The sequence below is a fragment of the Ranitomeya variabilis genome, chromosome 2, assembly GCF_051348905.1.
Source record: "Ranitomeya variabilis isolate aRanVar5 chromosome 2, aRanVar5.hap1, whole genome shotgun sequence".
NCBI lineage: Eukaryota > Metazoa > Chordata > Amphibia > Anura > Dendrobatidae > Ranitomeya > Ranitomeya variabilis.
Genome location: NC_135233.1, coordinates 468,841,987 through 468,901,125, shown reverse-complemented (window position 1 = coordinate 468,901,125; position 59,139 = coordinate 468,841,987). Strand labels below are relative to the sequence as shown.

At 44.0% G+C, this 59,139-nt stretch overlaps 2 protein-coding genes across 8 annotated transcripts; one reads left to right on the top strand and one right to left on the bottom strand.

The window, feature by feature from the left end:
* Positions 1-8,247: 8,247 nt before the first annotated feature.
* On the bottom strand, positions 8,248-20,895 carry SPDYC (speedy/RINGO cell cycle regulator family member C). Of its 3 annotated transcripts, none has more exons than XM_077292653.1 (7): positions 20,794-20,895; positions 17,343-17,586; positions 16,437-16,495; positions 10,695-10,780; positions 9,025-9,196; positions 8,648-8,948; positions 8,248-8,549 (listed from the first exon to the last, which is right to left on the bottom strand). In XM_077292653.1, exons 2-7 carry the CDS (start codon positions 17,548-17,550, stop codon positions 8,488-8,490), a joined length of 888 nt encoding a protein of 295 aa, XP_077148768.1. In that variant the 5' UTR covers positions 17,551-17,586; positions 20,794-20,895; the 3' UTR covers positions 8,248-8,487. The 3 variants fall into 3 exon arrangements, with proteins under 3 accessions (XP_077148768.1, XP_077148770.1, XP_077148769.1); XM_077292655.1 differs by having other exon boundaries at positions 20,679-20,864; XM_077292654.1 differs by lacking the exon at positions 20,794-20,895 and adding an exon at positions 20,515-20,537.
* Positions 20,896-28,036: 7,141 nt separating this feature from the next.
* Positions 28,037-58,286, top strand: SYVN1 (synoviolin 1). Of its 5 annotated transcripts, none has more exons than XM_077287689.1 (16): positions 28,037-28,189; positions 35,166-35,321; positions 35,775-35,867; positions 37,174-37,326; positions 43,122-43,170; positions 45,309-45,412; positions 49,928-50,054; positions 50,243-50,342; positions 52,303-52,368; positions 54,583-54,699; positions 55,280-55,452; positions 55,541-55,672; positions 56,125-56,247; positions 56,355-56,541; positions 57,720-57,847; positions 57,926-58,286. In XM_077287689.1, the coding sequence occupies exons 1-16, from the start codon at positions 28,181-28,183 to the stop codon at positions 58,057-58,059; spliced, it is 1,851 nt and encodes a 616-aa protein (XP_077143804.1). In that variant the 5' UTR covers positions 28,037-28,180; the 3' UTR covers positions 58,060-58,286. The 5 variants fall into 5 exon arrangements, with proteins under 5 accessions (XP_077143804.1, XP_077143805.1, XP_077143806.1 ...); XM_077287690.1 differs by lacking the exon at positions 28,037-28,189 and adding an exon at positions 28,479-28,560; XM_077287691.1 differs by lacking the exon at positions 28,037-28,189 and adding an exon at positions 28,516-28,535.
* The last annotated feature ends 853 nt before the right edge of the window (positions 58,287-59,139 follow it).

The following is a 59,139-nucleotide window of genomic DNA, read 5'->3' as shown; positions in this document are numbered from 1 at the left end:
GGCTAGTTTTGTCAGGCAGTATTGCCAAAAGGCCGGGGTCACACTTGCGAGTGCAATGCGAGAAACTCGCCCATCAATATCTGGCACTGCCACCGGCACTCGGACCGGAGTGTGCGGCTGCACAGAAATACATGCATCCGCACGCTCCGGTCCCGAGTGCCGGCGGCAGGCCGAGTATTGATGCGAGAGACTTGCGCGAGTTTCTCGCATTGCACACGCAAGTGTGACCCCGGCCTAACAGAAAAAATGTAAGGATTCAGCTCTACTTGCCGGTTCAATCATGTGATCGCTCATATGCGATTTGCATACTGCATTCCGGCTTCTCTGAATTCTAATGTTAAAGCATTGAAAATAATTTAGTCTGCAAGTGACCACAAGTATGTGAGTCACATATGAGTCTTCACATGATGACTGATCGAACTGGCGAGCAGAGTCGAGTCCTGACAGTGCGTATGCTACACACTTTTAGGCTACGTTCACACATTGCATTTTTGCAGCGTTTTTTTTTTGGGCTGCTTTGTTTATGCACATTTTACAGTACCAGCAAAAGTTATGAGATTTCAGAAATCTCATGCACACACATTGTTTTTCTTTTCCTGACTGATTTGGAAAACGGCTGCATTATTTTATAAGGCAGTATGTCACTTCTTTCGGCGTATTTGCAGCGTTTTTTTCACCCACAGAAAACAATGGGTAAGTGCAAAAAAAAGCAAAACCACAGGTATCTGATTTTCCTGCGTTTTTGGTGCAAAAACCCTAAGGAAATTAGATCATAATTTTTTGGGAGGCACTAAACTTTATCAACATGCACAAGAGACAATAAAAATGCAGCAAAAAAATGCAGTTCACAAACTGTGAACATAGCCTTGGAATGAAACCTACAGAATTGAGCCAAAGCCACTGAGTCAAACCAAGTATACTGGCTGTAGTCAAAGATACAATTATTAAACCTATAAAGAAAGAATACACATACCATAAATAATTTGTAGACATAACTTGATTATTATATAAAAGCATTTAAAACATGTTCGTGGAGTCGATCTTATAAATATCAATAAAGAAATGTTTGCTTATAATCCAATGATTATAATTATATCTAAAAAATGGCTCCAAAATACAGCAATTGATATAGAGTTACAGGACAAATCAAAATAGATATATGATAGTAGAATGGGGGACGATGACCCCCCTGAATATGGTACACATTCCTAATATCTAATATCCATTCTGCAATATCACAGTGTCGCCACTAACAGAGGTAGATATATACACACTGTTATTGTTCGGCTTGATACCCGGCCTGAAGAAGATTCGTCCTAGTGAAGAAAACCCCTCTAATGATAATGCAAAATGACACAATGGGGAGAACTGTGCAGTGGCGCTATTACAGCTGATTGGCAGGGGTGCTGGGTGTCTATGGCTGCAGTGATGTAATGTGATGGGCATTAACTACATGGCTCTGGGTGTATCATACACAGGCTCGGACTGGCCTACGGGTGAGCCAGTGAATCTCCCGATGGGCCCCTGTATAGACATACGCCACTTGCCCCCCAATATGAGCAATAGTTGGCCCATTACATTTGATTTTCTATGTACAGACAACATCTCATGATGGGAATTATATACACGGCTCTGGGGTGTATCACGTATGTTGGGCATTAGATACTTGGCTCTGGGGTGTATCACATATTTTGGGCATTAGATACACTGCTCTGGGGTGTATCACGTATGTTGGGCATTAGATACACGGTACTGGGGTGTATCACGTATGGGGCATTAGATACTTGGCTCTGGGGTGTATCACGTATGTTGGGCATTAGATACTTGGCTCTGGGGTGTATCACATATTTTGGGCATTAGATACACTGCTCTGGGGTGTATCACGTATGTTGGGCATTAGATACACGGTACTGGGGTGTATCACGTATGTTGGGCATTAGATACACTGCTCTGGGTTGTATCACGTAGGTTGGGCATTAGATACACTGCTCTGGGGTGTGTCAGGACTCTGAACATTTTTTACCTTTTGTGCATTACTGCCCTTTTCCAACATGGCGTCTTTGGTCTCATGTGCACTGTGTCTCCTGCTATAAAACTCCACCCCAGCCTTCAGTCTGTGCTAGTTTATTCTACTTTGCATCCAGCTCCTGATTACTCCCTGGCCTTGCACCTGCTCCTGTGAATCTGTGTTGGAGATCCTGCCACTCTGCTCTGAGTTCCTGCTGCATACACCAGTGTTCAGTAAACCTCCTTCATCTGCTGCTCGTGTTACTTCCGTCTGCATTTGCTGGACATGTAAGCTGTTTCAGCTCTGCAAAACCTGAGACTATTAACCAGGCCTCCCTGGTTGAGCTAAGATATGATTTGAACTGCCTAATAGCATATCTATCTGTGTCTGGACTAAGTCAAGGATCTATTCGTGTCAAGTTTCCTCAAGAATAACTGTGCTTCATAGACTTTCGGTTTGTTTGCATCTACCTCTGAAGTTTCCTATTGGCTGCGTTTATTATTTGCACCAAGTGTTGTGGACTTGAGTTTCTCTCTGCACCTGCTTGAATCACCGTGTGATAATATAAACTTTACCCCTTATAAAACTGTGTCCTGTTGTCTTGTTCCATGCAAAGAGTCTCCTGAATTATCCCCTATAATTATTACAGCGTGTATCACGTAGGTTGGGCATTAGATACAAGGCCTGTTATATTGCTGTGTCCTCCAGAGACTTGCAGTGACAGAGCAGAGCTGAGTCAGTGTTTTGCGCACACATCATTGCGCAGGCCTGTTTAGAACACTATGGATTCCAATCCGTCTGTGCCATGTTCTTGTGTTTTGTATGTTACAAACTTTATTAGTACTCTTTGTACACACATGCGCTGCCCGAATTTCCAGACACAACAAGACACCCTCCTTCCCTTGTCCTCTTCACATCTGGTAAAGTTTTATTTATTATTATATTTATTGTACATAAAGGACTTATTTAGTCATGTAAATTCACTTCTACCCCTGAGGAAGCCACACTGGGTGGCGATACGCGGGTCTGCAGCCTCTGCTATTTTCCGAACCCACTCTTCCATGATATATTTCATCCTTTCTCTTCACAGTCTCAATACCTATCTTACCATTTGGGACGTTCATACTGACCGCTGTTGTGGGTATTTTATAGGTTGCATATATTGTATGGATGTTCTTTGATCATATTTTGTGTAATTTGTAGCTTTTTAATTACTCCTAGATGCATTTAGTTATATATCCACTAGTGTTGAGCGATACTGTCCGATATTTGAAAGTATCGGATTGGATCGGCCGATATCCAAAAAATATCGGATATCGCCAATATCTATACCCGATGCCAATACAAGTCAATGGGACACATATCAGAAGTTATCCTGGATGGTTCCCAGGGTCTGAAGGAGAGGAGACTCTCCTTCAGGCCCTGGGATCCATATTCATGTAAAAAATAAAGAATAAAAAATATGGATATACTCACCCTCTCCGACGAACCCTGGCTGTCACCGCTGCAAGCGTCTGCCTCCGTTCCTAAGAATGCAGAGAGTGAAGGACCTTCGATGACGTCGCGGTCACGTGACCAATCACAAGACCGCGACGTCATCGCAGGTCCTACACTCACTGCATTCTTAGGAACGGAGGCAGACGCTTGCACCGGTGAGGTCCAGAGTCCGTCGGAGGGGTGAGTATATCCATATTTTTTATTTTTATTCTTTATTTTGTACATGAATATGGATCCCAGGGCCTGAAGGAGAGTCTCCTCTCCTCCAGACCCTGGGAACTATACGCACCACACACGCCTGGGAACTTATAGGAACTTCCGATTCCACAAAAATATTGGAACTCGGTATCGGAGTTCTGATACAGCAAATATCGGCCGATACCTGATGTTTGCAGTATCGGAATGCTCAACACTAATATCCATACATTTGCTTATTTCAAGTATACACAAGCATCTCGGATTAACATTGCTTATAAGGCGGTAGTTACACATTTTTTTTTTCCTGAGATATGCATCGACTGTTATTCTATAGCAGCAGTGTTCTTGGTTGTGCGATAGTTTGCAGGTGGGGTTCTCTGTTTATTGCCACCACTAGGACATCGGAGGAGACATGTATGGCCATGTTCACACATTCAGTATTTGGTCAGTATTTTCCATCAGTATTTGTAAGCCAAAACCAGGAGTGGAACAATCAGAGGAAAAGTATAATGGAAACATTGAAAATTAAAAAGAGGCATGAATTTTGGGCAGCATTTTTTTCATGCAAAGGGACACAAATCCTCAACGTGTGCACATACCCTGTGAGGAAGCGTCTGTATGGCAGCCAATTACCCCAAGAAGCAGAATAGTCGATCCTAACAACGTTCATCTGTATGTATGTAATGTGACTTTAACATAGTGATGGGCGAGTGTGCTTGGGCGAGGCGTTATCCGAGCATGCAAGAACTGGCCCTGTTTTTTGCATATAAAAAAAAGTGACGTGTGAATCTGGTTAATATTTTTTTTCATAAATGCAATTAAATTGGGTTCCATGAAACATTTAGCACTATTTGCCTTCTATAAGCCTTTGTGCTGCATTGTCAATTGCTCGTTGAAAAAATGGGTCAACTGAGAATTCATCAGTGAGCTCATTAGGATGATCAAAACAGGGACTTTAACTAATTTATGCCTTTTCCTGAGCTCCTGCAAGCTGATTTATGACCGCTGCAAAGTTTAGTGGGCAGGGACACAAAGATAGTAAAAGTCAAATGGTGTAAAAAAAAAAATTTTATTAAGTCCCGATTGCGAAAATGATTTTTAGCCCCAAATCGATGCATGTAAGTAAATCGCATTTTGACAAAAATCGGGCTTAACTGGTTAAATAACATTTCCTAAGACTCAAATTGCCCTTTAAGGGGTTAAGGACTTATTTTCATCCAAAGAATGTGCTAATGGTTTTGCCTCCTACCTAAACATGGAAAAATCAATCACCAGCACAGGAGTAATCTTATCTAATAGTTATTCACTGGAAACGCCTAAATCAATATCCTCTGCCAACAGAGCAGGCCTAAAGCTGCATGACACCTACGGCATCCGAGTGAGGTCCAAATTTTTCACGGACCCATACACTTGCATTGACGATTTTGATCCAATCCTCAGATCAAAATTGGACAGGTCTCTGATTTTCCATGGACTCCGGATAAGTATTAGGATGTCACCAAGCTTTTGTCAATCTGAGAGCAGCATAACGTAGCGGTAAGTACTAAATGACACTCCACTTTTTCAATCAAAGCATGTAGCCGTCTTTTAAATGGAACCTGTCCTGTTACATAATGCTAGGATTCTGCAGCTAGAGAGATGCACGGCTGCTCTAATGAACTGTGGCTCCTGGAAATAAGAGAAAAAAAAACACAAAAAAACCCAAACACTATTTCACCTGGAGCCACCAGCTTTCAGTCATTTAGGTGGGCCGATGTAGCTACAGTCACCATTCACAGCACTGACAGGTGGCTGTAATCACTCACACTGGGTACCGTATTTTCCGGCATATAAGACGACTGGGCATATAAGACGACCCCCAACTTTTCCAGTTAAAATTTAAAATCATCTTAAAAATCGGGGGTCTTCTTATACGCCGTATGTCGTCTTATAGGGCCGGTGACTAATGTGCCTTTTGGGGGGGGAGTGGTCCTGATGATGAAGAGGGGGCATCTCACAGGAAAGTGTGAGTGGAGTATCCCCCATTACCTCATTGTAGCTGCAGTGTGGGGTGCTGGGGAGCGGCGGAGGCCACCGCCCCACAGCACAGCACCCATGCGGCACAAAGAGGAGCAGCAGCTGCCGCCTCTCCCCAGCACAGAGACCCCATGCTGCAGCTACAATGAGGTAATGGGGGATACTCCACTCACACTTTCCTGTGAGACGCCCCCTCTTCGTCATCGGGACCACTCCCCCCCACCCACCATATACACATTGGTGTCTGCACTTGGCGTACAAGACGGCACCCGGCGTATAAGACGACCCCCGACTTTTAAGAAGATTTTCTGGGGTTAAAAAGTAGTCTTATACGCCAGAAAATACAGTACTTTAACTGATACTCTCCACTGATGCATGATCACAGCGCAGCTGTGACTGGTGATGTGCTGGCACAAATGTACAACTGAAAGCCGGCGGCTCCCTGAAAAATTTAAGTTAATTTTCTCCTGGTAGTCGCTCTTTCAGTAAGGCAGCTGGACAGCATTGTAAAAGCCATTTACCTGCAGATTAACCCTATATGGAATGGGCTTTGCTGAGTAATTTTTATCAGTCAAGTCATACATGGAAGAAACTGTGGGATCCATCATAATGTATGGGTAAAATTATCGTAGGCCTAGATTTGCCAATCCAGCCCTAGATACACCAGAGCTCTTTATAGCGATTGCCAGCACAGAGTGACTGTTCAAACCAAGCACCGGTGCTCTGTGCTGCATGGCAGAGCCAATTTAAATACAAACTTCACACCTTCTTGTTTTCTCACCATCTCTGCCTCCATTAACCAGAGCTGTTAAAGAGGCGGCAGAGAAGGGAAAATTTGAATTTTTCCCCCCTTCATTTAGACCTCTGATGTCTTCCAACCACAACTCCTCTCTGCAGAATGTAACAGATCTATGGCTGATCTTTCAGAACACCCTCCCCTTAATACCTGTACCTCTTATTCCACCCACATAACAGTATCCCCAAAAATACATTCCAAGCACTTTCATGCCACAGTAGAGCCCAAAAGGAGGGTTATCAGTCAGTGGTGAGCCCCGAGATAGTACAGAGGAAGTGGGACTGGGCAGGAGGCAACGTGTAGGCCAGCCCTGAAAGTTATAACAATAAACCCATACAACCACTTGCCAGTCTGGGTCAAGGACATCACTGCAGAGGGCTGTAGTCAGTGACAGACAATGAATGGAGTGTTCAATCACACACACTATTGCTGAAGCGATGTCATGTTGTACAGTGCCACCATGTCTAACCAATAATTCAATGTAAACTACTGTAGATGAAATGTGAATATGTTTTGTGCACATCAAGTACTACATCAGCAAAGATTACAGAAAATTAACAGCTTTGTTTCTTGTGATTTTATTACACCAGGTTCCTGCATTATCTGACGACAATCTGCAACCACACTATTTTATATATAAGAAAAAAAAAAATTAACACTAAACAGATTGAAATATGTGCAATGAGATTTCGTGAATCGTGGAGGCTCGGCCATGATTGCCTAATTACAAGCGATTTCAGCAGGAATTAACTTCCACACGAGTCACATGCCGCTGTTACATCACTAGTTGTAGTCCATAAAATCAGGAGCTGCTCAGAAGACCGCAGGACATTGAGTCACCGAGATGCTGCTGTCCCCTAGTGGCACAAGATCTCATGCCACAATTTCTCATTCTGCATAGATTTTTTTTTTTTTTTTTAATAAATCAGTAATTGAAAAACTAAAAAGATGGCAATAAATAGCAGCTCTTGAGAATACTCTGGTCTCATGGCACAACACAATCTGAAGTGACATTTTCACACAACAGGACACTATTCCTTTGTGTATAAATGTGGCCCGATTGTGTTATACTATTCCTGATAAAGTTTTGAGTAGTCTCCAAAGTTATCATTTATAAATATCTTATCAGTTACCCATTGAGAAATGTGAAAATTACATTTGGACACTGTCAAATTAAGCTTCATAAGATTCATTCCATTGCAGCATTTGTACATTTTGATAATTAGCAAATAATGACAACACTAGAGCATCTTTATCACTGAAAACTTCCCAGTCCATTCTAGCAATGGAATTGACCTCTCCAACCCAGTAAGCGGTTTCTTGCAGGACTACCAGGGTTTTAAAAACAACTAGAAGCATATGTTTTCTGTTACACTAAATAAAATGACAGTTAAGGCCAAGTTCACACAGTGCAAACAGCTGCTTTTGTATTGTGTGAGTGCAGAAAATCTGCTGCACTTTACAGTGCATGATGGACAGTTCTCATGCAAGTTGACAAGATCTGTAGGTTGAGAAGGGGGTTGGCCAAGTTGTGGACAACCCCTTTAAGTCTACAGCTTTAAAACTGGACTAATCTTCTGCAACTGGCTAAAGATCTTCTCCAAGAAACAGCTTAGAGGATGGAAATAAAAGGCTTAAAGTGGATCCTTTAAGTAATAAGTGTGATCTTGAGGATGCTCCACAACATGGCAAGAGTCAGAGCACTCATATGTACAAAGAAACAAAACAGATATTCATTACTTGATGATTTTTATTAGTGACCACCTCATAATTACACTAAATTTACATCTTATTTACATAGAAAACGGACATTGCAGCCTGCTAACACAGGGCTAATAAATTAGGGAGCTTGAATTTAGACCAACCCAACCAAGTCTGTCCTGTCTCAGACTGATGATAACCAAGTGATAAGTGCTTGCATCCTCCTTTATGTTTCCAGTGCATTTCAGAAAAAAAGTGCAGACATTAGGTGCTAAAGATGCCAGTCTGGAGCCACACCTCCAGAGTCAAGTCCAACCAATGGCTCCTGAAACACTGGAATAAAAAAAATATATATAAATGAAAAAAAAAAGTGACAACTACACTTTTTTTTTCTCTCATGAAACTACAACACTATGAAAGTATGACCTTACTGTGGATGTCATAAGTGGACTCTGGCTCCAGCAGCAGATCTGGCGGCAACATGAGAAGGTCCTGGGGCCACTGTGCATTACAAAAAGAAATGGTCTCCTGCTCCGGTGAGGAACAGCTGTCGGTTCCAGTTTCCGATGCACCGCTGCCAATCCTGCAGCAAAGCGCACAGCTGGGAGGTGTGAAGCCCGGCCCACGAGGACACAAGTCATCCTCATTTCTGAGATAACTCCTTAGTGCCCCACTATGGTGGATAGGGCGATCACGGGACCAAGCCCAGTGCGTGGGATCCTTAGACATCACCTAAAAAACCAAGCAGTTTCTAGCAAGCCCATACTGCCATGTTGCCCCATACCTGTTCTCATGTTCGGCCATTTACCTCCTCACAAAATCTCCGACTCACAACAGCTCTGTAGTTCATTTTTGCCCAGAAACTGTCCCGTACCCGAAGGAACTGAGGGAATAATTCCCGCCAAGAGTCACCAAGGGCCCATGGAAAGATTTCATATTTATAGTCCTCCTCATCTTCCTCCATGTCATTAGCCAAGTAGCTAGGGGAAAAAAAAATAAAAAAATATAAAATAGACTTCACTTTAGCTAAAGAAGGTTGAATACATATTTTCATGATGATCTAGAAGTTAAGAGTAATTGTCACCAGCTCCATAAGGAACCACACAATCTGGACATAATGTTGAAAGGACATCTTTGCCTGGGAATGGAAGCGCTGCAGTCACTGCCACCGCTGATTTACAGAAATGTTGGACAATCAGTCTCTGGGAAGCTATGAAGCACAGCTCTCAGCCTCCAGATAGTGACAGGGTAGATGTCTACAGGATTTGGAGTGATTGTTCAGAAGCTCACTTGGAAAGTTCACACAAGTGCAATCTCAAGACACCGGTCTTAGGAACAGTTCAGAATTTACCAGTTCAACACCGTTCCCATTCCATCAGTCGGAATATACTGTAGGCTTCACAAGCTAATGGGCCCCATGAGTTTGTTGTGGAGCAAAGCCATGTGCATTTATTATGTTATGAAAACAAATATATATTTAAAATTATATCTATCTATATCTCAAGTTGTGGGGGTTAGATATGGTCCATCAGTACTGTAAGACGACAAGTGTTGAACAAGTCTCCCCCCCAAAAAAAACCCACAATATATATTGTTTCAATGTATTTTTATGTCTGACATGTTTAGTAATGTGTGTCATTACGGATAGATATTAGGGTTAGGGTTAATGGTTGGACTAGGCTAAAGTGAAGTGAGAGTTTTCTGTCAGGGAGGCATACAGAGCCTGGCATGCAGTGGAGGTAGACCCATGGAGGTGAATAAAAAAAAATAATAATAGGTGCGGAGGTGCAATTAAATGTTTGGCCATGCCATGACGCAGAGTACCTGGCCTTAGTTGGAACAGTCACTGTTACGAAAGTCCCTTTAGATTCACAATAAGGTCTAATGGTTCTATGCATTGCAATTAAGGCCATGTGCACACGCTGCAGATTCCATTGCGGAATTTTTCGCAGCGGTTTTGATAAATCCACAGTGCAAAACCGCTGCGGTTTTTACTGCGGTTTCTGCTGCGGTTTTTCACCTGCAGTTTCCTATTGGAGCAGGTGAAAAACCGCTGCGGATTCCGCACAAAGAATTGACATGCTGTGGAAAACTGCTGCGTTTCTGCGTGTTTTTTTCCACAGCAAGTGCACTGCGGATTTCATTTCCCATAGCATTACATGGTACTGTAAATGCATGGGAAACTGCTGTGGATCCGCAGCAAAATCTGCAGCGTGTGCACATAGCCTTACTGCCCTGCTGGCATTCCTAATAAACCTGGAGAGTTGGAGCCATGACTAGTCAGAGAAACATGGCCTTCATTTGGTGGTGTAAGTAAAGACAAGTCTCCCACTTTCTTCTAGCAAGAAGACAGTTTTTAGGACCAACACTGATGTGGCCAAGTGACTAGAAGATGGTCATGTAGGTTTGTAGACTAATTTATTATAAGGTGAATCTAGACAGACTTAAGACCTGTGGTGCACAGTAAGGATTACTTACAGAGCAATGAAGAAGTCCAAGGTGGAATATTCACTGGTGTAAAGGCCTGCACGTTTAAAATACACCAAAACCATTGCAAGAAGATACTGTGGATTAGGAGAGCAAAGCAGTCACGTCAGATGACCCACAATGAGTACAGCATTATGGCTACAGACGGTTCATACATCACTTATCAGGGGTTAAGAGTGAACCAACATTTCCTTACAATTGCAAGCACTATATTTATGTGGCGCATGCGCACAGCTTCTTCCTCCTCATCAATGATCCTCTGAAGCCGGGTGTATGCATGCTGACCTCAGAGGTGCACGACTGGAACTCTGCACTCAGATCATGCACCTCTCTGAAGCCAGCGATCAATGATGAGAGGGAAGAAGCTGGGCGCATGCGCAAGGCAAGTATAACCCTTGTGATAACATTGGCATGACGACAAAGCCACAAGCACCACAGGGATGTGATAACATGCTAGGTGGGCCAACTAGTCTGGGACACTAATGCCCCCTGGACTCGTCAGAGCCCTCATTCACTCATCATACACAGATCTTTAGAAAGTGTTTCTAAACTCAATGCAGGTAATGCAACACAGGTAGTTTATATATGCAGATGCAACTGCCGGTGGTTCTCAGGGTATGTGGGACCTGACCGGTTCCCTCTAAAGGGTAACTGCCAATATTTATTTCCTAAATCAGCAGATATCTGCTGCTTGCTCCTCCTAGACTGATCACAGCAAAATCTGTCTCCAGATTGGATGCATTACTGAAATGAGATGACGGTTGGTGCTTATAAGATTTTATGGAGGAGGTGCTCTGCCTCTAGCCTCCCCCCCCGCCCATCTAAAATAGAAGCTTGATAGTTGCAGCTGCCACATCCTCGTGTTTAAGTCAGCGGAGAAGCTAGAGTACTATTGATTCATGAAATAAGACTGTTACTCTTTAACCCTTACCGACACCAGGTGTACATTAACACCGATGTCGGTATCCCTCCCTTTGATGTGGGCTCTGGTGGCAAGTCCATATATTTCCAGCAACACGTCAGCTGTTTTGAACAGCCGACATGTGCCCACAATAGTTGCGGGTGGAATCGTGATCTATACGCAGCTATTAACTAGTTAAATGCCACTGTCAAACACTGACATTTAAATGGCACTTCCGACCATCGGGCTGGAAATACGCACACCGGTGACGCCCATCATGTGATTGCAGGTCACAGGTGTGTTGGCATGACAACCTGAGGTCTCCTGGAGACCTCTATGGTTCATGCCGGATTGCTGTGAGCACCACCCAGTGGTCGGCGCTCATAGCAAGTGAGTAATTCAGCTACATAGGGGAGGTCTGATCATCACCTGCATGTAGCAGAGCCGATTGGGCTACGGCAGCTTCTAATCTCCCATGGAGACTATTGAAGCACGCCAGAAGTAAAGAATAAAATAGATATATTATATTATATTATATTATATGTGTGTATGTCCAGGATTGGCATCTGCACTGTCGCAGCTACAACCACAAAATATAGTAGTCACATGTCTGGACCCCGAGAGCATCATAGGCTGTTGTGAGGTGAAATTTTAACCCCGCACGTTCCAATTCAAACAATTTTGCCCCTATCTACATAATGGGGAGAAAGTGAAAGGAAAAGTGTTGGAGGCAAATTGACAGCTGCCAGATGTGAACAAGGGGGACTTAAAGAATGAGAGCGATGGCGCCAAAGAGTATATACTGTACAGTTGCTAAGGTGGGGCCCCGACATGGGATAATCACCACACCACCACGGGGATATGAACACACACAAATTGCGCCACACACTACCACGTGCTTGAACACATACCACCCTCAGCGCACATTTCACCACACATACACCAACCTCGCCACATAAAAGTAGAAACACAAAAGTCACCACTCAAAACTCGCTACGCGCAAAACTAGGCTCACGCAAAACTTGCACAAGCGGAAAAATTGCCACAGGCACAAAAGTTGCAACACATGCAAAAGTTGCCTCAAACAAAGCTTGCACATACTCAAAACGCACCACACAAAACTTGCCATGTGCAAAACTCGCCATGCGCAAAACTTGCTGCACACAACTTGCTACACTAACCTGTCACATGCAACTTGACACAAAAAGTTGCTACACGCATGTCGCCACACAAAACTCATCTCACAAGTCGCTACACGCATGTAGCCACATTCAACTCACAACGTGACACATGAAACTCGCCCTAAAACACACACAAGTCTGGTATTATCCTTCAAAAATAAAAATCTGATTAATAAGCAGACAAACTACAAGAGCAACAACTGTACCATATAGGAAATACGGCAGCTGTCAGTCACATGACCTGTCTATTATGTGTATGTGTGAGCTAATATATACTGCCAGGGGGGAGGGCTTACTGTTGGCTGGGGATTTATCAGGCTACCAATTTAGCTTACAAATACTGAGGTAAAAATACTGAGCAAGTAACGTGTGAACGAGGTCTAATACAGGAGGAGATGACATACAGCAGGTATTTACTATTTACAGGGGAGATGACATACAGATATATATATATATATATCTCTCTCACATGTATATACTGAGGGGAAAATGAGAGGTGTGAGTGCAAAATGAGAGGAGTGAGGGAAAATAGTGGAGTGATCAGAAAATGACAGATGTGAGGTCAAAATGTCAAGTGTTAGGGGGGGGAATGAGGGGGAAAATGAGAGGCGTTAGGCCGGCGTCACTCAGCGTATGAAAATACGGTCCATTTTTTACAGCCGCAATACGCAGAAATGTTCCCAAAATAGTGATCCGTATGTCATCCCTAGGCAGGGTGTGGCAGCATATTTTGCGCATGTCATCCTCAGTATTGCAATATTTTCTAGCAGGCTTGCAAAACCGACATCTAATGGATTTTTGGGCTCAAATGTTCGAATATAAATAAAACATACACAGTATTTATATTTAATTAATCGCATAAGCGCCGGTAATTCAATTGCCGGCTTTTGCCATCTTCTTCCCAAACCCGACAGGATATGAGACATGGTTTACATACAGTAAACCATCTCATTTTTTTGCATATTCCACACTACTAATGTTAGTAGTGTGTATGTGCAAAATTTGGCCGCTCTAGCTAATTAAAAGGTTAAATCACGAAAAAAAAAATTGGTGGTCTCCCGCACAATTTTCTCCACCAGAGTGGTAAAGTCAGTGACTGAGGGCAGATATTAATAGCCTAGAGAGTCCATGGTTATTGGCCCCCCCTTGCTAAAAACATATGCCCCCAGCCACCCCAGAAAAGGCACATCTGGAAGATGCACCTATTCTGGCACTTCACCACTCTTCCCACTCCCGTGTAGTGGTGGGATATGGGGTAATGAAGGGTTAATGTCACCTTGCTATTGTAAGGTGACATTAAGCCAGATTAATAATGGAGAGGCGTCAATTATGACACCTATCCAATAGTACGAAATGGTTAATAAAACACACACACACTTATTAAAAAGTACTTTATAATAAAATATTAAAACACCTTGTGTCTTTATTTCATTACTCTTAATCCACCTGAAGACCCTCGTTCTGTGAAAAAGGAAAAATAAAAAAAACAAACAATATCCCATACCTTCTGTCGTTCTGGCACGTCCCACGATGTAAATCCATCTGAAGGGGTTAAATCATTTTACACCCAGGAGCTCTGCTAAAGCAGCTGTGCTCGTGGCTATAAAAATACGGGGAATGTCCTGTAGTTACCTTGAGTTGCGGTGATGCGCCCTCTGCTGGATGTCCTCATATGAACTCAAGCGTGGGAACTTTTCCCAGGCTCGAGTTCATATGAGGACATCCAGCAGAGGGCGCATCACTGCGACTCAAGGTAACTACAGGACATTCCCCTGCATTCCATTCATTCCTCGTATTTTTACAGCCACGAGCACAGATGCTTTAGCAGAGCTCCTGGGTGTAAAATGATTTAACCCCTTCAGATGGATTTACATTGTGGGACGTGTCAGAACGACGGAAGGTATTGGATATTGTTTTTTTATTTTTCCTTTTTTACAGAACGAGGGTCTTCAGGTGGATTAAGAGTATAATAAAATAATAAAACACCCTGTGTCTTTATTTCATTAAAGTACTTTGTAATAATGTGTGTGTTTTATTAACCATTTCGTACTATTGGATTAATAATGGATAGGTGTCATAATTGATGCCTCTCCATTATTAATCTGGCTTAATGTCACCTTACAATAGCAAGGTGACATTAACCCTTCATTACCCCATATCCCACCGCTACACGGGAGTGGGAAGAGAGTGGGCAAGTGCCAGAATAGGCTGGGGGCAGATGTTTTTAACCATGGACCCTCTCTAGGCTATTAATATCTGCCCTCAGTCACTGGCTTTACCACGCCAATTTTTTCCGCGATTTAACCCTTTAATTACCTAGAGCGCCCAAATTTTGCACATACACACTACTAACATTAGTAGTGTGGAATAAGCAAAAAAAAGGATATGAGATGGTTTACTGTATGTAAACCATGTCTCATATGTCGGGAAGGAGATGCAAAAGCCAGCAATTGAATTACCGGCTTTTATGATATCTAGCGCTGGATGTATGAATATGAAAAAAAATAAAAAAAAATATATATATATATATATATATATATATATATATATATATATATATATATATATATATATTTTTTTTTTTTATTTTTTTTACATATCACCCTTTTGCCCCATTCAAAATAAAATTAGAAAAACAACATTTAGTATCACCGCACTCCGTATCACCCGATGAAAGAAAAGGGATTAACCCGATTGCTAAACAGTACCAAGAAAAAAAACTGCCAGAATTACCTTTTTTTGGTCGCCACAACATTGCATTAAAATGCAATAATGGGAGATCAAGAGATTATATCTCCACCAAAAAGGTATTAATAAGTCAGCTCGGCACACAAAATAAGCCCTCACCCAAGATCATGAAAAATGGAGACTCTACGGGTACTGGAAAATGGTGCAAATTTTTTAAGTTTGGCTTTTTTTTTTTTCACCACTTAGATAAAAGAACCTAGATATGTTTGGGATCTATGAACTCGTAATGACCTGGAGAATCATAGTGGCAGGTCAGTCCTAGCATTTAATGAACCTATAAAAAAAAAAAAACAAACAAAAAAAACAAACAAGTGTGGGATTGCCCCTAGAACCCCTTCTTTCTGTAGCTTCTCCTTTCTCTAGCTCCCTCTGACAGGGAGCTCCTTTCTCCACTTCTCACCTCGTCTCTTCACTGACTGATTACTTTCCTCTCCCAATTAGCTCCTCCCCTAAATACTGGCTCCACCCACACCCTCTAGTTAGTTACTCTCTCCAGACTGGGATGAGGCCATCCTCCCTTAGCGTACACCCAGATGCCCTGACTGGAGTGTTGTTGGATGCTGGTGTAGAGTCTTAGTTATGCCCCCTCCTTACCCGAGAGCAGAGTCCCGCACCTCTGGATGAGGTGCAGTACCTCTGTGGCGACCAGACCTCAGGGGCACCACACAAGCAATGGTACTTTAGGCTAGGGCCATGTGCTGTTAAGATTACACTGCTAAAATCACATCTGTTGCACTAAAGCAACCACAGCCACCATCATAAAGACAACCCTGATTTCCAACAAAATGTTTAGAAACTATTGGTGGAATACAAGAACTGCACCAACATTCAATAAAATGCAAAGATAGCTTGCAGTGCCTGAGCTGAAGGCTAAAGCCATCAGACAGCAGCAGCCATACCTACCTTGTCTGAGATTCTTAAGCAGGCATCCATAGACAGGAACTGTTGTATCCGCTCATTTTCTGTAAAAAGTGAAGATAAAAACCATTGCCAGTTATAAGTGTTAACCACGAGTATTCGCGGCACATCACCTGCCTCCCCATCTTAGAGTCCATGTTGTACACTGCATCTGAGTGTGCCTCCAGGAGGTGTATGCACCCAGACATGATGCATAAATGCATAAGGTGGCTCAGCCGGCATCATAGCCAAATGCCCCACTTCAGTCCTACTTTGCAAGGGTTTGGACACAAGCCAAAGCACACTATGAAAAAACCCTCACAGAACCACAAGGAGAAGTGCTACCATGTGGGAAAGCGAAATGCCAGTGTAAGGAGACTTATAGGCCATGCAGTTCTCCTCTGGGTAATTAAATATACAGGGGGGGGGGGGATTTATATGGCTACACCTCAGTGGGCCATGTATATGGATAAACCTAGATAAAATGGGAATGGTTGGTGATATCAACTTCCTGTTTGTGGCACATTAGTATATGGGAGGGGGAAAGCTTTTCAAGATGGGTGGTCACCATGGCGGCCATTTTGGAGCCATCTTAATAAATGGCCCACCCAAACGTATCCATATAAGTGGCCCACCCTGTACAAATTGCTTCTAAGGAGAAACATCCCAAGTCATGTGGCAAGACTTGTTAGAGGGTCAATATTGACTTGTAGGATTGCTACTTCCAATAGGTGGCGCTAGAGTTCAAGCCCTTGTAATAGGACAAGTTAACAGAAAGTAAACTCTACGTTTAGGAGACATGCCCATCTGCACCTGTGATCTAAAAATGTGTCAGATGTAATCTTTTTCAAAGCTATGACAAGTCAGTGCCTGGGGCCTTCCCCCCATACCACAGGACAGTGGTGTTCTTACCTAGGAGCCTGTAGAAAGCCTGGCACTCTTGAGGTTGGAGATTGAGAGCACTCATCACCTTGGATCTGGTTACTGTGACCTCTCTCTCAGGGATTCGCATCTTGCGCGCTCCAACAACCCTAGCATGAGGATGCCCCCTCACAATGCCTTGCTTCACCATGCTGCCAGCAGTCGCTGCGGCCCGAGGGGCAATTTGCATGTGTCTCATTGTGTGAGGGAAAGGGGGACAAGCTAAAGGGCTGATCTGAAAACAGAGGCAACAAAACACACAAATTCATCCATTAATACCGTGCAGAACAAGAACCACCCCATGTTCCCACCAATTATATCATTAAAGGGAACCTCTCACCCCCAAAATCTAAGATGAGCTAAGCCCACTGGCATCAGGGGCTTATCTACAGCATTCTGTAATGCTGTAGATAAGCCCCCGATGTGACCTGAAAGATGAGAAAAAGTGGTTAGATTATACTCACCCAGGGGCGGTCCGGTCTGATGGGCGTCACAGTCCGGTCCGGGGCCTCCCATCTTCTTACAATGATGTCCTCTTCTTGTCTTCACGCTCCGGCGCAGGCGTACTTTGTCTGCCCTGTTGAATGACTGAGGACTAAGCACGCCTGTTGCTCCAAACGTGTCCAGTCGCGTGTTGGTTACTCTCCCCTACCGACCATGCCGGTCATGTCTCGGCAGCGTTTTAATATGTACTAATAAAGTTTTTACATTTTATTACTGGAGCTGGAATAATCTCTTTTTCAGTAGAGCAAAGTACTGCAGTACCCAGGTGCCGGGCCTCTGACCTTTCCCGATTCCTGCAGTACTTTGCTCTGCCCTCAACAGGGCAGACAAAGTACGCCTGCGCCGGAGCTGCGGCGTGAAGACAAGAGGACGGCATCGTAAGAAGATGGGAAGCCCCGGACCGCGATGCCCATTGGACGGGACCTTCCCCCCCAGGCGAGTATACTCCAACTTCTTTTTCTCATCTTTCAGGATACATCGGGGGCTTATCTACAGCATTACAGAATGCTGTAGATAAGCCCCTGATGCTGGTGGGCTTAGCTCATCTTCCATTTTGGGGGTGACAGGTTCCCTTTAAAGCCATGTTCATACAGTGTTGAGGCAAGACCAGCAACCCAATCGCCTGATACTATCGAGATATTTGAGGAAGAGACCCATCTAGGCGAGCACAAGATAGATCTTCCTACAGATTGCTATGCATTGCTTATATAGCACCATCATATTCCATAGCTCACTACACACCACTGTCCCCATAGGGAATTTACATTGTTAGGCCCAATCATTGTGTCTGTAATGTGGGAGGAAACCCACAATAACATGGGGAGAACATACAAACTCCTTACAGATGTCCTTGGTGGGATTTTAACCCAGGACCCCCGAGCTGCAGACAGTGCTAACCACTGAGCCACCATGATGCAAGTTGCCAGGGGTCAAGATAGAGACAAAAGCCAAAAAAAACCCACCACACTTCTGGAAGTAGTTTTTGGCTTGTTCATACATTGCTTTGATTCACCATTCCCCAATCTGGCATTTAAAGTACCAATCTAACTTTTTGATTGAAACACACACACATCACTGCTCCTCCCGCTAGTCTTTAGCAGTTTGTGACCTTGCCAGATAACTAGTATGGAGCTGGAGGTCACTTTTCAACGCAAGTCTGAGCTTTGCTCTGACTCAGACCTAGGGTATGTTCACGCATTGTTTTTTTCAGTGTTTTTTTTTTTAGTGAAAACTTATTAGATTTTAGAAATCTCATGCACATAGCTTGTTTTGTTTGTCCTCAGTATTTTCTGTAATACCTTGGTTTTTGAAGAACGCAGCATATCACCTTCAATGATTTTCACCAATTTAACCCCTTCACAACATGCGCCGTATTAGTAGTGAACATGTCATGTCCCCCCTTTGATGTGAGCTACGGTGGTGAGCCCACATCTTTCCCAGGACGTGTCAGCTGTTTTGTACAGCCGACATGTGCCCGGGACAGCCGTGGATGGAATCGTGATCCACCTGCGGCTATTAACCCATTAAATGCCACTGTCAAACGACAACAGCTGCATTTAACGTGTGCATCGGGCCAGAAATCCATCCACCGGTGACCTCTGTTATGCGATTGCGGGTCACTGACCTCTATGGTTGTCACCGCCGGCTTGCTGTGAGTGCCACCCAGTGGTTGGCGCTCATAGCAAGTGAGGTATTTTGCTACATACAGGTGGTGATCTGATCATAGTCTGTATGTAGTAGAGCCGATAAGGTTACGGCAGCTTCTAGTCTCCCATGGAGACTATTGAAGCATGCCAAAAGTAAATCTACATTTAATAAAAAAAAAAAAAAAATTATATATATATATATATATATATATATATATATATATATATATATATATATATATCTCTCTCTCTCTCTCTCTCTATCTCTTTTCATATTACCCCCTTTTAAAGTTAAAAACAGGGTTTTTTTTGGTCGCAGCGACATTGAATTGAAATGCAATAACAAGCAATCAAAAGATCGTGTCTGCAGCAAAAAGGTATCTTTAGAAACGTCAGCTTGGCACGCAAATAAGCCCCCACCCAACCCCAGATCACGAAAAATGGAAACGCTACATGTATAGAAATCTGACTTTTTTTTTAAACAAAGTTTGGGTTTTTTTTTTTTCACCGCTTAGATAAAAAAACCTAGACATGTTTGGTGTCTATGAACGCGTAATGATCTGGAGAATCATTATGACAAGTTAGTTTTAGCACTTAGTGAACATGGTAAAAAAGCCAAACTAAAAACAAGTGTGGGATTGCACTTTAACCGCACTTGGAATTTTCCCCATTTAATACATGACAAGGTAAAACCAATGATGTCGTTCAAAAGTACAACTTGTCCCGCAAAAAATAAGCCCTCACATGGCCAAATTGACTGCAAAATAAAAGTTATGGCTCTGGGAAGGAGGGGAGCGAAAAACAAAAAAAGCAGAATCGAAAAAGGGCTCCATCATGAAGGGGTTAAAACAATGGGTGGTGCAGACACCCCCTGTGTAACCTAGTATTTTTGATCACCTGTTTCTAGATGGTCATATTAGGTAAATGGCTGCAATAACTGGCCAATGGCAAAGAGGTTACTAAATGCTTGGGGGAACACAGACAAAACAATGTTCTATACAGACAGCACTGACCCCTCAGCTTACACTGGCACCCTGGGTTCCCGGACATCCCCTCATCCAATATAACCTCATGGTTATATATACTGCTCCAGAGGGCGGGACCTACTCAGACCACGCCCATAGCCAGCCACCCAGGAGGAGGAGCCTGGCTACTACACATAGACCCTGGGCCTCACCAGCTGCAGGGGCAGACTAGACCTCCCGGAGATCCACCGGGCTCAGGAGTCACCGTGAGCTGAAAAACACTTTGCCAGAAAAGTGGACGCAGCAGCATGTAGCACACCCACTGACCTGAGCAAAGGGAGCAACCAGCAAAGGGAGGCTTTGTGACCCTCCTGTAGCAGGCTTATCAGGAGTAAGGCTCCCGCCTCCGCCACCTGCGGCTCCTTTATACTCCGCCCAGTAACAGCCAATCAGCTGGCCGGCCGCTGGAGCGTGGGGGCGTGGCCATCAGGGGGCGGTATTGGCTGCAGCTGTGTGCTGGCGGAAGGCTCTGCTCTGCTCTGTTGTAGACCTTTTGTTCTGGCATTTGGCGGTGTGTACACCTACGGCTACCTTCACACTAGTGTTTTTTGCAATACGTCGCAATGCGTCGTTATGTAGAAAAAACGCATCCTGCAAAGTTGCCCGCAGGATGCGTTTTTTCCCCATTGACTAACATTAGCGACGCATTGACACACGTCGCAACCGTCGTGCAATGGATGCGTCGTGCTTTGGCGGACCGTCGGCACAAAAAAAGCTACATGTAACGTTTTTTTGTGCGACATGTCCGCTTTTTCCAACCGCGCATGCGCGGCTGGAACTCCACCCCCACCTCCCCGCACCTCACAATGGGGCAGCGGATGCGCTGAAAATCTGCATCCGCTGCACCCGTTGTGCAGCGCAAACAACGCTAGCGTCGGTACGTCGGCCCGACGCACTGCGACGGGCCGAGTACGACGCTAGTGTGAAAGTAGCTGTATGTGTGAATATATCCTGAGCAACGTTTTTACAGAATGGGGGGAATATATAAATGTGTAGCACAGAAAAAAATATCCAGGGGTTCAGTACATCATTTCTACTAGGAAGACTTTCCAGCTGAGCATAAAACACTTTTCTTGGTTTCCTAAAAAGAAAAAAAAAAATCCTTAGAAAAATACTACATGAATGTGGGGGGAACCTCAAGGTTTAAATTGATTTTTTTTCTTTTCCCTTGTATTTCTTTAGGCTCAAAATTCTGCTACAACTAAAATTTGGGGAATGTAAATTTCTTTTGCGGTTACGCTGGATTTTATATGCCGATTTTTTTCCCCCTATGCTGGCATTAGATGCGTAAAATCCACAGGTAAAAAATGCACGCATGCTTCTGAAAACTCACCCAAAAAATCCATGTAATGTGCAAATGATTGTATCAATAAAGTGTTGTCAAAGCAAAATACCTGGAAGCATCAAAAACCAAGCAGCTTTATTTAAAACATGACATAGCAACAAGAGACAAAAAGCGCAGCGTAAAAAACGTGTGTGTGTATATATATATATATATATATATATATATATATATATATATATAAAACACAATGATAGCAGCAAAAGTGAGGCTATGTTCCTTTGATGAGTTTTTGGTGTTATTTTTATTACTGCTGCCCAGTCACGAAAAAAGTGCAAGTAGCTTATTTTAAGTAATGGGTACCAAAAGCTCATGGTGGGAATGAAGACTACCCTACTTTATCTAATTGATGCAGAGAATCTGCAACATTAAAAACTCCCCAATACGTGCACATGACGCCTATCGCATGCTGGCGTAGCTGCCCGGTTTTGCAAGAGGGTGATGCTTCAACCGGAAGCTTTTTATGCCTGAAGAGGTTAAAAAAAAAAGCTCAAAAAATGGAATATAGGCACAAGTAATTTTGATATTACCTTGCATATGTTCATTCTTTTTATTATTTCAGAGCTTTTTCAGGCAGGTTTCAGAGATCACCAGTTTGAAGAACACGTAGTGTGCGCTCAATGTCATTTTCAGTCGGATTCCACCTGGAAACCACCTGAAAAAGCACCATGTAAGACTACTTTCACACTAGTGTCGGACGACGCACGACGAATTGCGTTGTTGCGACGTACCGAGGCTAGCAGTGAAAGCGCCGCACAACGGGGGCAGCGGATGCAGTTTTCCAACGCATCCGCTGCCCCATTGTGAGGTGCGGGGAGGCGGGGGCGGAGTTCCGGCCACGCATGCGCGGTCGGAAAAGACGGGAAAGACGCACCAAAAAACGTTACAAGCAACGTTTTTTGGTGGCGACGGACCGACGCAACACGACGCAACCGTCGCACGACGGTTGTGACGTGTGGCAATGCGTCGCACTGCGTCGCTAATAAAAGTCAATGGAGAAATACGCATCCTGCAAGCACTTTTGCAGGTTGCGTTTTTTCTACAAAACGACGCATAGCGACATACAGTGCACAACGCTAATGTGAAAGTAGCCTTAAATAAACCTAGTACATAGGTTAAACCTAGTACATAGCAGCACAAAACATCACTGCGCGTCTTCTGTCCTTTGCTTCTTTTAGCTGCTTCAGGATTTGGAAACTGTGACGCAGTTAAAAGTAGCAAATCTTCATGCAGCGTCATTTGGAAGCTGACCATTTTAAAGGGAACCTGTCACCTGAATTTGGCGGGCCCTTTTTTCAGTCCGATGGGCGGTGTTTTCGGGTGCTTTATTCACCCTTTCCTTTCCCGCTGGCTGAAATATTGCCTTCAAGTTGATTCGCTTTCCTCCGTAGAACACGCCTGCTGCACAGCAAAATACTTCCGGGACATAGTGCACCGGCGCATGCGCGCTAATGCTTTTCAGCTTTGCCTGCAGTTGGGCAAAGCATACTGCGCGTGCGCAAGGCAAGATTGCCTTGCGCAGGCGTGTTCTACGGAGGAAAGCGAATCAACTTGAAGGCAATATTGCAGCCAGCGTGCGGCCAGCGGGAAAGGAAGGGGTGAATAAAACACCCGAAAACACCGCCCATCGGACCGAAAAAAGGTCCCGCCAAATTCAGGTGACAGGTTCCCTTTAAGGCCACGTTCACACGTTCAGTATTTTACTTTAGTATTTTACCTCAGTATTTTACCTCAGTATTTGTCAGCCAAAACCAGGAGAGGAACAATCAGAGGAAAAGTATAAGGGTATGTGCACACACTGTGGATTTTGCTGCGGATCCGCTGCGGATTTGACGCTGCGGATCCGCAGCAGTTTTCCCTAAGTTTACAGTACCATGTAAACCTATGGGTAAAAAAACCCGCTGTGCACATGCTGCGGAAACGCAGCGGATTATTTTCCGCAGCATGTCAATTCTTTCTGCGGATTCCGCAGCGGTTTTCAACATGCACCAATAGGAAAGTGCACTTGAAAACCCGCAGAGGAATCCGCAGAAGAAACCGCGATAAAATCCGCAGTGAAAACCGCAGTGGAAAAATCCGCAGCAGAATCCGCAACGTGTGCACATACCCTAATAGAAACCGTCACCACGTCTGTATTTATCACTCATTCTTGGTCTTGGCTTACAAATTCTGAGGTAAAAAAAAATCACCAAATACTCAACGTGTGAACGTGGTCTCAAGGAAATGATTTTTTGAAACTTTTTAAGTATTAGGCCATGTGCGCATGTTGAGTATTTGGTCAGAATTTTACCTCAGTATTTGTAAGCCAAAACCAGGAGTGGAATAATGAGAGGAAAAGTTTAATAGAAACCCGTCACCACTTCTGCATTTATCACCCACTCCTGGTTTTAGCTTACAGATACTGAGGTTAAATACTGACCAAATACTGAAGGTGTGAATGTGGGCTTCGGATAAGTGCACACAATCTAGAATGGCTCAGTATTTCCTTAGGATTTGACGTAGATGAAATCTGCGCCAAATCTGCATCTGAGGTCACTGGCAGATCACCTGCGTTTTTGATGTGTTTTTTCATTGCATGCATTTTTTTTGTCACTTGAAATAAAGCTCATTGAAAGTTGGCTTCTGGGATGGAAAAAAAATGATTTCCTGTTTGCAGATATATTGGGGTATGTGCACACAGTCACTAAACGCTGCGTACTTGTGCAGCATCCAACCTGCAGCTTCCAGCTGTTACAGCATAGTGGATGGGATTTTAAGAAAACCCATGACCACTATGCGTGCACCGATGCCCACGGTTCACCCGCAGAGACAGAGATGCGGCACGTCTTTTCAGACCGCAGCATGTCAATTTATGTAGTGGAGACTCTCAGTATTCGCTGAATAAATTACCCATACGCTTTTGTTAGATGCAGTAAAACCTCATTATCTTCCTAGCCACATACATATTAAAAGCAGGAACGCAGCTTGCTACGCATGTGTACTAATTTACATAATGGTTATTCTTGTGACACTGCCACATGTACATGACACAGGAAGTAGAGGAAAGCACAGAGAGCGGTCCCTTCTTTTTTTTAATAAACAAATAACAATTTTTTAAAAAATGGCGCGGGCTCCCCTTATATTTGTTAACCAGCCAGAGTAAATCAGACTACTGGCACTGGTATTTCAGGCTGGTAAGGATCCAATATCCATGAACCTTACCAGCCTGATAATACCAGGCTGCTGCAGTCTGCTTACCTTGGATGGTAACAAAAATAGTGGGATCCCCCTACAAAAAAATAGCGTGTTGTCCCCCTCTTTTTGTTAACTAGCCAAGGAAAAGGCAGACAGCTGCAGCCTGGTATTCTCAGGCTGGAGAGGCCCATGGATTTTGTCCCTCGCCATCCTAAAAATAGCAGCCTGCAGCCGCCCCACAATTGGCGCATCCAAGACACCTGTCCATTACTAATCCTACAGTTATATGGTGAATAAAGACACAGCCAGAATAAAGTCATTTAATTGAAATAATGACACAGACTCCTTTAATAGATCTTAATTAAACCATACTTACTGCATCGCCTATTCCACTGAAGCCCTCGTCTCCTGTAAGAGAATTAAAATAAAAAAGCAACAATATACCATACCTGTCTGCCGAGAAGATATACATACTGTCCCACGATGTGTCCAGCTCTGCTACATAAGGATGCTTTTGGCTAAGGCTACTTTCACACTAGCGTTAACTGCAATACGTCGCAAATGCGTCGTTTTTGCGAAACGCCGCATCCAGCAAAAGTTTTTGCTGGATACGTTGTTTCGTCATAGAGTAACATTAGCGACGCATTTGCGACGCATTTGCGACGCATTTCCAAACGGTGAATGCGTTTGGCGGCGTTTGGGCGTATGGTAGCGGTCCGTCGGGAAAACAAAACGCTACATGTAACGTTTTTTGCTCCCGACGGTCCGCTTTTTCCGACCGCGCATGCGCAGTCGGAACTCCGCCCCCACCTCCCCGCACTTCCCCGCACATCACAATGGGGCAGCGGATGCGTGGGAAATATGCATCCGCTGCCCCCGTTGTGCGGCGGAGACCACACTAGCGTCGGGAACGTCGGCCCGACGCGCAGCGACGGGTTGTTCCCGACGCTAGTGTGAAAGTAGCCTTAGCGGTGGAATTATGCCACCATCCAGCCTGACATCCAGACACAGCGGAGCATTAAGCTGATGACCACTGATGACCGGAGATCGTTCAGTTCCCAGTGGTCAGGTTCTGTAAAATCACAGCAGAAGCCGTCAGGATAGAAGACATGTTTTACATACAGTAAATACATACAGAATAGGTAGATATACAATTAGTAGTGTGTGTGCAAATTACGGAACGTATTTAATTATGTAAAGATTATTTTTCGGAAAAAAATAGTGTGGGCTCCTGCTCAGTTTTCGGAACCAGCAGAGGGAAAGCCAGCGACTGGGGGCTGATATTAATAGCCTAAGAAGGGACCATGGATACTTCCCCCCCCCCCCCGGCTAAAAACATCAGCTCTCGGCCACCCCAGAAAAGGCTCATCTTTAAGATGCACCAATTCCGGCACTTAGCCTTGCTCATCCCAATTGCCCTGTGCGGTGGGATAATAATTGAGGGGGGTTGATGTCACCTTTGTATTGTCTGGTGACATCAACCCCATGGCTTAGTAATGGAGAGGTGTCAAAAAGATAATTTTAACCCTGTTTTACAAAAGCACACGGAGAGCACCTGGATGGCATCCGTGTGAAGTACGTGTTTACACGCACCCACTGACTTTAATGGGTCCGTGTGATCCGTGCGCTCCCACGAACACTGACATGTCTCTGTGTTTTGCACGCGGACACACGGTCCGTGAAAACACGCTGACATCTGCAGAGACACATTGATTTTAATGTGTCTACGTGTGTCAGTGTCTCCGGTACGTGAGGAAACTGTCACCACACGTACTAAAAGATGCTTTTTATTGCAAAAAATAGTTTTTGCATCACGACATTTTGAGAGCTATAATATTTCCATATTTTATATTTCACATTTCCGTCTGCAGTCCCGGGCAGGAAAGAGACAGAGAGAGAGATTTCCTGCCGGGCATGCGCAGTCGGAAAAACAGGATACAACGCACAGAAAACGTTCCCTTGAACGTTTTTTCCGACGACGGGCCGCCAAATTCCGACGCAACCAGTGGACGACGGACAAAACATGTGGCCATACGTCACTAATACAAGTCTATGGGAAAAAAACGCATCCTGCGGGAAAATTTGCAGGATGCATTTTTTTTCACATTGTGACAGATTCTGAACAATGTAAGTGTGAAAGTAGCCAAAGGGGTTAACTAGTGAGACGGTTTTATAGGTCAGGTCATTACGGACGCGGGGATACCAAATATGTGTACTTTTATTGTTTAGATTTTTTTTTTAATTCAAATATTTATTTAGTGATAGAATATATATTGATTTTTTAATTATTATTTTTTATTTATTTTTTTAGAATTATTTAATTATTTTATTTATTTCATTCTAACTTTCATTCTTGACCCCGGCCTAAGTGTCGCTGTATTGGTGGGGCCTCCATTCTAGGCTGGGTTTCGTAGATCAATATTTTTATTATATATCGCAATACCTACGTTTTACAGTCTACAGGGCAGGTGATCAGTCACAGGTTTAGGTCCACAAAAGATATTTTAGTAATAAAATACTAAATAAATAGAAAGTACTAAAAAAAGTAAAAAAAATAAATAAATTAAAAAATACTAAATAAATACAAAGTACAAAAAAAGTCCAAAAAACTATTTTTTTTTTTAAAAGTTCAAGTCCGCCTTTTATTTTTTTACAATCCAAAAATGAAGAAATATTAAAAAAAAGCAGATTTGATATCACAAAAGTTCAAGCTATAATTGAGTCAGACAGGAAGGACTTAAAGGGACCAGAGCATCCAGAACCCAGGTCTTGGGAGTGTTAGGCCATGTTCACACGTTGTGTTTTTGCCACTTTTTTTAATGCAAATTTTCAGGTGTATTTTACAGAACCAGCAAAAAAATGATCTGCCTAGCAACCAGTGAAAACATGTCTTCATCTATTGGACCGCGTCAGCCTCTGCATTCTTTATCTTTTTTCCTATTGGCTCACTTATTTACATGCTAACCAATCATGTGCAGCCACGGGTCTACATTCACAGGAAAGCTGTCAGGAACGCAGAAAAGACGCGACAACAGTGTTTTTCTAGCCTTCAATGGAAATGACGGCAAATCCACAATTTACAGCCTAAACCTATGACAGACTGAGCACAGGTTCCGAACCCAGCAGCAGAAATCACCAATGTTCCAGGTAAGAAAAAACAACAACCCTATATAAAGCGTTTAGTTGGTACGCTCCTTTAAAGTAATGTACTGGATGGACGATACCATTGTAGAAATAGGGATTAATGTACTTACATTACACCAGCGTTCCATACTTAACAATACTTTCTGTTTTATTTATTTTTGATAAATATTAACTTTATGTAATATTTTCACTCACTACTATATGATATGGGTGAATGGCAGCAGAATCGTTTTTTATGACCACCCCCATACTGTGAGTTCATATGGATGAGTCCAAGCGGAAGTGAGGTGTCTGTTGACTTAAGCGCTTCCTGTTTTGGGGTGTTAGTGACAGCAACAGCTGGGAAGAGGTCAGATCATCTTTCACTGGCTGGGGTAATGCTGCTTGTCTGCTCTGTGGTTAGTGTGGGCACATGAAGGCTTCAGGGGGGCTTGGGAGCGCACTTTACTGCACTGCTGTGCTGCACATGGAATGGGCATTGCAGGGATATGGTGTGGTGTTTGCTGCCTGTTCACACCACATGTTTAGCTGCAGATTTTAGTAGCGTTCCTATGGCCAGAACAGACGTGAGAGCTGCAGGGGAATATCTGATGACTGAGTTGCATGGAGACAAGTCCAGACTAAATGCAGTAACATTGCAATGCATTATGCCATATAACAGACCTATAGAGTCAGGTGGCTCAGTAATCAATATACCAATATCACTAGATCGATCCCTGTCCAAAATGCTTTTGCTGATTTTTGCGCGCTGAGCCGTGTGCTGTTGTGCACTTTGTTTTCTTTATAGCCCAGATGTGATAATCTTGTGATATCATGAAGAGTTTGTATCTTTGCTGAATTGATTGCACTGTCTGTCTTCACACTGGCGGACACAGAAAGAAGGGGGCCCCTGTGCATGAACAGTATATGGGCCCGTGGCTCATCATAATTATTATTATTATTCATTTTTATAGCGCCATTTATTCCATGGTGCTTTACATGTGACATACGGGGCAAATATAGACAAATACATTAAACATGAGCAAAAACAAGGCACACGGGTACATAAGGAGGGAGGACCCTGCCCGCGAGGGCTCACAGTCTGCAGGGGACGGGTGATGATACACTAGGAGAGGGTAGAGCTGGTTGTGCCGCGGTTCAGTAGGTTCAGGATCACTGCAGGCTGTAGGCTTGTCGGAAGAGGTGGGTCTTCAGGTTCTTTTTGAAGGTTTCTATGGTAGGCGAGAGTCTGATGTGCTGGGGTAGAGAGTTCCAGAGTATGGGGGAAGCATGGGAGAAGTCTTGGATGCGGTTATGGGAAGAAGAGATGAGAGGGGAGTAGAGAAGGAGGTCTTGAGAGGATCGGAGGTTGCGTGTTGGCAGGTACCGGGAGATCATGTCACAGATGTATGGAGGAGATAGGTTGTGGGATGGCTTTGTAGGTCATTGTGAGGGTTTTGAACTGGAGTCTCTGGGCGATAGGAAGCCAGTGAAGGGCTTGGCATAGGGGAGAGGCTGGGGAATAGCGGGGAGACAGGTAGATTAGTCGAGCAGCAGAGTGTAGGATGGATTGGAGTGGTGCCAGAGTGCTAGAGGGGAGGCCAGAGAGTAGGAGGTTGCAGTAGTCGAGGCGGGAGATGATAAGGGCATGCACTAGTGTTTTTGTGGTGTCACGGTCAAGGAATGCGCGGATCCGGGAAATGTTTTTGAGTTTGAGGCGGCAGGAGGAGGCAAGGGCTTGGATATGTGGCTTGAAAGAGAGGGCAGAGTCGAGGATCACCCCGAGGCACCGGGCGTGTGGGACTGGGGAAAGTGAGCAGTCATTGACATTGATGGATAGGTCTGGTGGAGGGGTAGAGTGAGATGGGGGAAAGATGATGAATTCTGTTATGTCCATGTTCAGTTGTAGAAAGCGAGCAGAAAAGAAGGCTGAAATAGCAGACAGACAGTGTGGGATTTTGGTAAATGCACAATGCACAATCCCACCTGCTCTGGAGGTGGTAGTGGCCCCCTTACCTCTGGGGCCCCTGTGCATGAACAGTATATGGGCCCGTGGCTCATCATAATGTACAATCCCACCTGCTCTGGAGGTGGTAGTGGCCTCCTTACCTCTGGGGCCCCTGTGGCCGCACTAAAGATATGTTCCACCCCGTGCATTCAGTTCTGTTTATTTTTACGTGAATCGTATTGGAAACATTTTGTGACTTTGTTGCAACTTTTGATGTCAATGTTTTAATGATTCTGAAGATGACCCATCCGTTTTTTCGCCCAAAAACAGATTTGCGACGTAATGCAGTTAACGCTAGTGTCAAAGTAGCCTCAAGTAGAAGATTTTACTTTACTACGCACCGTGTCGGATGATCTTCCCTGACAATATATTGACTGTAACCCCTTTTATAGTTGAGAAACACCCCCCCCCCCCATTATGTCATCATCCCTGTGTACGCTTGGTGTAGAATGAATATTGCAGTGCCTCTTTTTTTCACTTAATTGCTTGCATTACTTGATGATCACATTTGCCGAGATTGGTTGGGCAGATGCTAATTATAGGAAATAAAGCAAAATGTGGTAAGCCGTGGAGGCATCCTGTTGACAGATGTGTCCTGCAGGTGCATGGAAGTCATGCACTAGTGCACCAGTAATGTCACGGCTAACTGCCTGGATGACTCCCACGTGGTGACCTGCTGCCTCTATACCCTGCTGTGATGATGTCGGGGTGTACTGTTGCAGTAGAATTACAGGTTACTTCACAGGGTATTTTAATGCCGACTGTTGTGTATAATGTGAGTGTGGGCACTGAGCAGGGATTGACCATAAGTGTGTTGAGTTGGCGGATATGTAGGGTACAAATTTTTTTTTTTTTTTTTTTATTAATGGGTTACCTTCTCACATACAACTCTTCTAATCTGGAGGTCATACCCGAGACCCTCATATTTCCATGGCATGATGCAGCTTGCAGTTTCCTGCTGCAGTGAAAATATTATATAACATGGCAGGCGTTCAGATAAATGATCATCCGTGCCATATCTGGGAGTGTTCGGAGTCTGCCAGAGTGGCATTTGCTGACGGCAATCGGCTATCCTGGCTCATAAAGCCGGTGACCCCTCTCTATCATGTCTGTGAACCCTTCATTGGGGTTGTCTGGTTAGGAAAACCAATTAAAAAAAAAAAAAAAAAAAAAAGTCCTTCTTAGGAATGTAGAGTTAATAGATAGGAGTTCCTCATTTGCAGCCATCATTAATCAGATGGGGGATATGGTGGCTTCCAAGGATGTTTCTTTGAAAGCCCCAGAATATGTGTACTTTGATTGTAGTAGGTGCCATGTAATGCATTTATTATCCTAAGGGTGCGCTGCAGGGGGAATTGAGCTCTAGCTACCAGTTTTGGAGGTCCCATCAGTGGGATACCCAGTGAACAGCACTCTCCTAACCAATAGGGCTTGCTTTTAGTGCACTACCCATTTAGTTTGTAGCCTCATGTTGTAAATGGCACAGATGGTCTGTGTGTGGCCAAAGGATGTATGGGTGTAATCATGTTACTGGCACATGAAATTTAAGAACACGTGCTTATAGAGAACCTGTGACTAGTTTTTGCTTTTCTTTTATTCCCGGTGCTCCTCTGAGTTTTTTGTTTAAAAATCTGACATACTGGAGGTGCACACTTTTTATTTTTTTTTTTTTTTTTAAATTTTTTTTTATTTTGCAAAGTTGGATCCAGCTCACCGTAAGGGTATGTGCACACGTTCAGGTTTTTTCGTGTTTTTTTTCGTGATAAAAACGCTATAAAACATTAAAAATGCATGCATTGTGCATCCTATCATTTAGAATGCATTCTGCAATTTTTGTGCATATGATGCGTTTTTTTTCCGCGAAAAAAACGCATCGCGGTTAAAAAAAAAAGCAGCACGTTCATTAATTTTGCGGTTTTTTTTCGCGTTTTTCCCGCTATTCTATGCATTGGGAAAAACGCATCAAAATCGCGGTAAAAATGCATGCGGATTTCTGGCAGAAATGTCCGGTTCTTGTCAGGAAAATTTCTGCCAGAAATCCTGACGTGTGCACATAGCCTTCTTGGAAGTGTTCGGAGCCCGGAAATGCTGCGTCAAGGCATAGAATAATCATACAATGAGGATGATCCAGCTCCACTAACTGTGAATAGGCCTTTATTCACCCAAAGTGCATGGCAGAGGACAAAATCTGCAATCCAGCTTGATGAAATGTGACACCAACGCGTTTCGGGTGACCGCCCACCCTTAGGGTATGTGCACACGTTGCGGATTCTCTGCGGATCCGCAGCGTTTTTTGTGGTGCAGAAACGCTGCAGATCCGCAATTGATTTACAGTACAATGTAAATCAATGAGAAAAAATAAATGCTGTGCACACTTTGCGGAAAATCCGCTGGGGTTTAAAAGAAGTAGCATGTCGCTTCTTTTTTGTGAATCTGCAGCGTTTTTGTACCCATTCCATTATAAAAAAAAAAAAAAAAAAAAAGCACAAAAAAACGCTGCGGAACCGCACAAAAAACCACAGCTGCGTCTTCTGCCAGGAGAGACAGAATCCGCACCAGAAATTCCTAAGCCTAATCCGCAACGTGTGCACATAGCGTTAGTTATGATTTTGTCTTCTGCCATGCACTTTGTGTGAATAAAAGCCTATCCACAGTTTGTGGATGGATTCATATGGTGGATTTAAAAAAACAAACAAACAAAAAAAAAAACCTTAAAGGAGCAGCAGAAATAAAATAAGAGCAGAAACTTGACATTTTTGCGAACAGACTGATCCTATTTAAAGGATGCTATAAAATGGAGTAATCACTAGGGCCATACAAGGAAGGTGTTTAAGAATCCCTAGACCTCTTCACGTGGCACCAGCACTCAAGATCTGTCTGTCTGTCTGTCGACCCAGCAGAGGGAGGTCACCTTGCCGTGGTTGATGGGCATACATGAATTGGCCAATTTATGCACTAAGAACCTTCAATTCATCTATTACTGTAAGTTTTATGAAAAAAATGTATTGAAAAAATATTTTTGAGAAGTATAATCTATATTGAATGTCTGTTTTCACATGGCCTAGATTCATGTACATGTGCTGCTGTGTGTGTGTGTATACACTCACTCACTATCAGAAAAGTGAGTACACCCTTACATTTTTGTAAATATTTTATCTTTACTTGGGACAGCACGAGATATGAGACTTTGATACAATGTAAAGTAGTCAGTGTACCGCTAGTATAACACTAAATTTTGTGAGTACACCCCTAAATGAAAATAGCCAAATTAGCCATTTCCCCTCCCCGGTGTTACAAGGTCTCGGGTGTAAATGGGGGAGTAGGTATGATCAATTTGGTGTTATCACTCTCACACTCTCAGGCCATGTGCACACGTTCAGTATTTTTCGCGTTTTTTTCGCTATAAAAACGTGATAAAAACGCGAAAAAAACGCTAACCTATGCCTCCCATTTTCAGTGTATTCTGCATTTTTTGTGCAAATGTAGCCTTTTTTTCCGCGAAAAAAATCGCATAGCGGAAAAAAAAGCAACATGTTCATTAAAATGCGGAATTGCAGGGGATTCCACACACCTAGGAGTGCATTGATCTGCTTACTTCCCGCACGGGGCTGTGCACACCATGCGGGAAGTAAGCAGATTATGTGCGGTTGGTACCCAGGGTGGAGGAGAGGAGACTCTCCTCCACGCACTGGGCACCATATAATTGGTCAAAAAATAAGAAATAAAATAAAAAATAGTCCTATACTCACCCTCGATGTCTTCCCGCCTCACCGCTGCATGCTGCCGCTTCGGTTTCTATAGCTGGTGTGCGGTGAAGGACCTGCGATGACGTCACGGTCTTGTGATTGGTCGAGACCGGTCATGGAAGGTCCTGAACCACACCGGCATTTATAGGAACGGACGCCTGCAGGTGAGTATAACCATATATTTTTTTTTATTTTTTTAATTAGAATGTTTAAAAATATCTTTTACTATAGATGCTGCATAGGCAGCATCTATAGTAAAAAGATGGTCACACTTGTCAAACGCTATGTTTGACAAGTGTGACCAACCTGTCAGTCAGTTTTCCAAGCGATGCTACAGATCGCTTGGAAAACTTTAGCATTCTGCAAGCTAATTACGCTTGCAGAATGCTAAAAAAAGCAAAAAAACCCGGAAAAAAACGGAAAAAAAAAAAATGCGGATTTCTTGCAGAAAATTTCCGGTTTTCTTCAGGACGTGTGCACATACCCTCATACTGATTAGTGGAAGGTCAACATGTCTCCTCATGGTAAAGAACTCTCTGAGGGTCTGAAAAAAAAAATTGTTGCTCTACATAAAGATGGCTGAGGCTTTAAGAAGATTGCACTCAGAGTCCTCGCCATGGTCAATCACAGAGAAGTTGAGCGCACACGATCAACGTCATATCCAGAGGTTGTCTTTTCAAAAATAGATGTATGAGTGCTGCCAGCATTTCTGCAGAGGTTAAAGGGATGGGTGGTCCGCCTGTCGGTGCTCAGACCATATGCCAAACACTGCATCAAAGTGGTCTTTTTCACATTGGTGAGATTGGTGATGGTATATTCTGTCATGTACTGAAAACCTTGTATGTTATGGTTTTGTATCTTTGTAAAGACGCGTTGAAGGTAATTGAATTTGTCCTGGATGTTTATTTGTTACCAACCCTCCCCTGTCATCACTGCAAGAAGAAGAATCTGGACTGGCTCCTGATTGTATGACTGTCCCACCAAATTTCTAAGACCTTACAAAAACGACTTGGGTGAATGTTTTTTAAGATTGTTGTTGTTGAATCTTATAAATGTGTGATGGCTGAATATACTTGCAGCATTTCAGCTGGTGCCATGTTCGGCGTTCCCCTTGTAACATTACCTCTATAAATGTAACAGTCAACATGCAGCTTCTGGTTTGTTTGGCTTTAGGTAAGCCTTGTAGAACCTGCCTCTGATGACTCGCTAAGTACATAAAGCATTCCATTTCTCGTTTTTTGCACAGGGTCCCGCCCCTCCCTTGACCGCCAAGATGAGGACAGCCATGATGACAAGTGCCAGCTTGGCTCTTACGGTTGCCGTGGTGGCTCACGCTTATTACCTCAAGCACCAATTCTACCCAACAGTTGTGTATTTGACCAAGTCAAGTCCCAGTATGGCTGTGAGTAAATGCTCTGGAATAGACACAAAGTAAAGATTTATCATATTTCTATGTGCATTGCATGAGAACTCTCGATTTGTATCGTGCAGCCATGTTTCCGAATACGGGCCCTGATGCACGGACTGGCCACAACCTAGGAGGGTGCTGATTTCTGGTTGGGAGACTTACGGCCAGTCCATGCATCATAGCCCATACTTAGGAGTTGGTCAGGGACCATACAGCTTGGGGGACTAGTTCAAGAGGCCTGTCCGTGTCCCACTCTGCCTGACAGCCTAGCCCTAGGTGATCTGGGCAGGGAGAGGCCACCAGGGACCGGCCTCGGAATAGCCACCCAAGCTCCCATGCAGCATCCATAGACGTTGTCCTCCAGCCTCACTAGGCCCATGGATGGTACATCTGTATGGATGAAATGGTTTGTATTTATAACGAGTTTCTTTTTCACTGTTCCCTTAGGTGCTTTATATACAAGCGTTTGTCCTGGTCTTCCTCCTAGGCAAATTTATGGGCAAAGTGTTTTTTGGTCAGCTGCGAGCAGCTGAGATGGAGGTAAGCTTTGTAGCCGGGATTATGGGATTTGTGAGCTCGGCATCAGGTTGAGTTTAACAAGCTTGCATGCCAGATATTGTGAAGATCCATTGATTGCTGTGTGTTTTTTTTTTTTTTTTTTTTTTTTTTTTATACTTGATGGAAACGATCCCTACATAATATGGGTTGGTGATTAAAACTCATTGGAGGCTCATTCATTGTATCGGTGAAGTCAGAAATATCCACAGTCCTTTATACGGAGTCATGTTGGTTAGATGCAGGTGATGCAATCGGATCACACACCAATCGAAGGCCGGATTCTCACTAGCATGACATAGTTGCAAATCAAGCCCCACCGGCTTTCAATGATCCAAACCAACTGCTCCATAGGGATTTATTACGCTTGCATGAAACCAGCCTGACCGTGGTTAAGTGAATTAATCCGACATGATGACTCCATTCTAAAATAAAGAGAATATGCACCCCCTTAAACTATTTATATGCACATGTAGTTCTTTCATAGTGAAGTCCAACAATTCCTTTTAGTGTGGTTTTTTTTTTTTTTTTTTTTTTTCTCCTAATTTAGTGGAAACCCCGTTTAAGTGACATTTGTACAATTCTAACCATTTTCTTTTTGTTTCAGTGGATCTAAGGAAAAAATGGAGATTAAAAAATTATTTGGGGAAATTGCTTCATTTTTAATTTTTAGGCTCTGCAGCATAAAAAAAAAAATCTATTCCAAAAGCATACAGCTCATATGCAGACCTATTGGTCTCTGTGCACAGGGTTGGTTTGTAACCCCAATCTGATCCTGTCCTTCTCTTTTATATCCCATAAAACAATGGTTGTCAAAGGTGAACATGGCATTAGAATTGCAGTAGTTGTATTATGCTGCTTAGATGACATCTTAGAAGCCACTTAAATTATGAATTATTAATTCTTTTCAGTGCTATTGCTTGTTGCTAGTGATGAGCAAATGTGTTCGGATAAGGTGTTATCTGAGCATGCTCGGGTACTAACCGGGTGACTTTGGCATGCTGGAAAATATGTTTGAGTCCCTGTGGCTGAATGTCTTGCGACTGTTTGATAGCCACAACATATGCAGGGATTGCCTAGCAGCCGCTGGGACTCAAACATGTTATATGACCAACCCGAAGACATCCAGGTAGCACCCCAGCATGCTCAGATAACACCTTATCCAAACACATTTGCTCAACACGAATTGTTTTCCATTGCTGGGACGTTCCAGCATCAGCACCATTATTAATGCATCCAGATCCACCATTGCTTCATTTCCGCACTGATTCCTGTGTTCTCCTGCCCGCAGCACCTCCTGGAACGCTCCTGGTATGCCGTCACAGAGACGTGTCTAGCTTTCACCGTGTTCAGGGATGACTTCAGCCCGCGATTTGTGGCCCTCTTCACCCTTCTGCTGTTTCTGAAATGTTTCCACTGGTTGGCGGAGGATCGTGTAGATTTTGTAAGAGGCAAATTGTGCACTTTATATATACCATATGTACCAAAATATAACTTTATAGTGAAGTAAGGTAAATTGGTAGCCGCCCATCGGTCTGATGTGCAGTGGGTAAGTCTCCAATCTAACCATTAGGCCACGTTCACATGATCAGTATTTGTAGCCAAAACCAGGAGTGGGTGATAAATACAGAAGTGGTGACGGGTTTCTATTATCATTTTCCTCTGATTGTTCCACTCCTGGTTTTGATCAGAGGAAAAGTATAATAGAAACGCGTCACCACTTCTGCATTGTTTATCCACTTTTGGTTTTGGCTACAAATATTGACGTAAAATACTGAACGTGGCCTTAAAGGGGTATACGGATTCTTCAAAAGAAATGACTGCAGCAGTCATTGGGATATAAGAAGGAAAGGCAATATGCTCACCCCAGGAATCCGCTCTGTGCTCCAGCCAAATTGGACAATATGATGTCACATCTAATGGTCTCGGTGGCCACAGCGCTCAGCTGATTGGTAAATGTGGCATCTTTGCTACTGTACTGGTGAAGTGTCAGCACTGGATTCGGAAGCCGATTCCTTGGAGTATTTCTTCTTTTATCCCTATGGCTTGCTGCTGTCAGGGTGTTTTTTGTTTTTTTTTGCATAGTCTTATAAATAATCCTCCTCTTCAGTTAAAGGAAATTTGACAGAAGGTTGTTGGCATGTAATCTGAGAACATCATGATATAGAGGTGGAGACCCTGATTCCAGCGATGTGTCAATTACTAGGTTGTGCTTTGCTGTTTCAATAAAATCAGTAGATTATACCTACAGGACTAGGTGTCTCGTGCCTCTTGGTCCAACCCATCCCCATCACTAATTAGCAGCTTTACCTCACAGTATAATGTACACAGGAAGCTGGCAATCAGTGGTGTGTGTGGGGTTATACATAGCTCAGCATTCTGAGCTCTGCTACATCTGCAGCAGAGAAAACTAATTATATCACAACTGCTGCACCCAATAAACAATGATACATCACTGGAATCGGGGTCTCTGCCCCTGCATTGTGCTGCTGTCAGATGTCAGATTATAAAGTAAAAACCTGCTGCCAGATTCCCTTTAAGAGAGATATCTAAGTATTGCATATGCCTGATATTATGTACCAAAATAATTTCTTTATCGCCTCTCATTGGGGGACACAGGAACCATGGGTGTATGCTGCTGCCACTAGGAGGCTGACACTATGCAAATAAAGTTAGCTCCTCCTCTGCAGTGTACACCCCACCGACTGGCATTATACTCTTCAGTTTAGCTTAGTGTCAGTAGGAGGTGGACACGGGTCTTTCATTAGACCCTTATCTACCTCAATGTGCGTCGTTTCTTTTCAGGTTTTTCTGGAGGGATACAGGGTGAAGTCACACCTGTAGTCCCACAATACGGACTATGAGTACGGCGTGTACTGCCACCCCGTATCCTCATAGATCCCTCTCCAGGACCAAGAGCCTAGCACACAAGCGTGCTTAGAAGTCCGGTCCTGGCAAACTTGCCAACCAGATTTCTCACGTGGGTGAATATCTGGTCTCCGCCTCCCTGGACGCCGCGTCTTGTGCGGCTCAGGCGTCCAGCAACGCGGTTGCCATCCGCCGGACCGTTTGGCTTAAGGCCTGGCAGGCGGATTTGTCTTCTAAAAATTCCCTTACCAGCCTGCCTTTTCAGGGGTCTCGTCTCTTTGGTTCTAAGCTGGACCAAATCATTAAGGACGCCACCGGGGGCACAAGTTCTCTTCTTCCCCAGGCCAAACCTCGTCGTCCTCCCCCTAGACGTCAATTTCGGTCTTTTCGGATCTTCGCGGCATCAAATTCCTTCTCCCAGCAGCAACAGAGGCCACAGGCCCGTCAAGAGAAGAAGACGGTACCCTTTAGGCCCACTCCTTCCTGGCATCCTCGCTACTCCCAGGGTAGATCTCCAAGTCCAGGACTGGAAGAACCACCTTGGAATGACTCTCGGCTAGTCGTCAGCCCACCTCCCAGGCTGGGCGGCCGTCTCCTCTTCAGGGACGTCTGGATCTTCTCAGTAGAGGACGCATGGGTCAGGGAAGTTGTATCCTCGGGATACAAGATAGAGTTCGTTTCACGACCCCGGGATCGTTTTTTCGAATCCCGACCTCCAAGAGATCCCGCTCTAGTTCCGGGTTTCTTCGCAGCCATCACTTCTCTCCTCAAAGCCAGGGTAATTGTTCCCGTCCCAGAAAAAGAACGGTTCACAGGTTTCTATTCAAACCTTTTTGTGGTACCGAAAAAAGACAGCAGGGTGCGTCCCATTCTGGATCTCAAATTGCTGAACAAGAGAGTTCGTCTGAAGCACTTCAGGATGGAATCCCTCCGTTCAGTAATTGCTTCCATGGAGGCTCAGGAATGTCTGTGTTGCATAGATATTCAGGACGCCTACCTCCATGTTCCGATATTCCCAGGACATCACCGATACCTGCGCTTTGCAGTGCTTCAGGAACATTTTCAGTTCGTCGCCCTGCCGTTCAGTCTTGCAACCGCCCCAAGAGTTTTCACGAAGATCATGGCGGCGCTGATGGCCATCTTGAGGGTCAGAGGCCTGGTTCTGTTTCCATACCTCAACGACATCCTCATCAAGGCTCCGTCTTTTTCTCAGGCCCACGAAAGCCTGTCCATCGTTCTCGACACCCTAGCCTGTTTCGGGTGGCTGATCAACCGGAAAAAGTCCTGCCTTATTCCTTCTCAGCGCATCATCTTTCTGGGCATGCTCTTCGACACTAGTCAGACCAAGGTCTTTCTTCCCGAAGACGAGATCCATTCTTTGTCGGGACATACGCGTGCTCCAGGGCCCTCGGTCTCCCTCCTTCCGATTGGCCATGAAGGTTTTTGGGAGGATGGTAGCAACATTGGAAGCGATTCCCTTTGCCCAATTTCACTCGCGACCTCTTCAGCAAGCCATCCTGTCTCAGTGGAACAGGTCTGTCTTCTCCCTGGACCTCCCGATCCTACTCTCTCCCCGGGTCAAACGCTCTGTCATCTGGTGGCTCACGTCACCTCTCGTCTCCCAGGGCAGGTCCTTTCTTTCAGTCCACTGGCAAGTGGTGATGACGGATGCCAGCCTGCTCGGCTGGGGTGCGGTGTTTCGCCACCTGACTGTACAGGGCCGCTGGTCGGCGCAGAAGTCAACCTTGCCGATCAATGTCCTCGAGATCTGGGACATTTTTCTGTCCCTTCGTCACTGGGAAGGGATTCTCAGGGGCCTTCCAATCCGAATCCAGATGGACAATGCCACGGCGGTGGCATGTCAACCATCAAGAGGGACTCTGAGCTCCTTGGCTGAGGTATCCAAGATCCTCCTCTGGGCAGAGGCAACGGTTTCGGTGATATCCGCGGTGCATATCCCCGGCGTGGACAATTGGGCCGCTGACTTCCTCAGCCGCGAGGGTCTCGCGGCAGGGGAATGGTCCTTGCATCCGGAGGTCTTCCATCAGATTTGTCTTCGATGGGGGACTCCGGACGTGGACCTCACGGCGTCTCGAATGAACAGGAAGGTTCCGCAGTTCGTCTCCAGGTCTCGCGATCTTCTTGCAGTGGGCGTCGACGCTCTGGCCATTCCTTGGTCACAGTTCGTGCTGCCCTACCTGTTCCCACCCCTTCTATTACTTCCCAAACTGTTGAAAAAGATCAAAGCGGAAGGGGTGCCGGTCATTCTGATCGCCCAGGAGAGCTTGGTTCGCGGAGCTCGTCAATCTTCTCGCGGACGCTCCCTGGCGCCTTCCAGACAGGCCCGATCTGCTGTCTCAGGGTTTGATCTGCCACCCGAATTCTCGGTTGCTCAGTTTAAAACGTGGCTGTTGAGACCGCAGTTCTAAGAGCGTCCGGCCTTTCGGACCGGGTGATTCACACCATTATTCAGGCTCTGAAGCCTTCGTCTTCCAGGATCTACTATCATACCTGGAAGGCTTACTTCCGTTGGTGCGAGTCCAACCATGTTTCATCTGTCCTTTTTCCCTGCCTTCCATTTTGGCCTTCTTCAGGCAGGACTGGATTTCGGGCCTAGCTCTTAGTTCCCTGAAGGGCCAGGTCTCTGCGCTTTCCATCCTTTTTCAGAAGACTTTAGCTTCCTGACCACAGGTTAAGACCTTCCTTCAAGGAGTAGCCCATGCTGTCCCTCCGTACAGGGCCCCTGTGGATTCATGGGATTTAAACCTGGTACTGGACGTTCTGAGGGTTTCCCCCTTTGAGCCTCTCAGGGAGGTTCCCCTGTCAGTTCTATCTTGGAAGGTGGCCTTTCTTGTGGCCATCACTTCTATCCGCCGCGTTTCTGAGTTGGCGGCCCTGTCTTGCCGCCCTCCGTTCTTGGTCATCCACCAGGACAAGGTGGTCCTCAGGCCTCCGCCTTCTTTTCTTCCTAAGGTGGTTTCCACCTTCCACCTCAACGAGGACATCGTTCTACCTTCCTTTTGTCCAGCTCCGACTCATCCTCTGGAGCGATCGTTGAACAAGCTGGACGTCGTCAGGGCAGTGAAGATCTACTTGAATAGAACGTCCACTTTCCGGAAGACCGATTCTCTTTTCGTCATTCCTGATGGCTCGCGCAGAGGCCAACTGGCTTCTAAGGCGACTATTGCTCGCTGGATCAGAACGGCAATTCTGGAGGCTTACCGGGTCAAGAACAGAGTGCCTCCTTCTGGGATCAAGGCTCACTCTACCCGGGCAGTCGGCGCCTCCTGGGCGGTGCACCACAGGGCTTCCGCCCTACAGCTTTGCAAGGCGGCAACCTGGTCTTCCATCCACACGTTCGCCAAATTTTACAAGGTCCATACCTACGCTTCGGCGGACGCCAGCCTAGGCAGAAGGATCTTGCAGGCGGCAGTGGTGAGTCCTCTGGCCTGATGGAAGTCTGTTTCTTCCCGCCCTTGGGACTGCTTTGGGACGTCCCATGGTTCCTGTGTCCCCCCAATGAGAGGCGATAGAGAAAACAGGATTTTTGGTTGCTTACCGTAAAATCTGTTTCTTGGAACCTCCATTGGGGGACACAGCACCCTCCCAATGTTTCAGTTTCTGTTGCTTTATGTTCTATGACTGTTCTCACATTTACAGTTGTTTACAGTACATTTTCAACCTTGTTGTTTATCTCCTACTGCTTTCTCACTAACTGAAGAGTATAATGCCAGTCGGTGGGGTGTACACTGCAGAGGAGGAGCTAACTTTATTTGCATAGTGTCAGCCTCCTAGTGGCAGCAGCATACACCCATGGTTCCTGTGTCCCCCAATGGAGGCTCCAAGAAACAGATTTTACGGTAAGCAACCAAAAATCCTGTTTTATTCACTGTAATGCCCATACGTTATTCCCATCTTGGCAAGTTATCACCAAGCCCCCTTCTTGGCGATTATTGGGGAGTCCTAGCAGTATTCCCGATCCTATGGCTAGGCTACAATTTGCTAGATGTGATTTTAGCAGACAGACTAATATCCAGGGGTCTTCCCAGACACATGGGCTATTTACAGGGTTATCTCACGAAGCTGAAAACCTCTAACAATGTTCTGTAGCCACCATTGATCATCTGTTGTGGCCGGTGGCTGCCTCAGTAGGCCATTCCTGTAACTCATTAAGCCATGTAGCGGCATCCCCTTTATTCGGATGTCCACATGGGTCGGATATGCAGTGGATTCCCCAGGCAGAAAATCTGCTACTTATTACCGTCCCAGAATGGTGGGTGAGATTTTTCTAAATGTCATCAATTCGCTGCTGATAAAACCTGCTGCATAAATTGACCCGACGTAGAAATTGTATTCTTTATTTCCACGCAGATGGAGCGCAGCCCAAACATTTCCTGGTTATTCCATTTCCGGATTCTTGGTAAGCGCCACATTGCCTAATGTAGACTTCATATTATCAATCTGTTACTAGAGGGTCCGTCTCCTCTCCTGTCCAGTCTGTGTTAACAAATGTTTCCCCATAAAATATCAATCCTGGAGCATTTCTTCTTCTTACTCTGCAGTGTACAGTTCTTCTGTTATTCCTCCTGGAAATGTCACACTGTCCCTACTATCTGACGCTGTTCACTCTGTCCTGACAACTTTTACACTGTAGAAATGCATTTTTTTTTTTCATGTGTTTTTTTTTTTTTTTTTTCTTTTTATTACTTCTTGAAAGTTAGAACTATAGAGCAGAACGGATGACAAATGGCAGAAAAACGGTTCTTTATACAGATGTAACAATGGAAACGGGAGTGTGAATGTGGCCCCGTCTGGAAATTAAGACATGGCTGTTAGGGATAAGAATGCCACTTTAAGCCCTAAGAGCCTATCCCAATATGTAATAGGTGTAATAATATTAGCAAATGCCTCCAATTAGAAATCAGTTCTTCTGATTAGCTATGTTGCTTACCCCATGTGCAAGGAATGGCAGTAGCTTAAATGTCCATGGTTATGACCACGAACGCCTAGCTAACTGTCACTATGAGTGTTAATAACCATGGATGCCTAAGTTACTGCAATCCCTGCACATGGTGTAAGCGACATGGCAAATCAGAAGAACTATACTACATTTCTAATTGAAGGCATTTGCTAATATTATTATTACACCTACTACATATTGGGATGTGTGTTTTTTTTTTTTTTTTGTTTTGTTTTGTTTTTTTTTTGAGATGAGAATACACCTTTTTTAAAGCAAACCTGGCATGAGATTAATGCTGTGTGATCCCTGGGCAATATGTATCAGTCACTGGCTGTGGTACATACTGTACTTTGAAAAGCTGGCTGGGGCCTTGCATCTCCGGTGACTAGTCCAAGGCCGGTCTCTAGCGTCATCTTCATACACTTTTAGACGGCAGGCCTCTCTGTGTGTGTGCGTCATAGGTAGTGGGGTGGGAGAATCCACCAGTCTTGGACTAGTCACCCGAGACCCATAGTCCCTGGCCGGCTTGTAAATGTTTTTCTCTGAAATGCTGCAGTCTATCCATCCAATAATGCAATGTCTGATTTATGCTGCCCATGTAAAGCGTCCCCCCCCCCCCACCCTCAACTGCACCCAACACACATCAGTGTTTTTTTGGGTTTTTTTTCCCCCCCATTAGTCTCCACCTCGTAGGACTCCAATCCCGTTTTTAATCCATTTCCATCTGAACTCTAGTTTCTTTATCCCCAATTTTGGAAAGCCTGTCACCCAATTCCGGGATGTCTTCCCTCCTGCAGTTAAGCCTGCTCTTCAGGTGACGATTGTTCCTCCGGAATAAATTTATAGAAGGAAGATACGGCTTTACAAAGCTGTCCGTCTCCGGCCATGTTCTATATTGGCTGGGTCTTTTCCAAATTATTTCTAGTGAGGCGGCAGGATTAGGACAGGCTAAATTTCCGTTTTTAGCAACTTTATAAAATTGTGTGTGTGTGTGTGTGTGTGTGTGTGTGTGTGTGTGTTCGTTTTTTTTTTTTTTTTTTTTTTGGTAAAGTTGTGTAAGATATTGAATGCTCAGTCAGGGATATGAAACTGTGCTTGAGATTAGGATTTCTCCATAGGGCTAATGTAGGGAGACCTCACTTCTCGCTTGCAACATCATCAGAGACATTCCAGGAGACACATTTTGACATGGGAGAGTGGTTGTGGCCAATTGTCCGTTTATTCCTATATTTTCTTGAGGAGTAACAGAGGAACGGCAGCACACCTCTCTAAGAAGGAATGCTCTATGGGGTGCGCAAGCGCTTCCTAAACCATGTGTGAAAGGTTGCCTTCTTGCAGTAAGTCTTCCCTGTAGATATTTCTATGCCTCGTTCTTTGCATGGCTCGGTGCTTGTTGTTCTCCTGACGTGTGACCTGCCGGATGGCGGTGCGGTATCACTTCCTCTCTGGTTTGCATACAGCTGCCTTCACCATGACTGTTTTCTAGCTCCGTCCCAGAGTCGTTACATCACCCGTCTGACATTGCACGCTTCGCAGTCTGATTTCCTCCCTCCAGTTCTCCAATATTAATGTTTCCCACGTGTGTGCTTTCCTCCTAGCGCTGATGCTCCTGCTCGGGGTGCTGGACGTTCTCTTTGTATCTCATGCTTATCACAGTTTGGTCACCAGAGGGGCCTCGGTGCAGCTGGTATTTGGATTTGAGGTTAGTACCAACCTCTGTAGTTAGAAACACCCATGTAACGCCTCTGGATGGAGACCCCTTTTAAATGGCGTATATCATAGTCCCCCCTGTGGGACCCCTCGTGATCCAAGAACTGCTAGTGCTTTTTCATTGTTCTGATCTTGGGGGGTCTTGGAATGGTAAGTTCTGACATATCCCAGATATATAAAAAAGGGAAAACTTTGCTCAGCACCTTTACTGTTGTAGATTACCTGACATGAGCCACTGTGACTGGCTGCAGCGGTGATGTGAGCCGTCAACGTGACGTCTCCTCTGCAGATAAAACACAAAGACCAGAGCAGTGGGGATGTTGTGGCTGGAGAAGGCCAGGATGAATGCTACCCTTTTTTGGTTATTTCACATTACTATAATCACTTGGGGCCCACTTTTCTAAAAGTTGGAAACCCTACCTTTTTTTTTTTTTTTTAATTTGCATCACATTTATTTATTTATTTTCTATTCACACCTAAAAAAAATAAATAAAAAAAAAATAAATAAAAAAATGAAGCATTCCCCTAGTTCTGTGGACATTTTGTTTGCACTCTGGAGGTATCCTTCTGATGTTCCCGCTTTTCCAATTTGACACATAATTTAAACGATATTAAACTATAGGCTGGAGCAAAGTATTGGCAAGGATCATTTATTTTCTATGTCAAATTAGTTTTTTCCTTTTTTTTTTTTTTTTTTTTTTTTTTTTTAATATTCCGTTTCTTTTGTATCATAAAACACTTGAGACCAGTAAGTCACGATTGTCACACTGTGACCCAGCAAAGGTTTAGTTTTGCAAACTGTAATACTTGCACAAGTCTCCAAATAAAGTGTTTTTTTATTATCAGGTCAGACTACTTTTCAGATTAAAGGGAAGCTAACCCTGGAAATTCAATATTCAAAGTAAACATAATGAAACCATATACGCTTTGTTTGACAGTCTGCAGGGAGTCTGGGTGCGAACTTCCTCTTGTGCTTTGGCAATTTCATCTGGAAGGAAGAAGTGCATGTTTCTGGTGTCTTGGACACAAACTGTAGCAGAGGCGAGGACTGGTCTTGCAGCCAGTTGTTCTAATCTGCCCAAAAAATTATTACTTTTTTTTTTTTATATACACAACTGTTCTTTTTCCCAGACCCCATACACAAGCATATTCAGTTCTGTTGAGCATGCAAGTGTTCCTAATGGGCAGAGGGGAGTATGCCTCCAGGGGTGTCTTGGCAGCAGCTATTTATTTCCTTTTTGAGATGAAAAGAATCGGGCATGTTGAAATGGTGCATGTCCAACCCTCCCTTTGCCCCAGCATACACAATACATTGTCAGACCTACCACAACCAGCAGATTTTTCCCTTTATACACAAACACAGATGAGGTCTGTGGGATGTGACAAGGAGGAAAAAAAAAAACACAAACTACTGAGTTTTTATGTTCCATTAGTATATGGGCAGCTTGCTTTTCAGTAGCAAATTTCATCACCTCATTCATGACTGTCCAAAAATTATTATTAGACATGGATTGAAGTGAATTTAGCCCTAACATGACCACAGCACTCATTCAGCCTACAGCTCTTTCTTACTGCTCTGGCAGGTGAAAAATAAATTAAATGGCCCTGCTAAAAGGGGGCACCAACTTTAAAGGCTCTGTTCATCTTTTTCGACCGTTTTTTATTTTTATTGGCTTGCGTGTAGTTTTTAGAAATTATATTTAAAAATAAAAAAAACTGGCTTGTAGAGCTTTCATGTAATTCAGTAAAATGCAGGCTGCATGAAGCTGTTAAGGGCACACCCCATCAATTTTCTCTCTCCTTAAGCTAAATGAATCTGAAATCTAAAAATGAAATAAACCTAAATCAATAAGGAGTTTCAGTATAGTTTAGCTATAGAAGTCAGAGAGGGGCTACAGAATGAGAACAGAACGATATCAAGCAGCCTGCTCTGTAATGTGACATGCAGGCTCTCCAAGCCAAACGGCAATGTTTAAAGCAACTGTGAATCTGTTTTCTTTATTAAAGAAATGTTTAAAGGTGCGTAAAGTTTCTAGGACGATCACAACTGTGATTTAACGGGCAATAGTCACTTACTAATATATTGTTACTGTGAGATCAGTGCTGACTAGTGTTGAGCGATACCGTCCGATACTTGAAAGTATCGGTATCGGAAAGTATCGGCCGATACCGGCAAAGTATCGGATCCAATCCGATACCGATACCCGATACCAATACAAGTCAATGGGACTCAAGTATCGGACGGTATTCCTGATGGTTCTCAGGGTCTGAAGGAGAGGAAACTCTCCTTCAGGCCCTGGGATCCATATTAATGTGTAAAAGAGAGAATTAAAATAAAAAATATTGCTATACTCACCTCTCCGACGCAGCCTGCACCTTACCGAGGGAAGCTGCAGCATTCTTTGTTTAAAATTCGCGCTTTTCTTTCCTTACGTGAAGTCCCGGCTTTGTGATTGGTTGCGTCGCAGTCACATGGGCGACCCAACCAATCACAGCAAGCCGTGACGTAATTTCAGGTCCTTAAGGATTTTAAAATTACGCCCCGGCTTTGTGATTGTTTGCGTCGCAGTCACATGGGCGACGCAACCAATCACAAGCCGTGATGTCACGGGAGGCTGGACACGCGCGCATTTTAAAATGCGCGCTTGTCCAGCCTCCCGTGACGTCCCGGCTTGTGATTGGTTGCTTCGCGGTCAACCAATCACAAGCCGGGAGGCTGGACACGCGCGCATTTTAAAATGCGCGCGTGTCCAGCCTCCCGGCTTGTGATTGGTTGCTTCGCGATCAACCAATCACAAGCCGGGACGTCACGGGAGGTTGGACAAGCGCGCATTTTAAAATGCGCGCGTGTCCAGCCTCCCGTGACGTCACGGCTTGTGATTGGTTGCGTCGCCCATGTGACTGCGACGCAACCAATCACAAAGCCGGGACTTCACGTAAGGAAAGAAAAGCGCGAATTTTAAACAAAGAACGCTGCCGCTTCCCTCGGTAAGGTGCAGGCTGCGTCGGAGAGGTGAGTATAGCAATATTTTTTATTTTAATTCTCTCTTTTACACATTTTTACATTAATGTTGTTTCGATACCGATACCACAAAAGTATCGGATCTCGGTATCGGAATTCCGATACAGCAAATATCGGCCGATACCCGATACTTGCGGTATCGGAATGCTCAACACTAGTGCTGACATCCTCCGTAATAAACTTATGGGTATAGTACCACTTTACCAGACACCAGTTTTAGCACCTTTTTCCTTAGTATAAAAAATAAAAAAAATGTATTCACTTTTGTTATGAAAATTATTCCCTACTGTAACATTGTTATAGTGAAAAAACGCACCATTAGGGGTGGAAACGTTGCAACATGGATGAACAAGGAGTCTTTTTTTTATTTTTTTTTCTCTAACTATTGGTGGAATGTTGACACTCTTTATGAAGGTTAGACTTTATTCACACATTCAGTATTTGTATGCCAAAAACCAAGAGTGTCTGTCTCAAATACAGAAAAAAAAATTATTGAAAGAGACATCTGTTCTAAGTTCCTCCCCTGGTTTTGGCATACAAACACTGATGCAAAATACTGACGTGGGACTAAGCCCTTACTCACACAGTGCTGCTTATTACCATTTGGTACCGTATATACTCATGTATAAGCCGAATTTTTCAGCACTTTTTTTTTTTTTTTGTGCTGAAAGCTCCCCCTCGGCTTATACACGAGTCAATTGTCCCAGAGGGCCGGCGGGGGAGCAGCAGGTCACAGGAGGCAGGAGTTGGCGGCTGTGGCTTAGGCTACGTTCACATTTGCGTTGTGCGCCGCAGCGTCGGCGCCGCAGCGCACAACGCAAACAAAAACGCGGCAAAACGCACGCTAAAACGCTGCGTTTTGCGCCGCATGCGTCCTTTTTGGCCGAAAGTTGGACGCAAAAAAAATGCAACTTGAAGCGTTTCTTGCGTCCAACGCTTGCGGCCATGCGGCGCAAAACGCAGCACAACGCATGTCCATGCGCCCCCATGTTAAATATAGGGGCGCATGACGCATGCGGCGCCGCTGCGGCGCCCGACGCTGCGGCGCTGACCGCAAATGTGAACGTAGCCTAAAGCCTGTGTCGCTGCTGTAATAGCGCACCGTGACAGCCACAGTCACCAGCTTCCAGCACACATACACTCCTTCCTGCGCACCCTCATTGCTGGCACTACATCTTCTTCATTCTGGTGCCAGCAGCTCTTCCTGTGCCGAGCGATCACGTAGCCCCGCTCATTAAGGTAATGAATATGCACGCCTCTCCACTCCCGTGGAGTGCATATTCATTGCCTTAATGAGTGGGGCCGCGTGATCGCTCCGCACAGGAAGAGCTGCTGGCGCCGGCCGGAAAGAGATACAGCGCCAGTAACGAGGGCGCGCATGCAGGTAAATAGGATGGGTGTGTGTTCTTGTGTGTGTTTTTTTTTTTTTTTTTTTTTTTTTTTTTGTTACTGACTGCGTTTTTATTTTTCTACTCTATTTGCCAGTATGCCATACTGATGACGATGATCCTCACAGTCTTCATAAAGTATGTCTTGCACTCCGTGGACCTTCAGAGTGAGAATCCCTGGGACAATAAAGCGGTGTACATGTTATACACCGAACTCCTGACTGGTAAGCGCCACTCTTTTTTGCAAACGCTTCTGTTTCCATCTTAACATAATTTGAGCCAGGTGTCCTAAATTAAATCCAATAATTAAAAAACTTGTAAATATATATTTTGCCCATTCATTGTCAGTACTTTGTCACTGTGATGGGATTTTTGGAGAATCCATTTTTATTTCCATCCTCCTTTCTTGCAGGCTTTATAAAGGTTTTGCTCTATATGGCTTTTATGACCATCATGGTTAAAGTCCACACGTTTCCACTTTTTGCAATTCGACCAATGTATTTGGCAATGAGGTAAGAAAACTGACGTGAACCTCTGCAAAACATAAGTCCTAGGATTTCCCCTTTTTGAATGCCATGCTTCTAGTAGTGCATGCTTCTTACTGTCTGAACCAGAAAAAAAAACACTCTAGAAGGTAATCGAGAGATTCTGGTATATAAAGGGGAACATTTTATCCAGCTAAAACATTTACTTCATAAAGAAACAATAAAAGTGCAATGAGTTCATCGGTTAACATCTAAAACCAAACTGCTGCGCCTCGTAGTGACTGGTGGGGTTCTCGTTATCCTCACCATCTTTTAAACCAAACTGGTATACTCATTATGGTCTGTGCAGTAGAGTCCCAAAAGTTCTGTCTTGTGAGACCCTGGGGGGTCTGGAGGGCTAAGTTGACTCGTATTATAAGGACATGAAATTTGATTACATTTTAATACCTTATATATATATATATTTTTTTTTTTGTGTATGTGTTTTGGCAAATAGTCTCACAAGCACTGCCTTTCAATCTTTAATTAGTAGAAGGATGATTCCAGGGATAATGTAGTTGAATAGCTCTTGCTTAGATAGTCCATACATCCTTAAAGGGGTTGCCCACTACTAGAACAACCCATTTTCATTCCCCATGTTTTGGCCCCATTAAAATAAAAACTCCTATACTGTCAGCACTCTTATTCTCGGACTTGACATGAAGTTGTTGGGTCAAGTGAGTTCTACGCCCAAATGGCGCTGGCGTCGCTGTCCCCGCAGCTTGTTGCTCTCTTCCTCTTGATTACTGGCATGTCCAAAGGCGGGAACAGCGACTCCAACGCTGCTTGGGCGCAGGGCTCATGTTGGCCATGGGAACGCGAGTGCCGACAGCACTGGAATGGCATCGCCACGGGAGGGGAGTATGTGTTTTTATTTTAAAGGGGCCAAACATGGGGGAACATAAAGGGGTTGTCCTAGTAGAGGATAACCCCTTTTAAGATATTCTAGCGGCATTCGTTATTATAATTTGGCACATGGAGGTAGGAAAAAGACCATTCTGCTTTTTGAGCTTCTAACACCTGGTTTGGTGTGGGGGATATCTGGTGTTGGACCCTCAACGATCAGATATTGATGATGGATCGTGTAGATAGATCATCAATATAATCTGACCGTGAGCACCCTATAAGCCCTACTCTGCCCCAACTCCCATCTTTTTGGCTACTTTGAACCAGAGATATAAGTGTAGATGCTCACTGTCTTCTGAGACCCTCAGGTAATGTTTCATCAATGGCTTCTACTGTTTTTTTTTTTTTTTTTTTTTTTTTTTTTTTTTTTTTCCCCTCTTCATCTTTTGTAGTAACATAAGTGGTTGGTTGACTTTTCCAAAGCCGGCCACACACTTTAGATGGCCGATTACCGAATGACCGTGCAGTCAACAGCCGTCTTGTACAACTCTCCCATGTACAGGAGCGATCTTTTGGCGGAGTGCTCCTGTGTTCGCCATGAGAAAGCCGCCAACAAGGGAGAACAATGTGAATGGCAGTCAAAATTTGGACCTCTCTCCCGACATCAGTTGTCCGGAGCCCCATACACATTCGACCAAATCCGTTGATATCGGTGGCTTTTGCTGACACAAATCTGTGTGGCTATCTTAAGACTCTGTTCAGTTTAGAACCGATAAATGGAATCGTCATTCTCTACAATCCTGTTCTAATCAGAAGAGCCCCGTTGATGGATATGGGGTTTGTCTGCTTTCTGTTTTACCAGTTTTTTTTTTTACAGTGGAGTCTTGTATGCAGGAATATATGAATCAATGGGTCCATTAGGAAGATTATAATTCCATTTGTCAGTTCTAACCTAAACAGACCTATAAGCTGAGTATAGTAGTGTGTGTCCCTCAAAAAGAATGGCGCCCTTGTTCTCCTTCTATATTTTTATCATACAGCATGAATTGATTCCTAGGTGAAGAGCCAATTCCCCAATATCTCCTTCTTTGTTTCCGTACAGGCAGTTTAAGAAGGCCGTCACTGACGCCATCATGTCAAGGAGAGCGATCCGCAACATGAACACCTTGTGAGTAAATAGGTTATGACTGTAAGGAAAGTAGACTCCAGCTTTAAGTATTTTCAGATATTTTCTGTTTTATACAGTTAGAGCTTGTGGCTCATTTTTATGATGGAGGCCTACATTTCCTGCTCCCTATCCGCCATATGAAAGTGATGGCTGCATGTTTCGCCCACTATCTTGGAGATGAATATATACAGCCCCCATTAAACTCTACAATAGATCCTTCTGCACATTCTCTCTAGTGGTGGCTGCAGCAAACCTGATCGGATCTGCCATTAATTATATTAATTGTGCAGATTATTAACAATATCTTCCATTTACACAATTGTGAGGACAATTACTTACAATATGTCACTGACTGACGTTTATAGTGTGGGGTAAAGTGCATGTCCGCCTAATTAGCAGATTGCTGGAGGAAATGCATCCTCGGCCTTCCTTGTCAAAACCTGTTTTATTGATTTTGTTTGTTTTCCTGTTCAGTGCAGTCGATAGAAATGCTGCAGTAGTACGGCTGAGAATAAGTACTGTAATTGGAGATCTTTTCCGCTGCCAGAGGGTGAAGGAGACTAATTCTGTCCAAGCAGTCCACTCCTGCAGCACAGATTAAAGTCTCCTATGGCATAAAGCCTTTTTAAAGGGATTCTGTCAGCAATTTTGGCTTGGCAAAATGCAGACCATACTGTTTAAGCATATTTAAAAGGGGGATCGTATCCTGGATTTATTAGAGGGATGGTCATCAATAGCAGATCGGTGGAGGTTTAACACCTGATTCCAGTGCTGACGCTGGTGTAGGTGAACATAACTGGAACAGCACGGCACAGTTTGTGGTGTAGTGGCTGTTGTTGAGAACTGCAGTTTGGCTACTATTCATTTGAGCTGCAGTTCTTGGTAGCAGCCATACTGTTCTGGCTGTGTTCACTGTGTACATCCAGCCAGTCCCGGAGCTGGAATCGGCTGATTAGAGGAAGGTGATGGCTCTTGGACCTCCTCAATACAATAATTATGCCCTATACTAAAGATGAGACATCAATGTCACAAGGCTAAATAACCCCTTTAAGGTAAGCCATCAAGGTTTGATAAAGGGAGGGTGGGGCAAACATCCCAGATCCTGGCCAGTCACCACACTGAAAGGTGAAGACCACCGCATCTTCTTCATTGTCTACAAAGGATTTATCCTTTTCACTCCATTGGGACAAGTTGCAGTACCATACACAACCTTCTGAGGAAAGTGCCATGTCTGTCCCTTCTTACATGTCTTATTTAATCTCACAAACTAATATATTTTCTAATATACTGTAATAAAAAAGTCCTGATCAATCCCTCTCTAATCAATTGATTTATTTAGGTTTTTTTACTACCTCCGGTGTGATGACTCTTCATTTTCTTATCCCAGCATACCCTGAGGGTTCTCAAACAAGTCGTCATCAGGAGTAGAGGCTGCAGTCAATGCTGCACCCTTTGCCTCCTCCCTAAAACGAATTGTCATCATGAAGTTGCGTTTCAGGGGTTGGGCTAGTCCCTGCTCTACTGAGCGTGAGCTGGTTGTCAATTTCAACGTATGCTCTTATCACTGTGCACTTGCTCACCGGCTCTGATCAGAAGTGATGAGCTGGCGAGAGGGCAAACTATCAGTGTGCATTGTAAGAAGAATACCATGAGGGGGCGGCGTTGGCCTCTTCTGTTCCTACACGCCAGGTATTTGTCATACAACACACACTGACAGTGCGCTCTTGCCGGCTCCTTCTGATCAGATGCGGTGAACAAGCGCACTGTCACTGTACGTATTGCACACTGAAAAGATCCTACTGAACATATGTTGGAATTGACAACCAACGCATGCTCAGTACAGTAGGGACTAGCCCAAACCCTGAAATGGACCTCCCTGATGACACTTCGTTTGACTATCCCAGCACGCACTGGCATTTTCAAATAAGAGTCGTCAAAGAGGAAGTGGTAAAAATAAATAAAGCCGTTGCGTAATGTAGTGGGGAAACAGTAGGGAATTTTAAAATAAAGTATATGATGAATTAGATTGGCATTAAATGGGGCATTTAAGATTAAGCTACATTTTTGTTCTGGACCACCCCGTTTTAAATAGTTTGAAACTCATTTGCATTTTTTTGATTCTGATATGACAGTAGGAAATCGATGTTTAATGAATTTGATTGTTGCCACAAATTAACTGATGATGTAAAGGTATAATATACATGGCACCTACAGGTATCCAGATGCCACCCCAGAGGAGCTGCAGGCCATGGACAATGTGTGCATCATCTGCAGAGAGGAGATGGTGACCGGAGCCAAGAGGCTTCCCTGCAACCACATCTTCCACACCAGGTTTGCTCAGTTGCAATGTAGAGTGTGCCATGTATCTTGTCTTTTATGACATATTGTGGTATAGTAAAGGCGTATGAATGTTATTTACTCCCATCCTGAAAATATATCTGCTATCCAGACTAGATTGCATGCCTATATTGCTTGTCTGCAACATTCAGATACAGAAGAGTTTCTTTAAAGGGGGTTGTCTCATCGGACAAAACCCTATACAGTATGCAGCCGTCATGGCCATCAGCTGCTACCTTCCTTGGGATCCACTGAAAACGGCCAATATTCCTTGGGAAGCCCTGCCCCAACAGGCATTTCACTTTTCAGCCGCCAATTTATGTCACTATAATGCAAGAACAGCCTGAGTCCGCCTGGACAGGAGCCAGAAGATGGTGTAGATGCCTGTATGAAGTCCATATGACTGAATAGGGCATGTGGACCTGGTGTGTCACCTATAATCTGGCATTCAATATTGCCAAACAAGTCCTTGTAGCTCTGAAAATAAGATCTGGAATCTCAAAATCCAAAACTTTCTAAGAAAAGAACAAAGTAATGAACCCCCTATCTAATGCACCTTTCCTTACCATTCCAGTTGCCTGCGTTCTTGGTTCCAAAGGCAGCAGACTTGTCCCACATGTCGAATGGATGTTCTCAGAGCTTCCCTGCCCACGCAAGCTCAAGCACCTGTAGACCAGCCAGACCCTGCCCAGCAGCCGCATGCAGCTCCTGCACAACAGACTCCCATTATCCCTCCGCCACCCAACTGTAAGTCACACCATAGGTTTTATATAGATATAGTTGATGTTAAACGGTGTCAGTTTACTTATTCCTTCTTAATTTCCATTGTGTTTAGTCCCTCCAGGGATGCTTCCACCTTTTCCTCCTGGAATGTTTCCACTCTGGCCCCCAATGGGTCCGTTTCCGCCAGTCCCTGGCGTACCTGGAGCCAATGCCACGGAAGAAGCAAATGCTGGAACTTCCACTGGTAAAACTTTTTTTTTTTTTTTCTCCTCATGTTCCATTCTCAGTACCATCACATTGTTTCACAGTACTCTCTCAATATAGAAATAAGAGGCAAAATTTCAAAGAAAGGTCCACAAGGCTTTGTGGAGTCCCAAAACCCAGGAAATTTCCCAATAAAACTTAGGCAAAATGATGTAATTCTGGGAGACTTGTTTTCTTTTTTTCATTCATTCATTCATGGATGATTTAGTGTAGTAGAGGAATGATCAAGGTTATCAACTGAAGATGATTTTTTTTTTTTTTTTATTTTTTTAACCTGGCAGAAGTGTTCATATCAACCATTCATTCTAACAAGTCAGGCAATTTCTTTCCAGAAAAAAAAGTGACTTTTTTTTTATATTAATGACTTTTTTTTTTTTTTTCTTCTACAATATATTTTACCTCCATTGGATATTTTCTGTTTCTACTTTGCAGCATCCGCTCCTAGGCCTGGTGATGCATCGAACACTGCTGGCACCGATTCCTCATCTGGGACATCTCTGCCAGGCTTTCCCTTCCCACCTCCATTTTTAGGAATGCCAATGTTTCCTCCATTTGGTAAGGGAAGATCTCCGTGTTCCAGTCTTCATGACTTTTTGTGACCAGCATCTACAATCCTTAGTTTAATGTTATATATCTATATATATATTTTTTTTCTTCTTTAGGTTTGCCCCCCATGCCAATGCCTCCTGCTGGCTTTGCTGGTATGACAGACGAGGAGTTGAGGGCTATGGAAGGTCACGAGAGGCAGAATCTAGAAGCCAGACTTCAGTGTCTTCAAAATATCCATACTCTTCTAGATGCTGCCATGTTACAGATAAACCAATATCTAACAGTATTGGCAACTATCGGGTAAGACCTCTTAATAACCCAACTTCACTCTACTACCACCTGTTACAGTTCCAATGTAATTAGCATTTTCCCTTATTAAACGGGCAGGCAATAGATTTTGTTTTGGTTGATGCCAGTTCTGCACCGGTACTCTGAAGACCAAAGAAGTGAATATAGTACAGGTAAATCCTGTGACCTCCAGATGATGCCTTATCAGATTGGAATTGTTCATCTTTAGTGATGAGCGACATACTCATTACTCGAGATTTCCCAAGCACGCTTGGGTGTCCTCCGAGTATTTGTAAGCACTCGGAGATTTAGTTTTCAGCTAAGTACAACATAAGTACATGTGGGGATTCCCTAGCAACCAGGCAACCCCCACATGTACTTATGCTGGCTAACAGATGTAAATCATTCAGCTGCGGCGCTGAAAACTAATTCTCCGAGTACTTACAAATACTCGGAGGACACCCGAGCATGCTCAGGAAATCTCGAGTACCAAGTATATTCGCTCATCACTATTCATCTTCCCTTTTCTTCTCTGCCTTGCCAGACCGCCATGAAGACTTTTGAGCTTCCCACTGCTTTCTTACCTCTCCAGTCACTTTTCATATTGCCCCACACAATAATCATATTTACTTTTCTTTGCACCTCCCATTTACAAATGAAACAAAGCCTCAAAACTCTCCAAAACCTCCCTTCCATGATGAGCAGCAGAGTCCCTTACTGCTGTGTAGTGCAGATGGCACGATGACTTCCACAACATCTCATAGGCCACAGACCAAAATAGATAAGACCAACTAAAGTCCTAAAACCTATGTAAGCTTGGTGAAACGCGCGTCGGGGCGCTAGGTTACACATTGATAGTGCTTCAAATTGACATTATGTAAGTTTGTTAGAAATTTCATTTTTTACGGTCTTGAATGAAACCCAGTCAGAGGCACATGATGGGTAGAATTTATAGGATAACTCTCCACTCTTTCCTTTCCTTCTGTATATTTGTAGGTTTGTTTGTTTTTTAATCAGTCTGGACTCCTTTCATGATCCATTACGGGAAAGAAAACTGTTGCTGATGTGTTTTTGAAATTATCTACCCTTGTGTCACAGTGTTGTGCCTGAATTGGGTTTTTATGATTCTTTGATGGTTGTAAGTCAGTGGCTGAAGGTTATATGTTCTATTTTTTTCCATCAATTATTAGGCCCCCTCGTCCTCCCATGCCCTCTCCACAGTCTCCAGTAGTCTCCACAGACATAGTTTCATCCAGTCAGTCTGAAGAAACCCCCAGTTCTGAAGCACCCTCAGATGTCCCTGAAGCCTCGCAATCAGGTACTCTTCCAACCTTCTTATAACCAACCTGCTCTTACTGTCGCTTACAAATAAAAATTAATGATACTTCTCTGACAGTTCAAGTTGAATCCACCAGTGAAGAGATTATCAATGATTCTGAAGCTAGCACGTCAACAGAAGAACCAGATGCTGCAGAGTTACGGAGACGTCGACTTCAGAAGCTGGAAACGGGCACCTCTGAATCTCACTGAGGCTTTCCTTCTGACCTTCTCGGCACAAATAAACTGTGTGTACGAATCAGAAGATGAGCTTCTTTTGGACTTTGAATGAATGCCGGACAAGACTTAAGCTGGACTTCTATAAATATATATTTTTTAAGGACACAATCCTGGCATTTTCATGGAAATGCTCTTTAGATGAGGAAACTTGTGACCTCATTAAATGTGTTGGACTTGTTTCAGTAAAATGAAAATTTGGACTGGTCTATTTCACTTTATGAACGGAGTCTAATAAATCACTTTCAGTGGAGGGGCTATCTTACACCATTATTGGCATAGTTTGGGCATCTAGGGTTGTTAATTATAGTAATGGGTACATATATGGCCCAGGGGATTTCCAATATTTTGTTTGTTTTTTTACCCAGGAGTTGCCCATCAATGTTTGACTGAGGTTGTGCCCGTTACTGATCATGAAAACGGCATCTGTTCATGGATCTGCTCATCCAGATAGTCAACATATTTCCCTAGTAGGCCTAGCACTTGGTAGTTCTCTGCCAGAAGTTCGAGCTAGAATGGACTTGCTCCCTATCTTCGGCCACCAGAGATCTTGCTAAGGTCTCCTAGTCAATGATGGGCCTTGTGGCCCATTTTGATTGGGTTTTTCCCAGTTCTGTAGCTCAACAACTTCCTCACAGGTGTCGGAGCCCATAAGTGGTGCATCTGCTTGTCACCCGTCTCCCCTTGTTGATTTCTTCCCTATGTAGAATTGTTGGGTCCAAGAGGAAGATTTATAAGTTGTATACCATTGTGAACAACCTCATCTCAGCTGGTCAGTGTACCTTGAAAATTTAAAGGGATTGTCTCAAGTTCTTAAATGGGTAAAACTGCAAAGTGATTATAAAAAGCACCTTTGCAATGCACCTCCTCTTACTCCACATTCTCAAGAACTGGTGGATTTTTTTTATTTTGTTTACAGCTGATTGCCTAGGTTACCGACCACTCTGCAGTCTTAAGAGTAGTCGGTGTAACTGGAATGCGCACCTTGAAGTTCACACAGGGCGCTTTTGCTGCATTTTTATTTATTTTATTTTTTTATGCTAATTTTTAGCTGCT

Bases quoted from the DNA above. Each gene is read 5' to 3' on its own strand.
- SPDYC (XM_077292653.1), bottom strand. From the start codon at position 17,550: ATGAGACACATGCAAATTGCCCCTCGGGCCGCAGCGACTGCTGGCAGC. The intron at 9,197-10,694 runs GTAAGTAATCCT...TTTTTCCCCTAG, and splicing joins TTGGACTTCTTCATTGCTCT to CTACTTGGCTAATGACATGG. The intron at 8,949-9,024 runs GTAAATGGCCGA...TTGGTTTTTTAG, and splicing joins GTCGGAGATTTTGTGAGGAG to GTGATGTCTAAGGATCCCAC.
- SYVN1 (XM_077287687.1), top strand. From the start codon at position 33,108: ATGAATTGGCCAATTTATGCACTAAGAACCTTCAATTCATCTATTACT. The intron at 50,055-50,242 runs GTAAGCGCCACT...CCTTTCTTGCAG, and splicing joins ATACACCGAACTCCTGACTG to GCTTTATAAAGGTTTTGCTC. The intron at 52,369-54,582 runs GTGAGTAAATAG...TGGCACCTACAG, and splicing joins ATCCGCAACATGAACACCTT to GTATCCAGATGCCACCCCAG.